Consider the following 72,089-nt stretch of genomic DNA (forward strand, 5'->3'; position numbering starts at 1 on the left):
GAGGACCAAGTGTTGGTAGTAATGACCGAGCAGCAAAAGCTAGTAATGATCGAGTGACAACAGATAGTGATAGCCGAGTACTAATAGAAATTATAGAATTGTTGAATGAGAATAAGGATATTGTTTCTAAGGATATTCCTAATGGTTTGCCTCCAGTAAGAAGCATAAGTCATTGTATGGATCTGATTCCTGGAGCCAGTTTTCCGAACAAAGCGCCATATAGATTGACACCTACAGAGAATGAAGAACTTAAGAAACAAGTGCATGAGTTGTTGCAAAAAATTTTGATCAGAGAAAGCTTGAATCCATGTGTTGTACCTGATGTATTAGCACCTAAAAAGAATGGATAATGGAGAATGTGTACTGATTCTAGAGCTATTAACAAGATAACAATGAAATATGGGTTTCCTATGTTGAGGATGGATGACATAATGGATTGTTTGAGTGGAGCAAAGTATTTTACCAAGATTGATTTGAAGAGTGGCTATCATCATCTCAAAATTAGAGAAGGTGATGAATGGAAGACTTCTTTCAAGACAAAAGATGGTTTGTATGAATGGTTAGTTATGCCCTTTGGTTTGACTAATGCACCTAGTACTTTCATGAGGTTGATGAATGAAGTTCTGAAAAGATTTTTGGGTAAATTTGTGATTGTTTATTTGGATGATATTCTAATATTCAATAAGACTTAGGAAGAACATCTTGAGCATATTAAAAAAGTATTGTAGAGGTTAAAAGAGGAAAAGTTGTTGATTAATCTGAAAAAGTGTTCTTTTTATGCAAGAGGAGATTGTGTATTTAAGATTTGTGATTTCAGCTGATGGATTGAAGATGGATCTTGAAAAGGTTAAAGAAATTTTGGAATGGCCTACACTTGAGAATGTGGATGAGGTAAGATCATTTCATGGTTTCGCTAGTTTTTATAGAAAGTTTATAAAGAATTTCAGTGTTGTTTGTAATGCTATGACTAAGACAATGAGGGGAGATAAAAAGGAATTCAAGTGGACACATGGAGCTGATAAGAGTTTTGAGACTTTGAAACAAAAAGTTGTTTAGTTACCTATATTGGCTCTGCCTGATTTCAACAAAGTATTTCAAGTTGAATGTGATGCAAGTGGTAATGCAATAGGAGTTGTATTAAGTCAAGAAGGTAAACCCATTGCTTTCTTTAGTGAAAATTTGAATGATGTTAAAAGGAAGTATTCTATGTGTGATAAAGAATTTTATGCTATTGTTCAAGCTTTGAAAAAGTGGAGACATTATTTGATTCCTAAGGAGTTTATGTTGTATATTGATCATAAAGCTTTACAATACTTGAGAAGTCAACATAAATTAAATCAGAGACATATGAAGTGAGTTGAGTACTTGCAAAGTTTCACATTTTTTATTCATCATAAGAATGGAGTTACTAATAGAGTTGCTAATGCATTGAGTAGAAGATGTTCTTTGTTGACTAAAATGAAAGTTGAAGTTCTTGGTTTTGATGAAATGAAAGAGTTGTATGATGTTGATCTTGATTTTTCTGAGGTGTGGAGAAAATTTGATAGATCACATAAGTAAGTATGATGAGTATTTCATTCAAGAAGGTATGTCATTCAAAGGCATTCAATTGTGTATTTGTAGAAGTTCTATGAACGTTGAATCTAATTAAGGAAAAGCATAGTGGTGGACTGGCTAGACATTTTGGAATTCATAAGACATAGAGTTTGCAAAAAGAGAAGTATTATTGACCACAAATATATAAGGATGTTCATAAATTTGTAAAGAGTTGTGGAGTTTGTCAAATTGTTAAAGGAGTGGGTCAAAATACTGGTTTGTATACACCTATTATTCTTCCTGAGAAACCTTGGAGTGACATCAGTATGAATTTTTTTCTTGGATTACCTAAGACAGTAAAGGGGTATGATTCCATATTTGTTGTAGCGGACAGATTTTCTAAGATGGCTCATTTCATACCATTTAAGAAGACATCAGATGCTGAGCATGTTGCTAAACTTTTTTTAAAGAGATTGTGAGATTGCATGAATTACCAAGAAGCATTATTTCTGACAGAGATAGTAAGTTTGTTGGTTATTTTTGGAAGACTTTGTAGAAGAAGATGGGTACTAAATTAAAGTTTAGTTCTACATTCCATCTACAAACAGATGTATAGATAGAGGTTGTGAATATAAGCTTGGGTAATTTGCTAAGATGTTTAGTTGAGAATAAGCCAAGTAATTGGGAGTTGGTATTGGCACAAGCTGAATTTGCATATAATAATTCTATAAATAGGAGTATAGGGAAGACACCTTTTGAGATTGTTAATGGAATAAAGCCTAGAGAAGTATCAGATTTAAGAGATGTTGTTGGTGAAAAAAGAGAAGCATTGCAGAAGAAGAATTTGTTGATTTTATGGAGTCTTTACATAACGAAGTGAAGTTGAGGTTGGAACAAAGTAATCAGAAGTATAAGGAGAATGCTGATCAGTCTAGAAGACATCATGATTTTCAAGTTGGTGAGGAGGTGATGGTTCATTTGAAGAAAGGAAGATTCCCAGTTGGAACATATAGTAAGCTGAAGATGAAGAAATTTTGACCTTGTAAGATCTTGAAAAAGTTTGACAGTGGTAATGCTTATGAAGTTGAGTTACCTAATGACATGGATATATCTCCTATATTCAATATTGCTGATTTATATAAGTATTATGAGTCAGATGATGAAGTTGTTGTATCATAAGATTATCCTAAGAAGCAGATTGAAGAAATTGAACAAATATTGGATCAAAGAGTTGGCAAGAGCACAAGAGGAAAATATTACTATGAATATTTGGTGAAGTGGAAGAACATGCCTATTGAAGATGCTTCATAGATTTCTCAATCTAAGTTGGATTCAACTCAGATTGTGACATCTTAATGATTTGGGAGAATCATTTCTTTCAACCGTGGTTGTCTGATGTAAGAGCATCCTGGGTTGCCTTGTTATCCTGCTCATTTTTATTCATTTTGCAAGTTGGTTCCGAGTTACTATAGCACTCAGTTGGTGTCGAGTTATTGTATCACTCAATTGGTGCCAAGTTACTGTAGCACTCAGTTGGTGTCGAGTTATTGTAGCACTTAGTTGGTGCCGAGTTACCTAGTGTGTGCCAAGTGACTCTTCATCTGTCGAGTTACTTAGTGTATGTTGAGTGACCCTTCATGTACCAAGTTTTTCTACTTATGCCGAGTGTCAACATTTGGACGTGATTTGTAAGAGCCAAATTTTGAGATTTATTTTGATCACGATATTTATGTTAAGATCTTTTTTTGGGATGTGTCTAGACCGTTATTGGGTCGGCCTTCCTCTAATGTAATGTTCTAGAATGATCTGTAAGCTATTTTGGCAACTATATATAGAGCGTTTAGGCTTAGAATTAGGCAAGTCTCTGGGAAGAGGATTGCAGAGCAGAACTGGAAAGTGTGAATTTGTTGTTGAATCTTTGAATGTGAATGTATTTATATTTAGCCATAACTCAGAAGGTCTTATAGCTGAGCATGTATGAAGATATTTTAATGAATCAATAAAATCATTTCACTCTTCTTCCTCCTTTGGTTGCTATTCTTTGTATTTGCTTCCATTGTATTAACTCTTGCAAGGTGGTTTGGATAGTTGGGTAAGCCTTTGGCCCTAATTATTCATCCATTTCCCTGTGTTAGGAACAACATACAATAAGCTGAAGATGAAAAAATTTGGACCTTGTAAGATCTTGAAGAAGTTTGACAGTGGTAATGCTTATGAAATTGAGTTACCTGATGACATGGATATATCTCCTATATTCAATATTGTTGATTTATATAAATATCATGAGTTAGATGATGAAGTTGTTGTATCAGAAGATTATCCGAAGAAGCAGATTGAAGAAATTGAACAGATATTGGATCAGAGAGTTGGCAAGAGCACAAGAGGAAAATATTACTATGGATATTTGGTGAAGTGGAAGAACATGCCTATTGAAGATGCTTCATGGATTTCTCAATCTCAGTTGGATTCAACTCAGATTGTCACATCTCAATGATTTGGGAGAATTATTTCTTTCAACCCTGGTTGTTTGATGCAGGAGCATCCTAGGTTGCCTTGTTATCTTGCTCAATTTTGTTAATTCTACAAGTTGGTGCCAAGTTACTGTAGCACTTAGTTGGTGTTGAGTTATTGTAGCACTTAGTTGGTGCCAAGTTACTATAGCACTTAGTTGGTGCCAAGTTACTATAGCACTTAGTTGGTGCCAAGTTATCTAGTGTATGCCAAGTGACTCTTCATGTGCTGAGTTACCTAGTGTATGCCGAGTGACCCTTCATGTGCCAAGTTTTCTTGCTTATGCTAAGTGTCAGCATTTGGATGTGATTTTTGCGAGCCAACTTGCAAGATTTATTTTGATCACGATATTTATGTTAAGATCTTTTCTTGGGATGTGTCTAGACTGTTGTTGGGTTGGCCTTTCGCTTATGTAATGTTCTAGAATGATCTATTAGCCATTTTGGCAAGTATATATAAAGTGTTTAGGCTTAGAGTTAGGCAAGTTTCTGGGAAGAGGATTGCAAAGTAGAACTGGAAAGTGTGAATTTATTGTTAGATTTTTGAATGTAAATCTATTCTTATTTGGTCATAACCCAAAAGGCCTTATAGCTGGGCATGTATGAAGATATTTTAATGAATCAATAAAAGCATTTCACTCTTCTTCCTCCTTTGGTTTTTATTCTTTGTGTTTGCTTCTGTTGTGTTAACTCTTGTAAGGTGGTTTGGATAGCTAGGTGAGTCTTTGGCCCTAGTTATTCATCCATTTTCATGTATTAGAAACAACATATAGTAAGCTGAAGATGAAGAAATTTGGACCTTGTAAGATCTTGAAGAAGTTTGACAGTGGTAATGCTTATGGAGTTGAGTTACCTAATGACATGGATATATCTCCTATATTTAATATTTGTTGATTTATTTAAGTATCATGAGTCAGATGATGAAATTTTTGTATCAGAAGATTATCCTAGGAAGCAGATTGAAGAAATTGAACAGATATTGGATAAGAGAGTTGGTAAGAGCACAAAAGGAAAATATTATTTTGAATATTTGGTGAAGTGGAAGAATAGGCCTATTGAAGATGCTTCGTAGATTTCTCAATTTGAGTTAGATTCAACTCAAATTGTGACATCTCAATGATTTGGAAGAATCATTTTTTTCAACCCCAGTTGTCTAATGCAGGAGCATCCTAGGTTGCCTTGTTATCCTGCTCATTTTTGTTCATTATGCAAGTTGGTGCCGAGTTATTGTAGCACTTAGTTGGTGCCAAGTTATTGTAGCACTCAGTTGGTGTGGAGTTACTGTAGCACTCAATTGGTGCTAAGTTACTATAGCACTTAGTTGGTGTCAAGTTATCCAGTGTATGCCAAGTGACTCTTCATGTGCCGAGTTTCCTAGTGTATGCTGAGTGACCCTTCATGTGTCGAGTTTTCTTGCTTATGTCGAGTGTTAGCATTTGGATGTAATTTCTATGAGCTCACTTGCAAGATCAATATCAATCACGATATTTATGTTAACATCTTTTCTTGGGATGTGTCCAGACCATTGTTGGGTCGGCCTTCCTCTTATGTAATGTTCTAGAATGATTTGTTAGCCATTTTGGAAAGTATATATAAAGTGTTTAGGCTTAGAGTTAGGAAAGTTTTTTGGAAGATGATTGTAGAGCAGAACTAGAAAGTGTGAATTTGTTGTTAGATCTTTGAACATGAATGTATTTGTATTTGTTCATAACCCAGAAGGCCTTATAGCTAAGCATGTATGAAGATATTTTGATGAATCAATAAAAGCATTTCATTCTTCTTCCTCCTTTGGTTGATGTTCTTTGTGTTTGCTTCTGTTGTGTTAACTCTTGCAGGGTGGTTTGGATAGCTGGGTGAGCCTTTGGCCCTAGTTATTCATCCATTTCCTTGTGTCAGGAATAACATACAGTAAGCTAAAGATGAAGAAATTTGGACCTTGTAAGATTTTGAAGAAGTTTGACAGTGGTAATGCTTATGAAGTTGACTTACCTGATGACATGGATATATCTCCTGTATTCAATTTTATTGATTTATATAAGTATCATGAGTCAGATGATGAAGTTTTTGTATCAGAAGATTATTCTAAGAAGCAGATTGAAGAAATTGAACAAATATTAGATCAGAGAGTTGGCAAGAGCATAAGAGGAAAAGATTACTGTGAATATTTGGTGAAGTGGAAGAATAGGTCTATTGAAGATGCTTCATGGATTTCTCAATCTGAGTTGGATTCAACTCAGATTGTGACATCTCAATGATTCAGGAGAATCATTTCTTTCAACCCTAGTTGTCTGATGCAAGAGCATCCTAGGCTGCTGTGTTATCCTACTCATTTTTGTTCATTCTGCAAGTTGGTGTTGAGTTACAATAGCGCTTGGTTGGTGCCAAGTTACTGTAGCACTCAGTTGGTGTCGAGTTACCTAGTGTATGCCAAGTAACTCTTCATGTGTCGATTTACCTAGTGTATGCCGAGTGACCCTTCATGTGTCGAGTTTTCTTGCTTATGCTGAGTATTAGCATTTTGACGTAATTTTTGCAAGCCAACTTGTGTGATTTATTTCGATTACAATATTTATGTTAAGATCTTTTCTTGGGATGTGTCCAAACCATTGTTGGGTTGGCCTTCCTCTAATGTAATATTCTAGAATGATCGGTTAGCCATTTTGGCAAGTATATATAGAGTGTTTAGGCTTAGAGTTAGGCAAGTTTTTGGGAAGAGGATTGCAAAACAGAACTCTAAAGTGTGAATTTGCTGTTAGACTTTTGAATGTGAATGTATTTGTATTTTGTCGTAACCCAAAAGGCCTTACAGCTGGGCATGTATGATGATATTTTGATGACTCAATAAAAACATTTCACTCTTCTTCCTCCTTTGGTTGCTCTTATTTGTGTTTGCTTCCATTGTGTTAACTCTTGCAGGGTGGATTGGATAGCTGGGTGAGCCTTTGGCCTTAGTTATTCATCCATTTCCCTATATCAGAAACAACATACAGTAAGCTAAAGATGAAGAAATTTGGACCTTGTAAGATCTTGAAGAAGTTTGATAGTGGTCATGCTTATGAAGTTGAGTTACCTGATGACATGGATATATCTCCTATATTCAATATTGCTGATTTATATAAGTATCATGAGTCAGATGATGAAGTTGTTGTATCAAAAGATTATCCTAAGAAGTAGATTAAAGAAATTGAACAGATATTGGATTAGAGAGTTGGCAAGAGCACAAGAGGAAAATATTACTATGAATATTTGGTGAAGTGGAAAAACATGCCTATTGAAGATGCTTCTTGGATTTCTCAATCTGAGTTGGATTCAACTCAGATTGTGACATCTCAATGATTCAAGAGAATCATTTCTTTCAACCCTAGTTGTTTGATGTAGGAGCATCCTGGGTTGCCTTGTTATCCTACTCATTTTTGTTCATTCTACAAGTTGGTGCTGAGTTACTGTAGCACTTGGTGTTGAGTTACTATAGCACTTAGTTGGTGTCGAGTTACCTAGTGTATGCCAAGTGACTCTTCATGTGCCGAGTTACGTAGTGTATGCTGAGTGACCCTTCATGTGTTTAGTTTTCTTGCTTATGCCAAGTATCAACATTTGGATGTGATTTCTGCAAGCTGACTTGTGAGATTTATTTTGATCATGATATTTATGTTAAGATCTTTTCTTGGGATGTGTCCAGACCATTGTTAGGTCGGCCTTCCTCTTATGTAATGTTCTAAAATGATTTGTAAGCCATTTTTGAAAATATATATAGAGTGTTTAGGCTTAGAGTTAGGCAAGTTTTTGGGAAGAGGATTGCAGAGCAGAATCGAAAAGTGTGAATTTGCTATTGGATCTTTGAATGTCAATGTATTTGTATTTGGTTGTAACTTAGAAAGCCTTACAACTTGGGCATGTATGAAGATATCTTGATGAATCATTAAAAGAATTTCACTCTTCTTCCTCCTTTGGTTGCTCTTCTTTGTGTTTGCTTCCATTGTGTTAACTCTTGCAAGGTGGTTTGGATAGCTGGGTGAGCCTTTGGCCCTAGTTATTCATCCATTTCCCTGCGTCAAATATTAATATTAACAATATATTTTATTAAAAATTTAGTACAAGTTTAATTATTTAGTTATCTAAATTTTAATTTGGAATTATATTGTGAATAGTTTTTTGGGATTTGATTGTGTTAGTTTTTTTAGTATAGTTTTTTTCAAACTAAAAAACTATTCACATTACTAAATCTGATATTGTTAATTAGAATTATATTTGTCTAATACTAACATATTTAATTTTTAAGAACATATTTAAATAATGAATTGTATTTTTTTACAATTATTTTTTAACAAATAATATTGTTAATTTTCATCTATTAAAACTATTTTTATTTTACTGTATCATTTCCTTTCTCTCACAATTTCTCCCCAAAATATTTTGTTGTGCTATTATTGATTTTTTTTGTTAAAAAATTAAATATTAAAAATAAAATGACATTAATTTCAACACTTTTCAATTGTAAGAATTTGCCTTAGGGAAAAATCATCCAAGGTCAAAAAGCACAACTAGCACAAAATAAACCAATAGAGTATGATTAGAATAACAATATGAAATTCAATTGATGTACAAGTACACTAGAGGTGTCTGTATATAAAGGCCTCTAAGATGCATCTATAATGTCTAGGAGTTAACAATATGATAAGCCTCATAACTAAGCACATGTCTAGCAAGAGTGGGTTATCCTGCATGAGTTAGTGTGATTATGTGAAGATAAGCCTATAAAGGCGTGTCATGTAAAATTATGTTGTAGACACCATGTGCTTAATTAAGAGTGCGAATAATTGTGTTGTCAACATGTTAACTCAGTTAATTATGTAAACTCTAATCTTGTAGAAACCATGTGCTAAACTAGAGTTGCTTACTATTGTGTTGTCAACAAGACAACTCATATGAGTACGCAAACTCCTAGGTGTCTAACATAATAAATAATAAAATAATGTATTTATCCTAAGTAAACTTAAGTAAAATGTAAATAATAATTATTTACACTAACATTAACGAGTTAATTTAATTTCATTGACTTAGTTGGATCTTGCACATAAATTGATAGTGTAGAAATAAAATCAATCTCATATAACCGCAAAAAATTAAAATATATTTTCTATATATTAAAGATAATATATTTTTATATTGATAAATAGTATCTATTGCACTATCTTTTTTATTAAAATGCACTATCATTTTTCTTTAATTTCATACATTTATTATTTCCCCTTCACATATGTATTCTTCAAAGCTACTTTTAAATAGGAGAGATCAATAAAATTATAATTTTAATAATACCAATTCAAAGTATTCAATTTGCAAAATAGACAATTCTTCAAAGCTACTTTTAAATAGGAGAGTTGGGTAAAATTATGATTTTAATAATACCAATTCAAAGTATTCAATTTGCAAAATAGACAATTTTTTTGATTTACTGATAAAATTACAATTGATATTTTAAATGATAGTTGAAATTGTAATTTAGATTCATGATTATTAGACTCGTGAATCATTGGGTTAACTTTTTGTGTCTCACATTTGTGAAAAAACTTGTAGTCTAGGAGTTTGAAAGCAAAACAAGTAGACATGTCAAATTAGTTTGTATTTATGTTATAATAAAGGTAAATTAACACATTATTATATTCTCATTCAAAAATAGTACGTGTCATCCACACATGTGACCTTCTATTAATAAATACGTGTACTGTTTATACATTGTTCAAATATTACTTGACTATATTTTACTATAGACCTAACCATTGCATTCCAAATACTTACAAGTAAATGCCCAAAAACATCACAACAATACTTAGTCTAAGACAAGTACTAATAACAAATAGTCATGCTACATATGTATTCTCAAACTCCCGAGCTTCCATAAAAAATAAATCTTAAATTCTTAAAACTTACAAACTTCCATAATATTGTATTACCATAAGAACGCGATATGCAAATTACATAAAAATAAGAAAATCTAATATATTCACATATTCATGATGTAAAGTAAAAGAAACATGCAACTGAAAATATTAAAATATGCCGGCGATTTTGTAACATGAAACTCGGTTACTCGTGGATATGGGTTTTCAACGAAATGACCAATCAAAGTCTTCACAGAGGTACCCAGTTTCTCATTATTTTGCATTTTAAAACTTTATTGAAATAAACAGGTCAGACGGAACTTCAGAATAGAAAAAAGCATCTGTACACTATTCAAAGACTACCATGGTGTTGAGTTGTTTTCAGATCCAGATATCCGAGGTACAATCGCCTCCTGGATATCTCATCTCATGAGCCAGGGCGGGTCCTTCTGGTTCAGACTCAAAATCTACAAAGAAATTAGGGTTTATTGTAAGTCCACCCTTCACCGTGTCACAGTCTATCTGCAACATATGAGAGCCCTTCTCAATCATTTCCGGGTAGAATTGACGGTCCCAAGCACTAAACAGTGAGTTTGTCACATAGAGGCGTTTCCCATCTAAACTGAGCTGAATCATTTGTGGCCCTCCCCTCAAACGCCTACCCTGCAATCACATTCAGTTTTTAGTTAATCACTTCAGCAAATCTCAAAATAAACATAGTTGATGGATCCTTACAAATGATTAAAATTTGTGTGAGATCCTCTCCTCAAGAAAACTAGAGATTAACATCCAGTTTGCGTCTATAAAGCATATGAATTTATGTATTGTGCATGTTTTGTGATAAAGGATAGAATACTTACTTGAACATCAGGAACATCAGATTGCCACTGCTCTCCATCTTCTTTCTCAACTACAACATCACTCCCCTTACGAAGTAGACTCCCTACCCATACTTGGCCAGTCAATACAGGCTTTGCAGGATCTTCAATGTTGTACTGTCTAATATCACCATGCAGCCAATTCACAAAATAGAGAAATCGATCGTCCAAGGAAATAAGAAGATCAGTTATCAATCCAGGCATCTCTGGCAGAATCCAGTTTTTAACTTTCAATGGTGCCACTGATATCACAACCTGAAAACAAGACCACATATATGTTAAAATTCCTTGTTCAATTAAAAAAAGGAGATTTTTTTTACATTAAGCTGATTTCTCAGACAAAAAAGGTATCCGCTCCCCCCTCACTTCCCTCCTCCCACCACCTTAGGAATAAATGCATTGTTTATTGTAGAAAAGATCATACTTTTACAAAAATTTACTTCAAAACTCTATGCAAATCTTCAGCAACAGTACTCTAAGCATGCCCGAACCCACCCTCTACACATTCCCAAAAAGAAAGCAATAATAATATATAAACCATTACATAAGCATTTATCATACCTCATGGTCCCAGGAATCATCTGATTTCTTGAAAAATCGAACCATATTGCTGCTTAAAGCACATCCTACAAAACCTGTATCTCTAGATGGATCATGAAGAAATCTCACCTGCACAGTGTTATGTAACCTCAGTCACAAAATTCGTGGAACATAAAATGATCAACTGCCATTAACATTAAATCCCATTTGACAACGCTAGAGCACCTTATAGTTCAGTTTTTTTAGTGTTTTTTGTCCTCTAAGACAATAGTTTGCTTATTACTATCAATTAAAGAACCTACAGGAGGGAAAAGCAGAATTATTTCATTTAATTTCATCTTTTGAAAAGAACTGTTGTGTATAAAGAACTGTTGTGTATTATCAGTGAACGTGTCATAAAAGAACTTCCCCTTCTCAAGGAAAGCACAAAAGGCATCCGATTCCAATTTACCCTACATGGTTTTCCCACTCCTTCAGGGATGTTATCATGGATGTGATTTTAGCATCTTATAAAAAGCTTACCTCCAATGGTATGAGCCCTTCATTACCCAGATCAATTGTTTGTTTTAATGTACCATCAGGCCAGCTATAAACAAACAATTGCTTTCCATATAGTCCATCTGAAACATGTTGAGGATTGAATCCTGTTGTAAAAGCTACCGGTGCTCCCCAGGATGAACTAATCATCGTCTTGTGGCGTGGTTGGTACCAAAAATCATAGCCAAATGTGGGACTATGACCTTTTTTCTCCCACCTGAAGATATATTAGCAATTAATCATTAATTTTCAAATGTTCAATACTTCCTGACAAGACATATAACCCAAATCACCTCTGAAACCATCTCTGATTGGATAGGCAACAGAACACCAATAAAGAAAAAAATTATCAAGATTTACCCCATACTAAAAACAAAAATATCTGTTATTTGATATAGAAAAATACTATTAAGTAGCTTCTGACCACAGACGAGTAAATAATTTATTAAAACGGCTTTGGTAGCTGGGTAAATTTGAGTTTTTATGTTATACTGGACTCATCAACCAAGTATAATAAAAAGTAAACTATATTATGTTTTAAATTTGAGAATTATTTATGATCTCAGTGTGGCTTTTGAGATGAATGAAGTACGCATCCAGCAAATACAATGCTCTTAAGTGGTTTGCATTAGAAGAAATCATAACTCTTGCATACAAGACTTTGTGTTGGCAACTAGTTGTTTTGTATCATTTATTCTTGAACTAGGTTCTATTATTTTGGGATTGAAAGGATGCTCACCAGCAGATATTTTGTGTGTTGTTTTTCCTTTAATTACACATGCTCTTGCCTTCAAAATGGATTACAAGAGGGATACAGTTAAACAAGTTTGTTAGGCCTAAAACTTAACTCAGTTGCAGCTGCTTTCAGTTGGTTTGGTCTTTTCATCTGAACGATACACCTACATACTTGCTATTGAACAATGTCTAAGGTTCTAGGTTGTACTTTTCTCTATGCATTTCAATGACGATATCCAGCAATTAAAAACATTTATTTGATCAGGACAACCAAATCCTGATTTTTTGGATAAGAAGAGAAGCTCCATGCTTGCAAGAGGTCAGTTTGTTATTTAACAAGGTTATATAATATGCCTTTAGTTTTTATTTTGTATTCTCTGGATAGACATCACCAGGTATTCTGTGTAACATCTTCCCTTAGCCTGCACATGTTCTTTGGTGTACACAGTAGCAACTGAAAGGGGGTCACATTATAAGTAGGTTCCAATCTAATTCATAGAAATCTCAAGTATGCCATCATCATTGATAAAAAAGTTTTTTTACCGAAAATATCAACCCTGATGGGGAAACTGAATATTAAAAATAGTCCCAACGTTAATTTGATCACTCAATAGCAAACAAAATTCCTTTGTTAAGTATATGCAATCTGCATCACTAAAATCTGTGAACTTACCTTCCTTTTACATTCAAATCTGAATCTAAAATAAGGAAGCCATTTCCCTCTGCATTCCCATCTTTGTCTCCAAGACAAGAGATTAAAATATCACCACTTGCAAGACAATGAGCTGTATGTGGATATGCCAGCCCAGTCTTGGAGTAAATAATTTCAGGTTCAACAACCTTGGAAAGGGTTGGTGCTCTTGGATCCTCTGATGTATCAATGGCGTAAATACGGCCCGATCTGCATTGTCAAAGTTTGAGATTTCAGAATTTCTGCAATTTATAAATGATAATTTTTACAGAAACATTCTCAACTTATAATTTCCAGAGATTCAGCAAATATATAGAGAATATGTATATTTTACATGCATTAGTACAAATTTCAGCATGCAGTGTAAAAATGAACCAGGAATTCTTTCACAACTGAAGACAGCAAGTACAAATCTGAATAACTGAAAATGAATCTAAGATCTTATACCATTATGGCAAATACATAGATGAGAAACATATTTTAACATGTTTCAAGCTAACTTACACAAGTGAGGGTAAAATAAGGTAACGCCTCTGTGCAGAAGCATCATCATGGCAAGAGCTACATGCATTCCATCCAGAATGGTGTAATTCATCACCTAAATGAGTCACAGGCAAGCGATGCACAATCTTTGAATAAGTTGGAGATTCTGGATCTACATCTACTGTGGCCAAATAGTCAGGCTTTCCTCTGCCAGTTCCTAGAAAACATTAGAATGAAATGTTATAATAAATTCCAGTAATGCATTAACCAATACAGTAATTGGACTAATGATATGCTCTTAAAAAAAATCCTCAGTACAGTCAATTTGAAAGCATTATCAAGCTAGTATAAGAACAGAAGGAACTTAAAAATCATTCTTGTATATTCAAACAAAACCAGGATATTTGGTAAAAAATAAAAAGCAAAGGTAGACAAAGCGCATGTTACCATACTTAAAATCTAGAATATGAAAACTGTCAATTATATGCAAGAGAATTCAAGCAGATTACAGTGCTTGACAATAATGAATCTGGAAAGAGGAAATCCATTACAGAGCTAAATGGAGAATGATATAGCAGGACAATCATGTGTCAGTACAAAGAATCTAAGTGGTTTTGATATAATTGGAATTGAAATCTGTATGTATTTTATATACTTAAGCAGGAGAAACATTTATTTAAGATACGATAACAATATGGGTGCATGAAACTATAGAGTCTTCTTTCTCAATTTTGTTGCAAGGTCACATTCTTTTGTTTATGGTGGACATATTATTTTAACTTGGCCAGGTTCTCTGTTTGTGTTAATTCATGTGTTTGACCTTTGGTTGCTTTCAAGATTTGATTTTCAAACATCAGTTCATTCATTCAATTTTGATGTCAGATGTTGGTAAAGTTGATAGGCCCTTTTCATCAGCTTGCACATTACCAAAGGTTGTCAGCACATACATTCAGTTTTTGTGAGTAGCAATCATTTGTTCATCTTTTAATCCCACAGGTAATGCACTCTCAGGAGATTTCAGTGGCATGGTCAAAAGGCTATTGCACAAATTGTCACAAGATTCTCATGTCATTCTGCAACAGACCCTTCTCCTTTTTACTGGAGCATTGAGCTCAACAAGCAATGAAGTCAACAAAGGCACATCAATCTCCCACATTCTCATTAAGTTGTCAAAACTTAAGAGATCTCTAGAATAGCCAAGCCATTCAATGCAGTTCTCATCCAATAGTCAATGCATGCTCATGGGGGTGGAAGAAGACTAAGACATTTTGGTGCACCAAAACTGGTTGATAGGTAAATCAGGTTAGCCATCCTATGTTGGGTCCCCTTTCTTTCAACCATTCAGTCTCCAGGAAGCGAACATGGTAATGTTATGATCCTAATAGCATACATTCCTAACTATTAATTATGTATTTACTATTACTACATCTCATATGTTAATCATGTGTGGCATGGTTAACCCTAATATAAATATTGGATGATACACTAATTCCTCTTTATTAAGATGAGAGGTAGATCTCTACATAGTCAAAGCCTATATATAAGGACGAGGTCTCTATTCCATGTCATCTATTATTCAATTCATATGTTATTATCTGAATATTCTGGAAGTGGCTTGCTAAATTTCCGATCTTTGTTTTGATTTCTAAGAAACCTTGTAACAGATAATGTGATCAGAAAAGATACGTGGTGAGCTCATGCACTCTCAATCAATTGTTGGCCAATTTAGCCCTAAGCTGGTTTGCTACTGGTTTAAGGATTCATTTCTATAGAAAGGTAGGATATCCACATAAATTTTTCAAGTTGACCACCAGCCTTTTGTCGTTGGCTGAAGGATCCTTAGGTGGGCTGAAACTTCCTAAGAGCAATTTTTTGAGGCAGGCTGTTGGATGTATTTTGATCAATGCTAATGATTTGAGTTTGTGCAAGCATTCTTATGACGTCTCCATCACATTTTTCTGTCTTTTGTGGAACTGACATTCATTACTAGTAGATCCCAACTGTCGTAAGTTTGAACTCAAGTGCATACCAAATATCATGAGATGCAACAAAAACAAGCGTATGGACCAATTCCTGTAGTAATCCAGCAAACAATCAATAGCAAGTCCCATACATATCCAAGGCATTAATTGACCTCTCTCTGTTAGTCATCTATTAGGCTGTTCTATTTTAGAAAAAAAAGACTTGTATGCTCTGTTGTTTGGCTACAGTGTATGACATATGCCCTGTCCGCCTACTTGATGAGCTCTAGAAATGTGTTATTTTCTCAGATATTTTACAAATACCAGTAGCCTTTGTTGTCACACCCCTCCGAGATGCTCTACATTAAATAGTGGTTTAAAACACTGTGCCCTGAGTGGTCCTCGTTTAACATTAAACAGTGGAATTACAAATGTGCCCTAAATGGTTTTAATGAGACCAAACCGTGGTTTTTGCAGATTGTGCTCTAGGTGGTTTCCAGTTTTATTAATTATGCCCTAAAAGGATTCTGCATGAATAAATTTATGATTTTGAAATATTATTATTTGTAATGATGGTTAAGAATGAACTTAATTTATTTCCCCATAAAAAAGAATGAGCTTTATTTGATTTTAAAATGTCATTATGATTAATCAAGTTGGGTATTGGGTAAATTTAATTATAATTGCATTTTTATTAATTTATCATGATATGATAACAGACTGACTACTATTGTGGCAAGCGGGTGCAGGATTGAAGCGGACCCAAAGGAAAGGAGTGGGGGAATGTATCATTGGGAACGAGGGAAAAGACTTGGTAATGGCACCTAGACGGACTGGTATTGCGGAGAAAAGATGAGTACCACAGGAGATGTTTGGTCACCTTGTCAGATCATATTTCTAGTAAGAATGTGGAATGGATATGTTCATCTTTACCAATGATTAATAGACATGACCCTGAAGTCAAATCGATACCCCCAATTTGCACCCTCCAGGATACTTCGACCCTGTCTAGCTTGTAGATGTTCCTAATGACATTATTAGGATTATCCTAAAGTGAAATTAACAAGTGTTGATTTAAAATATGTATGTTTCTGCACTCGCAGTTTACACTTGTATTTACATGTGTGTTGTTAATGGTTGAACCCACAGTAGAATTACCCACACATATATAAATAATAAATATACACTGTGTGTATATTTTGACTATATGAGCATATATGTTTTATATTGCCACTTGCTAGCACTAAAACACCCAAAACTTTTATAATATAATTCTCATCCCAAATACTTTAATGAAGAACATTACAGTGTAATACATAGTGGGGCACTAGGTAATATTGATGAGAAATTGAATTGCCAGAAAAAAATTATCACTCAATTAAGTCTTTTTCAATTGTGTCTAACCCGCCACCTTTGGATAATCCCATTGATTAAATTCTTTGGTTTATGGGCAAGATGTCAAGAAAGCTTGGCTCCATACATTGAAATTTTTTTGGGAATCATGAAGGTAGGGGAATTGATCGAGAGAAAGGGAATCTGATTTTAAAACTTTAGGAGAACTGATCTATACCATGCAGATACATTCTTGAAGCACCTTGGCAGAAATAGCGTGCCCACTAATTGTCAGTTAGGGAAGCACCTCCTGTTGATATAATGAGGATGAGAAAACAGTTTTGCACAGTGGCTCTTCTTTCTAAGTTACTAGTTTTGCATTCTACGTTGATGAACACTATCGTGGACCTAAGAAAAACAAAGGTTCGCACCTTGGGCAGCTTGGGACTCAGCTGGGAATGATACTTCCAGAGCTTCTTGTGGGGAAGAGCTAATACAGACCTTGCAGTCTCTCAGTCAGCAAGTCCAGGCACATGAAATTCCAATCTCTTGATTACTTTCTTTTGAATTGAATGAACTCAAAAACTCTAGTTGCCATTGTAGTTTTCGTTTATCTCCCTTACATTTCTTATTGTTGGAATAATGTTTATTTAATTGGTAGTAGGAATGCATGCACCAGAACATTCCACTTACCTCATGAAGCTTCTTTTCTTGAGGAATATGTAAATTAAAAAATACAGAGAACTCTCTAGAATACTTCCTTCTTGTGCTTCTCAAGAGATATCTAGAAATCTCTATAAGCTCTATAAATAGAGCAATCCTCTCAGCTGTAAATGTACGAACAAAAATTATAGTGCTTTGTTAATAAAGTGTGCATCTTTGATATCGTCAATCTTATTTTTGCTGCTCTCTTTTTACTCTGTTTTTTCTCTTTGTGCTGCTGTTATAAAAGTTCATCATGGTATCAGAGCTGTTTCAGTTTTTTGGGCTGTGAAAATATGCTTTCTTTGGCATGAATCCTTACTCTTGCAGGCTGTAATCTACAAGTGAGCAGCAATTTATTTTGGGGCAAAAGAAGACTGCTGTAAAGAGAGTTTCTATTGAAGAAATTGGTGAGAAATTTTCAGTTTCAATTTGGGCATTAAATTTTTTTTAATCTCTTTCATTCTCATCCAAAAAGGAGAGAATTTTACAATGGAATTTCTTGGTGTTACTTTGCCTACAGTTAAATTAAATGGGAAAAATTATTATGATTGGGTATGTCATATTGAAATCACTCTAACTCTTCAAAATTGTTATGAAGTTGTGACCGGTAGTGAGCAAAGCTCTGCAAATCCAAAAAATATTGGGATAGAAGGGACAAGAAAGAAGCAACACTAATCGAGCTTACACTTTCAGAGGAGGTTTTCCAAAAGTTCGTAATGAGAGAAGCGGAGTCAAAGTAGGAGAAATTTTGAAGGATCAATATCAAAATTCAGGTGATGTATGGATTTTATCTCTCACTATTGAGTTACATAATATGAAATTATCAAGCTCACAAGAGATAGTCCCACATTTAAGTGAATTAAAGGAAAAAAAAATGAGCTTGCTTCTCTTGGAAAAGATATAGATAGAGATTTTGTGCAAATTATACTACACAGTCTTTCGTGATCTTATCAATCATTTATAAGGAGATTAGATATAGCAGATTAGTTAAAAAGTATCAAGTCCGAAGAATTGTGTGCTAAGTTAGTCCAAGAAGAGAAAAGACAAGTTAAAGAAAAAGAGTCATATGATGGTGAATCTCAAGCATTTGTAATAAAGGAAAACAATAATATAAGAAGTCACAAGATAATCAATCTAAAGAAAGAAATTGGAAGTATAAAAAATAAAAGTGTTTCTCCTATAGATTATAATAGAAGTAAACGAAAATGTAATTATTGTGGCAAGATGGGTCATAAGGAAAATGATGTTTCAAGAAGAAAAGAGATATAGAAAATAAGGTAAATAATTTTCCAAAATTTGGTGATTTAAAAGAAATGTATTTTGTGTTGCACTTAAAGAAAACAATACTTTCAAATATGATTGGGTTATTGATTCTGGTGCTACACAACATGTCGCACAATAAGGAACAATTTGAATCAATAAGTGAAAATACTATAGAGAAAATATATTTGGGAGATAATAGTGCTTAAGAAGTTAAAGGGACTGGTTATGTCAAGGTTGATTTGTTCAAAAATGTGAAGTTAGTCCCTGAATTAAAAACAAATCTACTTTCAGTATCTCACTCAAGGATATAAAATAGAATTCTACAATGATAAGTTCTTGATCAAAGATGTCAATGATAATTATAGAGTTATTGGAATTGGTAAAATGGAGAATGGATTATATAAGTTTCAAGAGTTTACTTCTAAATGTGGAGACAAACATGTGTGCTATTGCCCAATATGATGATATGAGTAGGTTATGGCACAAGCGTTTGGGGCATGTCAATTTACAAAGTCTCAAGCTTATGGAGAGATTACAAATGGTGTATGGGATTCCAAAGATATCATCAAATCCAAAGGCATGTGAAGGATGTGCAATGGGAAAACAACATGTGGAAAAGTTTCCCACAAGGTAAATCATGGATAGCAAAAAGTCCTCTACATCTAGTACATAGTGATGTAATGGGTCTTTTTAAAACACCTTCAATTGGAGGTTCAAGGTATGCTTTCACTTTTATAGATGATTATAGTAGAAGAATTTGAGAGTATTTTCTACAAAAAAAATATTAAGTGTTTCAAAAGTTTAAGGAGTTCAAAGTTTTGACTGAAAAACAAAGTGGAAAATGTTTAAAGATAATAAGAAGTGATAGAGGGATTGAATATATGAATAAGGCCTTTTTAGAGTTCTGTAAAGAACATGGTATAAAGAAGGAATCAACTGTCTCTTATTCACCCCAACAAAATGGGGTTGCTAAAAGAAAAAATAGAACTATAATAAAAATGACTAGGTGTATGCTTCATTTTAGAAATCTAGAAGCTAAATTTTGGGCTGAAGCAGATCATACTACTGTATATATCTTGAATAGAACACCTATTAAGATAATTTTGAACATAACACCAGAAGAGGTATGGAGTGGAAGAAAGCGTACAATATCTCATTTTAGAATTTTTTATTGTAATGCATATGCTCACATTCCTGATGAAAGAATGAGCAAACTTGAAAGGAAGAGTGAAAAGTGCATAATGGTTGGATATAGTGAAGAATTAAAATGATATAGGTTATACAATCCTAAAACTAATGAAATCTTCATTAAAAGAAATGTATGGTTTGATGAAGATGTTAAGAATGATAACTCCCCAACATTATCTTTCTTTCCAATTTTGATTGACGAAGAAAGTCTACTTCTATCAATGTTCAAAGTCAAGGTGTGCAAACTACTACAAGAGAAGAGACTCAAGTCAAAGAATCAAACGAAAGTGATAATGAAAATCCAAGGAAATTTAGAAGCGTCCAAGAAATTTATCAAGAAGGTCCTAGAAATATATTTGTTAATTGTTGATTCCCAAAACCGCAGATTGGAAATCCAAGAGCCTGCCACTTCTCCGATAGAATTCCGCAATTAGTTTTGGCCAACGAATAGGAATACTTCTCGATTCCCCTACACTTCAGGCTCCGCTACACCTAGGCAGCTAGACCTTCTCCTCAAACCTGATCACTTGGTTCAAGCTTTTCTAAAGAGAATTTAAGCTTTGGAGTTCTCCGTTGGCAAGGTCTTTGAACTCGATTAAAATGAAACTAAATGCTGAGTGTTTGAATTGAATGAATTGTATAAGGTTTTAATAATGGATCTAATACTTGTAGAAGGAATATATAGATTTTCTGACTTCAATAATAGAAAGACTAGTGCCTCTACTCATCCGGGCAATAGAGTCAACTTTAGTGAATTTTTACATACAACTTTACAATGTTCCATGTACTTATACTTTCAACAATTAAATAATCAAGATGCGACAGAGCAAATATATATGCAATTTTAAATTGGTCTAGATTGAACTTTAACTCTAGTAGAGAGACAAACAGGACACAAATATGGAATCAATTAAATATTTCACAAAATCCATGATGATCAAGCCTAAGATGCTAAATGACCATGTCCACTTATTTGACATTTAAATTGTATACAAAATTCCAAAAAATAATTACAAAGGACAATTCATTTGTAGTCTAAATCTCCATGGCATTTAAAAATAAACAAAAGAAAGACTTTATTTTATCATTAAAATAAAATAATTGAATTTATATTACAAGTCATATTTAAGCCCTTATTCCTTCATACAAATAAATATAAAATGCTTCTTGTTGAGAATATGTCAATGTCGAATATTTCTTGTTTTCTTCTCTTATAAATGATGGTCTATTTATATCTTGAGAACTAAAGAAGTGTGATCCTTTAAATTAAATGTGATCTCTCTTCAAAAGTAAATCACATCTCCTTTAATAGTAAATATGTCTTAAAATAATCAATAATTACACCCCTTTCCTAAACATTGAAATTCGACTTATGTTTTCAAATTGCCATCGATTAACTCCTAAATTCTTTTGCAATCCTGAATATCTCGCAATTACCAAAATTTCTTTAAGTCTGTATTCTCCATTAATGCCTAACTTAACGTGAATGCTATTTATCACCATATGGTCATGACTGATCAATGGAAACCTAGAAAACTCATTTTCAAAGATCCTTCGAATACCTTTATTTGCTTTGTGCATATTTGGTGGCGTTGACAAGTTTGACATGGGTACATGGTGTCTCCATCTAGGTTATGTATTCGGATTAATATCTATGTATGTTGGAGATGCCACTATTTGAATTTTCCGTATTTCCTCTCAATTACGACAATATACAAGTGATGACCAAAGATCATTTTTAGTGTATTTCTCCACACCTATGGCTTTAAATTGCAATTGATAAGGTGTGAAGACATCATCATTGTGCGCTCCATACCTCCACAAGCCCATTCTGTCTAGAGTATTTGATAACTGAATTCAAACCTTTGCATCGTTATTCATTTTGAACTGCATCCATACGTGATGGTTAATAAGAGTCTCTTAGGTATATATCTTGTATTTTCATTAGTCCCATGATACTTCTCATGAATTTGGAGGTTGACTGGAATCTATATTTCGTACCATTTCTTCAAACTATGCCATCAAATCTTCCACCTGTTCATTTTGTCTTTCATTAGACATTGGATGAATGATTCTCCAAAAGAGTTCTGCTCACTTGATATATGATATGTGTTTGCCATGATTACATCTTTCTAAAGGGAGCAATATATCCTTGGGTTCCAAATGTTTAGACTTTCGATGTTTTTCCATAGTTGTGCAGAGAGTTGAATGTGTACTTCTGTCTCAGCTTAGGATAGGAGAATGGTCAACAATTCTGTTTCTGTCCATTTCATTTTCCAGATTATAATCTGCAGCCACAACATTGCTTAGAAACTATTTGTATGTCAATCAGTGATTTGGGAAGGTATTGAGAAGTCTTTAAGTCTCCAGGAATTGGTAGTGCATATGTGTGAAGCCAAGGAACCCTTTAATTTCCTTGTGTTCTGATTTGTACAGTAGTAATAAAGGATGTAACATTCATGCTCAATTCTGATATGACTGTGAATGGAAATATTGATTTTCAACCCAATTATTTGTGCATTGCTTTCTTTTATTTTCAATTCCATATATATATGGCCTATAAAATGCAAACCACTATTATATTCCATCATATTTTAAAAAAAAATTGACTGACTATTAGACACTGTAAAAACTGATCCTCATTTCTACATGACATCATATATGGTGTACTTACTAGCAGCTAGAACCATTAATTATCCAGGCCTTTGCAGAAAGGGGAACATGTAAGATGCAAATGCTTGGCCCAATGTGGTATACCCACAAATGGTGAAAAATATTCTTGTTAAAAATGTTTAGAATAATAGAGGGAGGGTGGTGGTGAATCAGTTACTCAAGTTGTATATGTACCACTTAAACTATAAAACATTAAACACATCAATGTTCTATTGATCCTACTTAACTTGCTGTTGCTCGGTTTGTACTATAAAAATGTCATAAAATTTACTTGTATTGCATAATGAAAAACATTATCACATGTAAAACATTCATAAGACATTCATCACAGTTTGACACAAGGATTTTACATAGAAACTCAATTTGGGAAAAACCACTAGAAACATGTCAATCTTTTTCCCTCTTTTAAAGTGACCTTTTTTAGGAGCCAACGTTATTAAAGGTTTACAATACACACTATTAAATGTGACTTGGTTAAATGATTTAATCACCCTATTTGGTGTGGCCTTGTAAGAGGACTTTAATCATTCTATTTAGAATGTCACTTAGTTAAAGGATTTACATTGACTGTTAAGTCTTCAAAAGACTGTTAGGTCAACCTCTATTAAAAGGATTTCAATACAAATTGCCTACGATGATAAGAAAGAAAATAGTAAGTTTTGATCTTTGTGATTACAACTCACTTTTTCTAGTTAAGATCTCCATTTAGTCCTTATATTGGTTCACTTCACTAATAAGCCTTTCATTGTTATTACTAATCTTGATCTACTTGGACACCCTTCAAGAAATCAGTCTACCAAGGTGAAGTTGTGAGGAACAAAGCTAGACTGGTATGCAAACGTTACTCACAAAAATAAGGTATAGATTGTTGAGATCCAATTGAAAAGATCATTGTTGAGACAAATTATTGAAAGGAGATTCTCAAAGAAGACTATGTGTTTCAATCATTGTTTTGTCATTAATGTCAAACCTGCTCTTTGCTGGTAAGACAATTTCTTATAGGATTCAAGTACTATCACTTAGTTGATTGATGAAGAGGATTTGATTAATAAGAGACAACAATAGCACCTAGAAGGAAGATTGAGTTATGATTATGTAATGAAGTACAAAGATCTATTAAGATAGTGATGACATGATATATTGATAATCTACTTAAGGTTACAAAGGCTAGTTACATTTAGAAAACTTAGAAGAACAAGTTACACAAAGTTTGTTTGCCAAGCTTGACTGAGTGGATAGTAGGTTCCGAGAAAAGATAAAGCAAGCCAAGCAAAGATAAAGCAAGCCAAGCAAAGATTTAGTTGAAAACGAGTAAAAGTTCATTCTAGTATATGCCAAGCAAAACAGTTGATGTCGAGTAAAGTTTAGTTGATGTCGAGCACCAATAAACTTTAGTAGGTGTCTAGTAATTTCATAGTGGATGTCGAGCAATGCAGTATGTGCTGAGCATCAGAAGGTTGATAATGTCGAGATGTTGCATTATTTAAAAGATCAAATATTCAAAGAATTTGAGCCAACAAGTTTGTTTTCTTAGATTTTGTGAACCAGGTGAAAGATAAGATTGATGAGTTGGTGGCACAGAATTTGAGGTAAACTATTTTAAGGAAAATTCAAAGTGGATTCTAGGAGAAGTTTCTAGAAGAGATATGAGATATGGGGTAGATACATTGTATCCTACCTAATCCATTCAAACCCTAAATTTTGATGATGGAAAATGAGCAGGAAAATATCTTAATTTCCTATTTACAGGAATGTCTGGTCATGAAGCAAAGTTGTCATGTGCAAGAACCTAAGGGAGACAAAGAGTCAATGGTTTTTCTTTATCAACTGACCTAAGAGAAGAGTCTTCTATGGCATGTTAAGAAAGAAGGCTTAAGGAGATGAATGCTTGAAGGGTGAACAAGCTATCAGAGCTACAAAATATTAAGGCCAAGGAGAATTGAGGACTGGACAGAGATCTGTAATCTACAAGAGAAGTTATAAGTTGTATCAGATTAAAGCTCTACTGTTACTCTCTTACAATTGTATCAATCTAGGGTAAATCCTTTGGATTAAGGTTGACCTAACAATCATTTTTAAATCCTTTAATTGGGTGGCATTCCAAATGAATGGCTTAAAGTCCTCTAACACGGCTCACTACTAATAGGGTGATTGAAATCCTTTAACAAGGTCACATTTAACAGTGTGTATTGTAACCTTTAATAGGGTTGGCATTTCACAAGGCATCACTTCATAAGAGTGAAAAAGGAGTAGCATGTTACTAGTGGTTTTTTCTGAATTGGGTTTCCACTTAAATCATTTTTGTCAAGTGTGTTGATGAATTTGTTATGTTTCATGCTTTACAAGTTTATTTGATAGTAACTTGCAAGTTTTAAGTGATTGCATAATATTATGGATGCATGTATGAGTATGAATGTTTTATGGGTTTACTAAGCTATGAAAAGTTTTATTTATACATATGGACCTTGGATAACTGATTCACCCCCCTCTCAGTTATTCTAAAGTATTCCAAGATTGGCATCAGAGCCAAGTCGCTTGAAGAGAACTAGTGAACAACCTCTTCATTAATCAACTAAGTGATAGTACTTGAATCTTATAAACAGTTGTCTTACCAACAAATAGCAAGTTTGACATCAGTGACAAAATAATGATTGAAACGCAGTCTTCTCCCTCTTAACAATCTCTCTTTTCAATCATATCTCAACAATAGCTTTGGTAACTTTTGTTGATCCAAAGGCTAACCATAAAAATGTGGAAGTTATCATTAACAATGATTTGCAAAATGGGAATCAGATTGGAGAACAAAGATTTGATCCTAGAGTAGAAGGAAGAGTTGAGTTGACGACCTCTGAACATAATGGCATAGCAAAGAGAAGAAACAGATCAGTAACAAAAGCTGCAAGAGCTATGTTAGCTGAGAATGAAGTATCTAAGATGTTTTGGAGGGTGTATGGGTTTCATAATAGATGAAGATAATCACACCATTGTCCCTTTCAAGGATACTATATCTATTCTAAAGACTATCTATTCCATCATGAAATACACTTGAATTGTCAACCCAAGGACGTGGCCGTTGAAATGGGTCAGCACAATATGTGCACTAAGTTCCTTTAAGAGTCTTAACACCTATGCTACAGGAAAACAAAATGCATGAAAAGAATCTATGCTAGAGCTATCAGATTTCCACAATCCATCAATGTTGTGATTTGTTTTCTAGATTTGATTGTGTCAACAATTTTTTTACATCAACGTTTCGGATCACACTCCATGATCCATCATCAGGATGCATGCAAGAGAAGAGAAGGAGAAAGGATCCTGGGTTGTTAACTACTTTAGGATCATTTTCCAAAGCTTTCTATAGTTATTTGTTGTTAGCCCAAGTATGTTTACTATTCTGTATCAGTAGCATAGATTCTATTGTGATTTGTTTTCTGGATTTGATTGTGTGAACAGTTTTTTTTACATCAACATTTCGGATCACACTTCGTGATCCATCATCAGGATGCATGCAAGAGAAGAGAAGGAGAAAGGATCCTGATGATTGTGTGATCCTTTCTCCTTCTCTTCACTTGCATGCATCCTGATGATGGATCATGAAGTGTGATCCGAAATGTTGATGTAAAAAAAACTGTTCACACAATCAAATCCAGAAAACAAATCACAATAGAATCTATGCTACTGATACAGAATAGTAAACATACTTGGGCTAACAACAAATAACTATAGAAAGCTTTGGAAAATGATCCTAAAGTAGTTAACAACCCAAAACATCCACCATGATCATATCAAATCCTCTTCATCCTAAAGTTGTTTGGACAGTGGGTTTAGCTGCCTTCCACAACTCCTAACAGGGTTGGAATCTCCTAATAGGGATTCAAAGTCTCCTAATAGGGACTCTTTGTACTAATTATTGTAATAGACTCCTAACAGAGTCCATCCTCTAAAAGAGAATATTCATATTAATACATCATTTTGTGTGCATCATTCCCACCAAGGTTTTCCCTTGGGTCAAGGGTTTCCCTAGTCAACATATATGGTGTAATTGTTTATGTGCAACTCTTTATGGTTGTTCACTTTGAATGGTCAAGATTGTTTTAAGGGGTTAAATGTTTAAATTGCCATATAACTGATTCACCCACCCCCCTCCCCCAAGTTATATTGGTGGACTATTGTTTCTAACAATTGGTATCAGAGCATCAGGTCCTTAAAGAAAAAGTTTAACAATTTTGGGAGATCCATGGTGAACATGTTCAGAAAAGAAAGTTTGAGATTTGATGGCACAAATTATGATAGCTAGAAGGATAAAATGAAGACTCATCTTTTGTGCATGGGTCCAGGATATTGGCTTGTAACCAAGGCACCTAAAAATATTGCAGAAGAAGATAATCTTGAAAGCTGTAAATACCTGGAGCTGTGAGGTAGCAAATAATGATTGAGCAGATGATATATCTGAGGTGGTTGCAATCATACTTGTTGAGGCTATCTCCAACCCTGATGATGTAGCAGTCTTAGGTGGAGAATGAGGAAGGGAGGCTATGACTTGTGCTGCTATTATCATTGGATCACTTTCTTCATCTCCTTCCTTATCTTCCTCTTCAGCTTCTTCCTCTTTCTCTTCATCATCATCCTTCAGTGCCTAATAATCTTCAACATCAAAAGTGACACATGGAGTGTTATCTTCTTCATCATCATCACTGTCGTCATCATCATCATCCTTGATCTCTATGGGATCATCACTGGGCTTGTGTAGATGATAGATGTTTTCCCACATAGATGTGGCATCCTTGACCACATGCTTAATTTCTTTTATCAAAATCAGACAAGTATGAAATCTCATCATCATTTTCTCTTCATTCTTTTTCATAGCTGCCTTAACCTCTGCATTTGAAAGATTTGGTGGCAGTTTTCTCAAGGTTTGCTCAAATATGCCTTTAGCTATCTGCTTAGCTGATTGCCAGCTAACCTTGACTTTGTCTAATAATACTGTAGGAATTTGTGAAGCAAACTGATCAGGAGAGAATTTCCATCTTCCTCGTTTATCCATGATCAGATCTTCAACTTCTTTTTGTTTTTCTCGAGTCCTGGATTCATGCTTGAGTGCTTTGAAATTATTGATTACAGCACCTACTCTCAATTGATTGAGTCTTTCTTGAAATGTGGGAGGAGGCTTAACAAGCACAACTTCACTATCTCCTTCTCCTTTCCTTTTGGATCTCCTTGTGAATACAGCTGTGGAGGCCTTGGGTGGCTTGGTAATAATTACCTTGCCCTTCTTCTTCACTGGCTCTTCCTCCTTTTCAGATTCCTGCTCTTCTTCTTCAATTGCAATCTAAATAAATAAACAAATTTAAAGAAAATTTGAAAAAAACCCTACAAAACAATACAAAAACATATAAAATAATACAAAAAGAAGGCTAGACAACATACAATGTGATCGTGATCTTGAACTTCGATGAGGAGGAGGCATATTGATGATGCGGGTGGCAAAAATCTTCAATTTGCTCAATTCGTGTACGTGTTGTGAGGAGAGGAAGTTGGAAAATGAGGAAAAAATGAATGGGCTGTGGGTTTGCAACCCATTTATAATAATTTAGAGTTTTAAAAAGTGCGTACGTGCTATAGCATGTACACGCTATTGAAAGTTAGAAAAAAATGGGTGTCCTCTTTTTGGCACCACAACTTGGTGCACTTACCCACCACTGATGTGGCTAACAGACTCGTTAATAACATGATAAGAGGTTAATGAGGTAGATAAGAATCCCTTTTTGTCAAACTATGCATATCCTTGTACACCTAACATATTAAGGTTGTTAAAGAAGTGGAGTGCTCTTATCAATCTATGGGCATGTCAAGGAGATAACTGACAAAAATATGATAAAAAAAAGCATGTAAAAATCAACATTTATAGATCATAAATTCTTTAGGAAATCCCTTTCCTCATTCCTCAGTTCTTTCTATCCTCCATTCATAGATTGTCAAGTGTAACTTCCTCTTCTGCAAGTGCTTTTGCATGAAGATGATGGTATATTTTGTAAATCTCAGAACTAAAGGTGGTAGGTGAATTAGTTAGGGCAAGAAGTTAGTTTCCTACCTAAATGTTAATGTCAATGTTGAATATTTCTTGTTTTCTTCTCTTATAAATGATGGTCTATTTATATCTTGAGAACTAAAGAAGTGTGACCCTTTAAATTAAATGTAATCTCTCTTCAAAAGTAAATCACATCTCCTTTAATAGTAAATATGTCTTAAAATAATCAATAATTACACCCCTTTCCTAAACATTAAAATTCGGATTATGTTTTCAAATTGCCATCGATTAACTCTTGAATTCTTTCGCAATCGTGAATATCTCGCAATTACCAAAATTTCTTTAAGTCTGTATTCTCCATTAATACCTAACTTAACGTGAATGCTATTTATCACCATATGGTCATGACTGATCAATGGAAACCTGGAAAACTTGTTTTCAAAGATCCTTCCAATACCTTTATTCACGTTGTGCATATTTGGTGGCGTTGACAAGTTTGACATGGGTACATGGTGTCTCCATTTGGGTTATGTATTTCGATTAATATCTATGTATGTTGGAGATGCCACTATTTAAATCTTCTGTATTTCCTCTCAATTACGACAATATACAAGTGACGACCATAGATCATTTTTAGTGTATTTCTCCGCAGCTATGGCTTTAAATTGCAATCGATAAGGCGTGAAGACATCATCATTGTGTGCTCCATACCTCCACAAGCCCATTCTGTCTAGAGTATTTGATAACTGAATTCAAACCTTTGCATCGTTATTCATTTTGAATTGCATCCATACGTGATGGTTAATAAGAGTCTCTTAGGTATATATCTTGTATTTTCATTAGTCCCATGATACTTCTCATGAATTTGGAGGTTGATTGGAATCTATATTTTGTATCATTTCTTTAGACTATGCCATCAAATCTTCCACCTGTTCATTTTGTCTTTCATCACACATTGGATGAATGATTCTCCAAAAGAGTTCTGCTCACTTGATATATGATATGTGTTTGCCATGATTACATCTTTCTAAAGGGAGAAATATATCCTTGAGTTCCCAATGTTTAGACTTCCGATGTTTTCCCATAGTTGTGTAGAGAGCTGAATGTGTACTTCTGTCTCAGCTTAGGATAGGAGAATGTTCAACAATTCTGTTTCTGTCCATTTCATTTTCCAAATTATAATCTGCAGCCACAACATTGCTTAGAAACTATTTGTATGTCAATCTGTGATTTGGGAAGGTATTGAGAAGTCTTTTAAGTCTCCAGGAATTGGTAGTGCATATGTGTGAAGCCAAGGAACCCTTTAATTTCCTTGTGTTCTGATTTGTACAGTAGTAATAAAGGATGCAACATTCATGCTCAATTCTGATATGACTGTGAATGGAAATATTGATTTTCAACCCAATTATTTGTGCATCGCTTTCTTTTATTTTCAATTCCATATATATATGGCCTATAAAATGCAAACCACTATTATATTCCATCATATTTAACAAAAAAAATACTCAAAAAATTACAGTTCCATCACTAACTATGCTCTTATGACTAAAGTGATGTAGGTTGACACTCCAAGCGTGTATGAAGAAGCAAAGGGAAAAGATGAATGGGAAGCTTCTATGCAAGAAGAATACAACTCTTTGATAAAGAATAGAAAATGGGAATTAACAACACTTCCAGAAGGAAAAAACGTTGTTGGTTGCAAGTGGACCTATAGAACAAAGTTCACATTAGATGGAGCTATTGAAAAATACAAAGCAAGGTTAGTGGCTAAAGGTTTCTCACAAAAAGAAGGTATAGACTATACTAAAACCTTTTCTCTAGTAGATAAGATGACTTCCATTCGTACAATAGTTGGTTTGGTTGCAAAGGTTGGCTGGAAAAATTTTCAAATGGATGTAAAAAGTGCATTTTGCATGGTGACTTGGAAATTTACATGCAACCACCACTAGGATTTATTAAATATGGTGAAGAAAATTTGGTGGAGCTTAAGAAAATCATTCTATGGTCTCAAGCAAGCACCAAGGGCATGGTACTCCAAAATAAATATGTACTTTCTAGATGTTGGATTTAAAAGAAGTAAAGTTGATCTAGATGCATATGTAGAAAATAGTGATGATAAAGTTGTTATCAATGTATTGTATGTGGATGACTTGATTATTATAGGAGATCACATACATGATATTGAGATAACTAAAGATCAACTCAAACAAGTTTTTGAAATAACAGATTTATTTCCGCCTTTTTCTTTCCCACAAACCAGCTGTCTCTCCAATTAGCTAGTAGAAACCCTAGACAGCCTTTTGGATCTTAGTGTAATTTCTTATTTCAAAAGACTTTTCCTTCCTAGTGAGCCATGGTTCGGCAACATCACTAAGCACTGACGCGTCACCTAAAATATCAATCTACAAGTGAATCCCTCATGGCTTCCAAAACAAATATTCATTCCCATGTTGGAATTATGCTTTTAGGGTTTCAAAAATACACACCTTAGCCTATTTCTGGATTTACCAACCTTGCAAGGAATTACTCCAACCGTTCCCTACAATCTATATGTCCTCAAAAGAGGCTATAGCATAAGACTAAGGGATAGGTTACAAATATATATATATATATATATATATATATATATATACAGCAACCTTGCAAGGTATTACTCCAACCATTCCCTACAATCTATATGTTCTCAAAAGAGGCTATAGCATAAGACTAAGGGATAGGTTACAAACATATATATATATATATATATATATATATATATATATATATATATATATATATATATATCATAATCACTTGGAGACAAGGAGACTTATGACTTTGGAAATTGGTACTGGTACTAGATTCAGCCAATTTTCAAATATAGGAGACGGAGGTACTTGGAGATGGCAAACCTTATTTAATGTAATTTATTAATTTCCAAGAAATGTCATAACATGGAGCTTTGAAAACAAGAACGGAGAGGTTTATGTTTGAACATTAAAACCATTGAATCAAAATATTAAAGCCAAAATTCATAGCTAATTTTCAAATATATATATATATATCATAATCACTTGGAGACAAGGAGACTTATGACTTTGGAAATTGGTACTGGTACTAGATTCAGCTAATTTTCAAATATAGGAGACGGAGGTACTTGGAGATGGCAAACCTTATTTAATGTAATTTATTAATTTCCAAGAAATGTCATAACAGAGCTTTGAAAACAAGAACGGAGAGGTTTATGTTTGAACATCAAAACCATTGAATCAAAATATTAAAGCCAAAATTCATATCACTAATACTAATAGTAATGGCATTTAATACTGTGTCCTATAGAGTCAAATATTTCAAAACTCACACTAAATATATCTGATTTTTGCATATCACATATGATCATATCAGATTATCATTATTACAATTTCTTTTTCTTTTTTTAAATTAACAATATTCAATCCCCCAGCCTTGGTATGTCTGTGAGCATGATTCATGGATTCAGCCAACCAGGTCTTCAAAAGGCAACATCTTGAAAAACATAAACTTTAAAAGAGAAAAGAAAGAAATGCTCATTGAAAAGCACTTAGAAAAGGAACTTGCTTCTCAAAACAAAGAAAATTATTTTATGTTTACCCACATGCCACTTGGCTTTGAGCTTGTAATTTAAACTTCTGCATTAGAACTTTATGTTCCAAAACACCATGCTTTATGCTCTTCCTTTGTAACGTTTAAGCACATGTCATGTCATATCCATATTTAATACTATACATGTGTATTTATCGATATCCATATTCACGCAACATAGTAATTTTGAACAGTATCTTTCTACTACAGAGACTAACATGTGTACTTTGAAAATGATAGCTACCACAGAACAATAAACCAACAATGTAAATAAAATGCTCAAATCTTGTAAAGGATCCATATTTTTCAGAATCACACGAGTGAAAACCAAGAGAATGACACGAAGCTCTAAATTGAATTTCACTTATACAAACAAACTCACAAGCAATATCTCCTACAGCCACAGGCTTTGCATTTGAATTCTCAAAGAATGCTTTTTTTGAATCAAGTTCCTCTTTATTAAAAGATGGTGGTAAGATCTAAAAGATCAAATAAGAGTACCTGTATATACAGCTGTGACATAAAGAAGCCTTTCTCGAGGACCATTCATTGCATCTTTAGGACTTGCATATCCAGGTCCACTTCCAACACAACACCCAACTTTAAACTTCTCCCCAACTTTAGTTGAAAGAGATTGAATTGTTGAGGTGACTTCTGTTAAAGCACTAGCCATGGTCAACTTTGCTTTAAACTGCACACATAAATGAAGAATCACAAACTGTAAGAAACGGTATGCAGACAGAAAAAGTTTATGCAAGTTAGCGAAAGCAGTGGCCATAATAGTATCCAAGAGAGCTGTAATGAGTGTAATCCATGTAGCACCAATGAAAATTTGACATTTGTCTCCACCTAAAGAGAAATTTGAAATACGACCACAAGGAACCTTATAACAAAAAAAGAAATCTATTTTGAATAGGCAACTAATGAGTTAAGTAGGTATTATTATAAACATAAGCATTACATCTATATAAACATGTGGGGAAATAAGTCAAACAGGCCATATAAAAAAAACATATCAAGAACCAATCACAGAATAGCAGCATAGTGTGCTTGAACAATAAAACTAAATTGGTATCAAGATATCTAGTAATGCTTAAATCTAGATGGTTTATAAGTCAATTTTTAGGTTTGAAGGATAGATTAGTTCTCATCCATCTTTCTTCCCAACCCAATATTCAATGGACTATACCTTCCACTACTGGGGTTGAATTGCCACAATCCAATTGCATTGTCAACAATTGTTGTTCCCTTAACAAGCAGTCCCATGCAAGAGGGTTCAAGATCTGTATTTATGGAGTTACATTTTTTATGAGACGAGAAAATTCAGAAAGATTGACACAAGATAAATTGGAATCTTGTTCTAGAATATAGAAGTCCCTTCCTTTTAGCACGAAATTTTCAGTGGCTGCGTTCGAGGTGAAACTAGAATTTCTTTCACAGGTTTAACAACATTTTGCCCACATGGCATTGTCAGAAACTTCAAGTGAATTTCGGGGGAATGCTTTCCTTTCTATATTTATGATCTTGGGATGCAATATTGCAGTTTTCGAACAAATCATGGGACCGCCAGCTTTTGAAAAATTAACTTGAACCTTTTAGCATTAGCTGATCCTATAAAATCAATGGGACCATTTGATTGTAGAAGGCTTAACTTTTCTTAGCAACACCTGAAAATAAATATAAGGTGGCCACCCTCCATAGAAAACATAGCCTTAGAATTATTTTATTCCCAGAATTTCTTCACATGAGCTCAGTTGGAGTTAATAAAGTTGGTGTTTACTAAACTACCAAAACAAGCCAATAGTTTTTTCCTGTGAGCCATTGACAGGTTAGTGGTGAGCATATGGTATAGAAACATGACAATTATATGTAAGAGATGTCATTGCTCATGAGACTTCTATTCGATCTTTACAAAATCCTGCCACTACACTAGATGGTTCTTTGGTGTATTTGACTTACAAAGAATTCCTCATTCTAATGAATCAGTAGAACATCATCGATATAAAGAACTTGATCACATTCCATTTTCATTGTCATTCTATTCCATGTTCTTTCAAGAAATAATGGATGCTACTATAGTTCCCATGAAACTATCATCCTTTTCAAATATAGGCACTATGAATGGGTTTATAATAGACCCTCCCGAAAAGTCCTTAAAAGAGAAATTGAAAACTAGTAAGAGGATTGATCTTTTAGATAAATCAATGGCTATATGCACATTCCACATGCCCATTTTCACTACTGATATATTGAATAGCCACTTAAACCTGTAAGCTGCAAGGGAACCATCATAATAAAAAACTGGATGCTAATATGTAAAACCATTTAACCTAGTTGTTAATGACTCCAACTGCACATGTAATTAAAAGTTATGACATTTGTTACACATACAATTGATCTTAAGTAATTTATTTACCTAGATTTAGTTATGCTTTTTCACTGAACGAGTTGTCAGCTTATTCTTTAGAAGAATCTCTCCACACTGAGAGAATGAGCTGCCATCTTCACATCCTTGTAGCTCCTATATATGTAATGATATTTTATCTAGCTCTATTCAGGAATTAATAGCTTTGTTCTGTTCATTACACACTAAGTCTGTACTAACACTTTGAAGTTTGAACAATACAGTTACTTTTGAGTAGCTTCCAGCAATTTGTTCTACAATAGAGATTTATGCAATATCTGAAATCTTACTCCAGCAACCAAGTAAAATGCCCTAGAATGGAACCCGTCATCAATAAAAGTGCATAAAAATTTGGAAGAAATACATTTAATCCACTTTGTATCACCAGTCTACAGAGGGTCTCAACATCAGTCCGCCAATATCCTACAAAAAAGTGATATATTGATAGTGAACCACAACACTATCTAAAAATATGGTTATCAGCAGACCCCTTTTTTTAAGGACACCAGAAATATATTATTGGACATGTCCATGAAGTGAAGTGTTTAAAGCCTTAAGACAGTCCAGCTTACTGATTTAAAAGCATAAAATGGTTAAGGCAAATGTCAATAGGTTTTGTGCTAGGCATTTAAGGATGAAATTTTTGAGGTAGGTACATCATGATTTTGAAATGTAAATTGCATCTATTGAACTATAAAATTGAATCTTATCATCAAAAAAAATTATAATCTGGTTACAAAGGACATAATGTTTCCATTTTGTATATTCTGCCTGATGTATGAAGCTCACAATCTTATGTTCAATGGTTGCTCACTGCATCAAATAATAGTTATAAATTAAAGATGACAGGATGGAGACACATTGTGAAGCGAGGACATTTGTTTCAATTTAAAACTATTTTTAAACTTTGACAGTGCATGAAAAATGACACTGTTAATCAATAAATAAACTCCTCAACTCCATAACTCCAGAACTCCTCTTACCTCTTCCTCCAACAGTGCTTCCTTACAGCAGGCTGTGGCCCTTGCAGACCACAATATAAGGAAATTGAACTATATAGATGCAGAGGAGCATAGACTAGAGCCTGACTAAACTGCAAAAAGTATGTTGACAAGGGTTCTAAATTCTTCTTCCATTTTTTAGGCATAAAACATAAACAAGAATCAGCGACTTCAGTTCTTGACTAGAAAAAACAATTTTGTATTGATCATAAGAGTAACAGCTAATCAAAATTAGCTTTTCTCCAGTATTATCAAATTTCAATAATTGTTCTTTGATTATCTAGTGAAAATCCTATCCAGAAGGAAATTCAGGATTCTACTTGAGAATACCCACCATGATCAATCATAATTAAGATCATAATCTTGCACATTCTTCACTTAGGAGGAATTTGATGTGGCCCCTGTTTCCATGAATTATGGAAGAAATACTACTATTGATTGTCTCCCGGTCAACTTTTCCAAAACTATGTGACCGCATATCAAAGAGGACTATTTTGCTGTCTATATTGAAGCTTTTGTGAAAGGCTCATTGAGCCTTGTTATACTACTCAAGGGCTAATTGAACTTCTCTCCACAGACACAAAAAAATATGTTAGCTAGCTGAAAACCTACACTGCATATATCCTACAAAAATTTGGCTCAAGCTATAGTTATGTGTATCAAAACTATCACATTGGAGATTGTTAGGATTGTACAGAGTGGAAGGTATATTCTGCATCACAGAAGCAACAATCTTTTCAAAAGTCATGAATAGCAATTTAACTTCACCCCAAAACTGAATTTTTTTCCTGAAAATTTTGTAACAATTTGATAAATCAGTCAAATGAGATATTGACAAAGTTGCATGTGGACGGGGGTACTTGAGTACTTAGGGTACCTATATGGGTACGGCTGTTTTTCAAAATAGGGGACGGGGGTACTTGGGTATGTCAAACTTATTTTTCTATATGATTTAATATTTCTAGAAAATCTGTAATTATGAGTCATGACAATGGTTTTCCAAAACAAGAACAGTGATAAAGTTTGCTAATGTAATGTATTGTTTTCAGTTTCAGATTTGCAATATGCTTGCAATAATAATATATGATAAATGTTTAGATGCATGACAGAGAAGGTAGACTTTAAACATCAACAAGAAGATCATGAATCATACAATAATGACATATTGCAAATGATAAACTTCTGACTTGAACAGTGATAAAGTGTACTGTTAATCAATATTGTATCAAAGTTTGAAACTATTATGTATTGAATTAAGCTTGATAACCAACAAACTTTACACACAAAAAACTGAAACAAAAATCAGAAATCTTAATCAAGGTCTTTAGCTATGATGCTCTCCACTGAGTACCCAATACCTGGGGTGCTTGTACCCAGTACTTGGGTATGTGGTTATGTGTACCCATGCAACCTAGGATACTGACAATAAAAATCATGATCTGTGATTAATTTGCAATTTTCCAAAAAAATATTAGGCCAAGGAATAATGGGGGGTAATTTTTTTTCATTTTCTGTGATGATTTTTAATTCTTAAGCCTAACCTAATTGTTTTTCATTTTTTTCCAAATCAATTGTGATAAGTTGAACAAATCTTTATCTTTTCAATTGCATATTTGTTCCCGGAAAGATATTTGTTGCTATTTTCTGGATAGTTCAGTGCTTACATGCGAAGCTGTTGAATGGGCTTTACAAACATCTCAAAACGCTTTCTAGATAAAGTCAAATCTTGATGAATCCTGTGACAATATCAAATGGCATTTATTCATAATATACTTGGCTGGTATGGGTTTGGACCAAGAAGTACTTTAATCATCAAAATTATGTTCAATGACGCTAATGTTGGACTGGCTATAAATGGTTCTCTCTCCTCCCTATTCCCGCTTTAGAGGCCATCTATCAAGGTTGCCTCTTGGCCCCATTCTTCATGTTCATTCTGTTAATGCTTTGGGGTACCTCCTTCAGTATGCCCACTTTCAATAACTTATCCATGGACTTTACCTTCCAAATGATATTGTTTCTTTGAATTCCCATTTGCATGATGATAGCATAGTTGAAAAACTAAGACTTGGACTTGGAAAAGACTTGCACAAGGACTTGACCAAAGAAAATAATGTAGTTTTACAAAGAAAAAACATATTAATGCATTTAGAGAACATAAGAGCCATAATTGAAACAATATGCATGTCATATGAATCCCAAACACTCAATATTTTAAAATTTTCATTAAATGTTCAAATTTTAAAATTTATATCAGCAGCATGAGTTTATAAATATTTACAAAATGACATATAGTGGTATGTCCAAATGTGAAAAACAGAAAATTAAAGACTACATCTTCCTTTACCCTCTCCTAGAAAAACTCAATTTTTTAGGCCTTGAACTAGTAGTTGTTGAGGTATTTAAATAAGGACTTTATTCTTCTTCTTCATCATCCTCCATTTCATCAGAGTCACCCTAAAACCTTGTTTTGAGAAAAAAACAAAGAACAAATGACTCAAAAAGTGAATATATATACATAAGTTGCTAGGCGTGTTCAGCCAGAAGCAAGAATCCTTCATAAGGATTCGTGAGTCTTGATGTCAAACTCGCACAGGTCCATGGCTAGGACTCGCAAGTCCTTGTGATGGAGTCACCTGGAATCGACCCGCGAGTCCATAGTAAGTTCACTTGATTCACCATTGGACTCACGAGTTCAACCAAGTCCATGGCGAGTTCGGCAATTTTTTTTTAACTATGGATGATATCATGTTTTTCAGCCAAAACTCTTTGAAAGAAGTGGTGAATTCTGTTGAGATAATGGGTGTTGCACACATTGCATAATATTGTTATATTTTATTATTTTATTTTATTATGTAATTTTGTGCCTAGATGGACATGCAACATGTAAAGATTCTCATGGAATATTCTTGATAAGTTGTATTGTAACATTGTGATAATACTTCATGTAATTATTTAATATTGGGAAAAAAAATTAAATGCCCAATATTAAATATGAGGTTAGTGGGTTAGGTAGCACATGGTTTATGTAATACCACTTGGTGGTTTTGTGGGACTTGCTACTATATAAGCAGCCACAAGGGTAGTTGTTGTAGAGAGTAAGAGTGAAAAAGGCAAGAGTTGAGTGAGACAAGGCTTGACAGATTAGCCAAGGGAGCATTTGTGAAGGTTGGAAGCATGGCATGGGATGTGTGGATTCATGCTTGTTCACATAGTTTGCTCGGTTGTGGCTATGGCCATGAAGGCTTCCATGGTTGTATGGCAATGGTATTTTTGCTGAATAATACATGGTGATGGATGCTTTTGGAGGCTGGGTTTTTCCCTCAATGAGGGCTTCCCAGGGTATATCTTGTGTCACAATTTTGTAGATATGTTGTCTATTCTCTTGCATGTGGATTTTAATTCCGTGTTTATTTTAGATTTATTATGGGTTATATGGAAACGGTTATATTCTTTATTGCCAAGTTTCCTTTACAAGTGGTATCAGAGCTATAGTTTTATTATTGTAACCCTAGATTGAATCCATGGGAATGCGTGAGAGGATTAAAAAAAAAAGGGCAAGATATATGAATAATTTATTGTAGATTTAAGGGTTTTAGGTTTGCTGTTATGATGGGATGTTAAAAGATTTGGGCATGTGAAATTGTTGGACAAAAGAGTTTTTCGGATGTTTCATTTAAATGAGAGTTTTAGGGGGTAGCTTGCAGAAATGACCTCCTAGGTAAAAACAGACCTCATCATTGGATCCGGGTCGACATTTTCATAAATTTTGATATATAATATGCCCTAATTTGGCCATGTTTAGAGGAAATGAAAGAGTTTTTTGGTTTTAGCCCATGATGGCCGTCAAATTTAATCCCGTCGAAATTTTCGTCACAAAATAAAAAATAAAAAATGAAAAATCGCACTGAAAATGGTAAAAAGACTGTCTTAGTAAAACGGCCATAACTTTCTCTCAGAATATCGGATTTCAGAGTTCTTATAGGCGTTGGAAAGCTAATTCAGAGCACTACAACATGGTAAAGGTTTGGTTCTGTGATTTTGAGATTTTGTTAGGTTTTAAGAGCCCTAAAGTCAGATGTTTATTTTGAGCACGGATTAGTGCATAACTTGGGCATACGGAGTCAGATTTTGGACTTCGAGTAGTCAACGGAAAGTTCTTGGAGAGCTCTACACATTGGTTCAGATTTGGTGCAGGTTTGGCATAATTTATTTGGTGATATATTTATCTGAATAGTTTATAGATATATTTTGACTATGGTAACATTGTGATTTTATGGCATTGTAGATTTAAGATTTGATGTCATTGTATACTCAATTCATATTTTAGATTGGTCTCATGATCATATGGTTATCAATGTTTAGTTTGGATATGTATGATGACTTGTTGGATCTACAAGTTGTGCAGTGTTGTAAGCGGTCTATACTTACAGGTTGCATTTATAGCTTGGTTATGGGTTGTCTTTGCCTATTGATCTTTCATTATTGATGCATATTCAGATTGGTGGCTTCGATTTGGGTTGTCTATGCCCTAAGTCACATGATTTTATCTTCATGTAGAAGGGATGAGATCTTGTTACTAGGTACAGTCATGGTGGAAGATTGTGGTTGACTATTTTATGCTGACAGGTTGGACACTTTGAGAGCCAGATGCTCGGTTCATGGATGTGATCATGGTGTCATAGATTTTGACATGACATGATTGGATATACAGGTACATCCTTGATGTTCATTAGTTTGGATTTTCTGATTTGGTTATGGTGGTATATCTTCTTGGTTGAGGATCATGGTTATTTGGTTTCTTTTTTAGGAGCTCATGATGTGCACTTTGAGTTCTTTAATGGTTTGATGCCTTGGTTGATTCTCATAGTTAGAGGATGGTTTTTTCATCATATGTCATGGATAGCTTGGATACATGGGTTAGTGGGAGCTTGTGACAGTGATGGGGTGATAGTGCAGGATTAGTTCCTGGTTTAGTTTGGATCTTCATATAGGAGATGGATTTTATGATGCCATAGGTGACTTGGTACCACAATTGAGTGAGAGTTGTTGGCATTGATATATTTATTGAGCGTTTGCAGATGTTGGAGGTTTGTCTTAGATCCTGTTGCTGCAGAAGCGTCTTTGACATTTGCATGGTGCACTTGTTATCTTCATGGTGTGTGAAGATGGTTAGATCTTGAGGACTCATGGAGTTCTTGGTTATCTTCATGGTGTGTGGAGATGGTTTTCTTCACGGTGTATGGAGATGGTTGCATCTTGAGGACTCACAGGGTTCTTGGCAAAGGTGTGGTTTATGCTTTTACTTGGCATGCTATCCTTGGTATGAGGATGGTTTCATTATTATGTCATGGTATACTCTTGATACGCGTTTAGAATTGTGACATGTTATGGTGTGTTCATATGGAGCATGTTATCTCTTTTGGTTGAGATGGTAAGATCATGTTGTCATGTTTATGTTCCTAAGGCCATGGTTGGAACTTTGACATTGATCTTGGTTTAGTTTCTTGGTATTGAGTACACTGATCATAAGCTGGATACTTCATGATATTGCTATGTTGCGTTTGGAGTTGGCATGGACTGATTGGTTACAAGTGCTCATGGATACTTAGAGACGGTGGTGACGCTGATTTCTCTTGGATTAGAGAAGTATTTGTTGAGACGGTTGATGGTTTCAGCAGGAAGTCCGAAGGGCAGTCACTTGATATGGACTTGAGAGGAGATTGTTCTTAGATGAGTCTTGGTTGGAGACTTGGGTATCTTGGTGAGCATTCTCATTCCCCACTCTTGGTCTACTTGGCGGTTTGCTACTTGAGAGGTATAGCCCATTGTTCCTCTCAGTTGCATTATATTTATGCTTATCTTTCATGGATATGGATCTTGAGCTATGGTACACGAGTTAGTTCTAGAGGGTTCATTTGAGAGATGGTTTAGCATTGGTTATCTCCATGTGCATATGTTGTTATGCTGGTTGAGTTTGGGAGATGGTTTTATATTGGGCATATTCCTTGGATTAGAAATGGTTATTCCTTGGTTTAGGAATGGTTTTTATGAGTTTGATCTTCTTGTGAGAGGCTTACATCCATGATTAGTTATATGATATGGTTTGGGTGTTGTTGAGGCTTCTTGTTGGGGTTTTATGGAGGAGATCATACTTGCACAGTTTACATCTAGAGGTGTGTGTAGAAGGACATGATACAGGTTATGATTTGCATGGTTTTTCTAGTCTTGGTTATCTTCTTGGATGTTCAGTTTTGCCTACATTGGATTTGAGATTGGTTGGAGATTGTGATCACTGGTTTGTGCTCATGCATGTCATGTGAGAGATGACATGGTTATTTCTTTCTCTTTCCTCTGTTGGTTGTGGAGAATTTGGGAGACTATTGGAGAATTGTTATGAGAGTTTTTTCTTGCAGGATATTGGTTTATGTATTGTGGATGTCCTTGATACTACATGGATTCACTTCTTTGAGATGTGTTGAGTGGATTGGTTATAGATTTGACATTATCTTTTGCATTGGAAGCTTCTTGGTATATATGTGGCAAGTATTGCTCTTGAGGCTTGTGATTGTAGGTTATAGATTGGATATGTTGGTGATATGAGATTCACTTGTTATACCTTTGAGGTATGGATAGTTAGATGGGTTTAACACTTTGCTGTGGGTGTTATTTCAGCTATGGATATTTTGACAACTATGGATACATGTGATTACCTTTGAATCAGGTTATTTGTGCTTGGAATTTCAGTTGGTACAGGATTTTATGATCTTTTACTGCGACAGGTTGGGTGGTTTTCTCTTTGGATGGCTTCTATGTATGTCCAGTGGCAGTGGCATAATAGAAGGTGAGATCAATCCTGTTTGAAATGCTGGATACTTTGATTTTGTTGCGGGTACTAGGATGGAGCACTTGGTGTATTTTGATCCATGATGGTGGATGTGCTAGGAGGGATTGTTCCCTTGTTCATTTATGTGGCTACGGATTGACCCTATGCAATGTATACAACAAGTGGGAGATTGTTGAGATAATGGGTGTTGCACACATTGCATAATATTGTTATATTTTATTATTTTATTTTATTATGTAATTTTGTGCCTAGATGGACGTGCAACATGTAAAGATTTTCATGGAATATTCTTGATGAGTTGTATTGTAACATTGTGATAATACTTCATGTAATTATTTAATATTGGAAAAAAGAATTAAATGCCCAATATTAAATGTGAGGTTAGTGGGTTAGGTAGCACATGGTTTTAGCACATGGTTTATGTAATACCACTTGGTGGTTTTGTGGGACTTGCTACTATATAAGCAGCCACAAGGGTAGTTGTTGTAGAGAGTAAGAGTGAAAAAGGCAAGAGTTGAGCAAGACAAGGCTTGACAGGTTAGCCAAAGGAGCATTTGTGAAAGTTGGAAGCATGGCATGAGATGTGTGGATTCATGCTTGTTCACATAGTTTGCTCGGTTGTGGCTATGGCCATGAAGGCTTCCATGGTTGTATGGCAATGGTATTTTTGCTGAGTAATACATGGTGATGGATGCTTTTGGAGGCTGGGTTTTTGGTTTCCTAAGGTATATCTTGTGTCACAATTTTGTGGGTATGTTGTCTATTCTCTTGCATGTGGATTTTAATTCCGTGTTTATTTCAGATTTATTATGGGTTATATGGAAACGGTTATATTCTTTATTGCCAAGTTTCCTTACAAATTCCCCTAATGTCACTGACCTCTACTATGCTTTTTCAAATTCTGAATTACCAATGCATAAAATGGAATGCTTTATGAGCTCTGCAGTTCCTCCTTAACCATGGATTCCTCTAGAATGGCAATACATCAAATAGGGTGTGATGCCTAGATAGTTTGTTATCCCCTTTGCATTTGGAGTTTCCTACTCGAACATTTTAAAATGGTATTTATCCAAGTTAAAGTTTAAGCTTCTTTGTTGGACCTAGAGATTCATATCTATGTTTGACTACATTCAAGTGGTTAACAGCTATGTCTAGATATCTTTTTGTTTGCTGCCTCACAAAACTTGCTACAAACAAATTCCTCAATAAATCAGAAGTTTCTGGTATGCCAAATAGGGGAAAAAGGGAAGTATGTCTGTGCTTCTAGCGCACATTGTATTCAGCCAAACAATCATATTTGTTGGACCTTATTGAACACTACATCCAAGGCACTTGTCTCATTGCTAAATGCTATAAGAATGCTCAAGGGCTCCTCTTCTTGGAAGATTATCATTGGACACCACATTCAGATTGCTGATATCAAGGGTTCTCAATCTTCTTTGGGTGGAAAGCTAAACTTTCATTACCCTCATTCAAGCCACATGCTTCAACTCAGTTGTATAGCATTTGGAAGCTTTCTCCCTTACTAAGGCAATGTGCTTAGTCACTGAGGCATGGACTTACCTATCCAACATTCTCCAATCAGTGGAATTGACCATTCCAAAGGATGATCAGCCACTGGCAACCTGCAAACAGCTATGTGGTAAATCCCTTGAAAAAAGAACTATTAAATATTTTCATTATTTTGCATGGTACATTGATTTACTTGTTCATCTGAATTAGACAGACAATGTGATAAGGATAGAGGAAGCAAAACTATCTTTTGAAGTTACGTGAATTAAGAAAAACTGAACTGTGAGATACAAAAGACAAAATTGGATCACAAAATATGATATAAGATGGAGATGGATGGCTTTTCAAAATAACATTTTGAGTGATCTAAGTAAACTACAAACTTTTTGATTGTGAGAATAAACACAAAAGTTGAAGAACAAATTAATACAAAGTAGGAACAAGGGAAGACATCAAAATATTTTGCAAGATGGTAGATGTCACGTGTGGTTGAGGTTTGATTAGTTTAGATAGTAAAATAAAATCCCAGCAAGCTTGGTTATAGACTGAATCGAGTGACTGAGAATCATATTAGCATAGCATTAAAAGTCATCTATGGTGACTGTCAACAAATTTATAATTTGTATAAGGTAAATGCCTCAGATCCGGAAATATAAAATTAACTTTATTTCTTTAAATGGTATCTGAACTTTTACACATACGCCACTATGCATCATGGGGTGTTACCTTGCTCAATCAAGGAGTTGCATTTGATAAAAAGGGACAAATAAAGACTACTTCAGACCCAAATTTAGTAATATTTGATAAGCACCAATGGTGATACACTCATCATATGTGCATCTTGGATGCACCAATCTCGAATTTACAAGAGCTTGGATGCACCAATCTGTTGAGCTGACAAATTTGTCATATGCCAACATGGTCCTTGAAGTTTAAATGCACCCTTTAGTGTGCCTAATCCTACAAGAATGGTACACTCCAAATCTTATTAATAGTTCCACAAAGTCATGGAACATGGAGACAAAGGTACAAAGGGGATAGGTATCGAGAAAAAGGGTTCCAAGGCCCTGGATTTAAGGACAAAAAGGGATAACAATTCGTGGAGAATTGGGTATATAGCATCTAGCGGGCTCTAGGGGTAGCATCCTTCATGGGGATATAGGGGCAATGCCTCAAGTGAGGTCAAGCAATAGTGCCCCTCGCGAGTTTTGAGTTTGTGAATACAGTGGTGTCAAGGGTGAAGCCCGTGCTACTAGGTCAAAATTAAAGCCCTTGAGATATGGCCATGCTGCACACTATATTCATAATTTTATCAGCGTGTTTTCTTCAACCATCCTCATTATTTCTAATCAAGCCTTGATCCTTCAAAGAATTTAAGTGGCCCAAACGATGAGAGCTAAGCAAAGCCTTATAGCATCCAGTGAGGTCAAGCAATAGTGCCCTTCGTGAGGTTTGAGTTTGTGAATACAATGGTGTCAAGGGTGAAGCCCTTGCTACAAGGTCCAAATTAAAGCCCTCAATACGACATGGTCATGGAGCACACCATATTCATAATTTTATCAGCATGTTTTCTTCAAAAGTCTTCATTATTTCTAATCCTTGATTCTTCAAAGAATTTAAGTGGTCCAAATGATGATAACTACACAAAGACTTACAGCATCCAATGGGATCGAGCAATAGTACCCCTCGTGAGATTTGAGTTTGTGAATACAATGGTGTCAAAGGTGAAGCCCTTGCTACCAGGTCCAAATTAAAGCCCCCAAGGCCACATGGTCATGGTGCACACCATATTCATAATTTGATCAGCATGTTTTCTTCAAAAGTCCTCATTATTTATAGTCAAACCTTGATTCTTCAAAGAATTTAAGTGATCCAAATGATTAGAGCTACACAAAGAGTTATAGGACTTTTTTTTTTTTTTTGAGTGTTTAGGGTTTAGGTTGACCAACTACACAATAACGTTAGGCTTAGTGGCCCAAATTCAAAAAGATTTCTTGTGAACACTTAATCCAACCACATAGTCACCACAAAACTTGGAATATGAGGATTCTAGTTAAAATTGGGTACATAAGTAAATTAATAGTCACAATGAGATGGGTATTCCTAAACCCATTTCATTCAAGCTTCTCCTCCTCTTGAAGTCTACCAAATATCCAATGTCATTATCCACTAATACCATTACCATCTTCTTGAAACCAATGTGTTTCAAGATTTATATGTTCACAAGTACTAGATGGTCTCTAAAAAACCAAGGCATCCTAGCTTTTACAAACTATTTCAACTCACATGTTCCCAAAAAGTGGGCTTTGTTTTACGGTTTACCAGCAGGTGGTTACAAAGACGCTCAAAAGACAAAATGATCTCTTCTAGATTTCTGAACAACAATTTGGTCTACTGAAGGTCTCAATATCTCTAGCAAGTCAGCAGAAAGACAGGCCTAATAAACCTGTACTATAGAAGCAGTGTACAAAAAATCTGAAGCAATAAGAGACAAAACACACAATATGCACTACGTACTATTTCATTTGGGTTGAATAAAAACCCCAGCATAATAGGCTTCTTCATTATATTATAAAAGCTCAACCATTCACAATAAAATAATGGAGCTCTTATGCAGAGCTTATGCAAATGTGCATATTAATAGACACATCAAAGAATAATTTTATGATTTGCATGAATGCTTTAAAATCGTGATCAAAATAAATAATAATAATTTTACAATTTGCACGAATGCTTTAAAATCAAGAACAATACAGGAATTTTTTTTTCTAAAACCTCTCACTGGTCTTCATAGCCTTAACCAATTATACAACATACTTCCCACAATTGGTTGGCATACTTGTTCTGCCAAGTTCTGCAGCTCTGTGCATTCAATAAACTGAAGCAGACTTCATATTCTAACGTCCTTAGAATTAGACCAAGTATATAATATTTAAAGAGGAAAACCTGTACTAAAATAAATTATATCTCTGCACTACAAAATTATGTAGTTCTTAGGATACAGCAACGTGAAGAAAATCCAAATTCTACCATTAAACAAAAAAAATTTAAAAATTTTAAAAATATATATATATATATATTCATTTTTTAATTAACTTTTTGAAAAATCCAAATATTCAATTATTTACAACAGTACACAAGCTAAATTCTCAAAAACAACCCAGTTGATTCCTGCAAGTAATATCACAAAATAGTCTAATTTCAAAAAAAATCTATCATTTTATTAAAACATAGTTAAGTTAAAAGTAAAATTGTGCTTAAATGGCTAGATCAAAAAGTTCTAAAACATTTATAATTAAAATAGCAAGCAATGGCTCTTCAACTTCCATTATAGCTACTTTGCTGATCGCAGTAAATTAATGATTGATAGAATATGTTAAACGAGAAGAGATCCCATGTGACCTCGGCTAGTGTATGGCCAATTGTCTACCTCAATATCATAACGTCAAAAACCGAATTGAACAAACTGCCTCATTTTATTTATTAAAAATACAGATGCTCATCTACCCATCTATTTAGACACCAAAAAAACACTGAACTGAAATCAACTAGCCCAAGATCAAAATGAAGAACTGAAACCAGCTATCCTGTCTAAATAAAAATTAGCAAGTGCCCAAACAATAAATGATAAGCTCAAAGTATTGTAAAACTTACCAGTAAGAAGCTCAGTGTACGATCCTTGCCCGATCCGCACCTCTGGCCTGGTGTCTTAAGCTTATATTTTATAATTTTCCTACCGGGTGAATCGGCAAGTCTTTCAGAATTATCCTATATTAACAAATACAGTGAAAAAGCACTCACACGAAAGGGGAAACTCTCATTACCCAATCACTATCGGCGTATATATACTGTGTAAACTTAATTTTGGTTAATAAATATGAGGTGCGCTAAAATCTCTTCGAACTTAATGATATAATAGAAAACATTAATAGACAATTCATCAACCCAAAATGTGTCCAGGGGGACTGCACAAGAGGAAAAAGAATGACGGCAATTTTTGGGATAAGGATAGGCATGAGAGTCTGTGTAAAATACGTTTATGTACTGGCTATTTATAGACTTTTGTCTGTTGCGGAGTTTTTAGATGGAAAACCTAGGTTGTGTCAAGAAATAAATAATTGATTTGTTTGCACATGTAATTAATTCTTGTATTTTTTATAATATCGATGTTTTAGAAAAGCTAATACTAGATAGTTAATTTATAAGTTTATGTATGTCTATTTTAAAAATGTTGAGATATTAGTGTTGTAGGTGTTTATATTTAAATTGTTTTTGAACTAAAAGCAGTCAAAACTAGGGGGCTTGCACTTTAAACAGTCAAACTGGTGAACTACCAATAGATTATTATTAACCAAAACTACTCCCTACCACTTAAAACACAAAAACATAGTTCGGAAACTTAACTAAAAGAGTTTCAATAGGTATAACATAAATGTTGCTTGTATTAGAACTGAAAAAGCTATGGAAATATAAAACAAAGGCATTATTGTCTTAAACCCAGCCAAGTTCAACAACTAGTAGAAAAACAACATGAAAACCCAAAAGGAGAGAGCCCTTAAGGCTTCTTAGCCTCCTTCCTCCCCAAGAGGATATTAGCCCAATCTTCCGCAAGGAAGTCAAACAACATTTTGGAGTCCTCCTTTGGCAGATCACCTTCCTGATCTTTAAGCAGGTGAAGCGTGGTAGCTGCTGCATGTGTCACCTTGACAGTAAATTTTGTCAAAAGGCACATTCTTTCTTCTAGCACATGAATTCTTTCCCACACATCATTGCCAGCCGTCTTCTTGATCTCCACAATGACCTCCTACTTGTTGCAAGGATAGTCATTTGCCTGCACCATAGTAACAACCTACTCAATCGGGGGGTTAGCATTATCCTTGGAAGAAACCCTAATAGGAGAGGAAATTGTTGTAGGGGAGGGCACTCTAGCTATAGTTTCAGGGAACTGGTCTCTAATTAAGTCCACATACCTCAACCCAATGGTGGCCGAAACATGTGTCATCTCCTTCTTCTCCTTAATCCCATCTCCCGAGCTAGATCATGAGGAATCTAAAACCACCTCTTCCTCCTCCATTTTGCCCTCACCAAAATTCAACGCCTTCTCTTTCATCCTTTGTTTAGGATGGCCCATGTCCTCTGAATCTGACTCCTCTTGCGAGGCCCCAACTCTCAGTTTCCTTTTAGCATTGGATTTCACAATCCTCCCTGACCTCCTCCTACCCCCTCTCCCCTCGTCCTCCGACTCCTTTGGTTCCTTCTCTTTCCCTTTATCCAACCTCCCTTTTTTTCCCAAAGGGGTGGGCTTCAACTCAACAAGGGACCTGCTAGGTGAAGGTTGTGTGGTAGGGGCTCTGAGACCCATGATCCTAAGGGGGACCTATTGTGGCCGGGGTTTGGGATGGGTGGGGATATCAATCTCAATGATCCTAAGGGGGACCAAAGCAAGGTGAAGTTGATACAACAGGAACATCAACCCTTGATGCAAAATGGTAAAATTGACTCCCTTCCTCATTTTTTTCCTTTACATCAGTAACCATATCCACTAAATCATACAACAGAAAGAATGAAATGGAAATAAAGTCACAGTGGTGAAAATGGTTTAGGAGAGGAAAGTGATAGTTATAATAGGGACACTATACCTCCCTTCTACAGTTAGGTACTTCATCAACATTAGACAAACCTCATTCCATGGCTCGGGGAGCTGCTCCCTCATAAATTCTCGTCTATGTCAAATAGGTGCCTCCCCATCCAAGAACAATCATTGCAGACTCGCTTCGTCGGCCACCCTAGTCACCTTTTTCCATTTCCTTCCCCTCATAGCCAGACCCATCGCCAAAGAGATGACTTCCTTAGAGATATGAAACGAGATGCCATTAATCGTGACTCTTTGGTCCTCCCAAGAATTGACAAACTGTAGGGAACAATTTTTATCATACCCATTTAACGCCTTCATAAACAGAATGAAACCACCTTCCTTCAGCATGTACCACACTTGCGACTTCCTAACATTCTCCTCTATCATGTAAGGCTCAATTTGCAAAAGGTTGCCACCTATCTCTGCAATTTTCCCTAAAACTCTCTTCTCCTTCCAAACCCAAAAGCACTTACTAAGAATGAATTCACACTTAGGTAGGAAAATAATAGCCCTTAAGTGAACATAAAGGTCATTTATTTTTAATAGTAGCAGTGTCCCTTGTAGAAATTAATGTCACATTTCGACTACCTCTATCTCTCCCCCAATCTTTTCCATCATTTCCAATACTATCAAACCATTTAAAATTTGAACTTTTACTCATCCCAGCATACTAGAACACGCATAGAAAAATCATTTAAAAACCTTTCATCTCAAACTTCAAAATTCTTTCTCTTTCTGATCATGTGAATTTATTATCACAAGTACCTTTTCCTTCACTCCTCGCCATCTATCCATCATAACTCTATCTTATCCACCTACTCGACAGTAGGTTAAAAAAATTTAAAATAATTCTCTAGCTGGGATTCATCATGCTCGATCTCTTTGTTTACTAAATCTCTTACCAAATTTGGAAAGGCATTAAATTCCCTCCAATATCTTAGTCCCTTCATATTTAGGCCTAATGTCACCATTCCATTTGCCACCCTATTTCCCTCCTGAAAAATATGATTCAAATCAAACCTATTTAAAATAACTAATAAGTGTCTGATGTCTTCTATCACACATTTAAGAGCCCATCCTTCCTTCATGTTATCTTTAATAGTTTCTATAATGATTTTTGAATCACCTTCAATCTCCACATTTATCCATCCCACACTTATCACCAATTTTAGACCCTAATAAAGAGCCATAACTTCCACTATATTATTAGACACTTTCCCCAACCATCTAGAATATGCTAATAACAACCTGCCCTTGTTATCTCTAACTATACCTCCTCTCGTCAAACCCTCCTTTCTGGCAGCACCATCAAAATTGAGCTTAACCCAATTCTCAAGCAGGGGTTTCCATCATGTCCTTTTCTTTGCCAATAGATTGGAATTATCAGTCTCCATTATCCCCTCCTCCAAATTCCAACCCTTGGCCACTCTAACATCTAGCTGATTATGGGGGAACACCGGTTTCTCCACTTGTTGCATCTCATATTCTTGACCATAAGTTTCCAGATCTTGTCCACAACAAACTCTTCACTTCTTTCTTCATTCTTGAACACCCTGTCATTTCTCTCCTTCCAATACCCCAACAAACATGAGGGGGGATAACCTTCCACATACTGACAAGGAGGGTGTGGGCAAAAGGGCTTTGCCAACTCACCACAAATTGCTCCAATCCCTTGTTAAACACCTAGGTCACCTCCAACTTCTATAATAGCCTTCCCCAAACATTAGAAGCATAACTACAATGAAGCAACAAATGGGTAATATTCTCCTCCACTTTCTTACACAAATAACATCTATTGGATAATTGAAAACCCCTTTCCATAAGGTTATCAATAGTGAGCATTTTCCCATGAATGGCGATCCACCAAAATATATTAATCTTTGGGATTAAATGATTAAACCATATGTTCCTCTAGTAATTAGGTTCCAAGGTTTTATCAAACATTAATTTGTAGGCAGATTTAACGGAGAATTCCCCCGTTGAAGTGACCTTCCAAATGAACTCATTATTCTAATACATTCGTGGAATTTTGTACCCTTCAAGTAGATCATTTAGCTCTTCTATCAGCTCCCCTCCATTTGATGCATTCTATTGCAACTCAACCTTTTTCCACTTCCTCCCCGAGCCAATAAAATTAGTAACCTTACTCCCCCTTTGCTCCTAGTGGTGATCCCAAAGGGACCTATACTTCATTCTTGTTAAAGTTTTATCAGTAAGCCACAGATCCTCCTAGAAATTAATTTGATTACCATTACCTACCAACCACCTTACACCATCTTTCAAGAGATTTTTATTTTTCACAATATTTCCCCAAATCTTAGATCCCATAGGGAGATCATTTCTCCAGGTGCAGTAAGAGAATTTTAGATTCCCCAAGTACTTGGCTTTTAGAATATTGTACCAATTGGCTTCCTTCTTCATCAGGTTCCACCCCATCTTAGTAAGGAGCACATTATTCAAATTAGATATCTTTCTTACTCCCAAACCTCCTCTACTTTTAGGTTTACAAACCGTATCCCAGTTCACCAAACTTAACCTATTCTTCTCACTTCCTCCTGACCAAAGGAAGTTACTTTGTATTTTCTCCAATTTATCCACCATACACCGAGTAATTTTGAACAGTGATAGGAAATACACAGGTAAACCTTGGAGGGATGAAATCAAAAGTTGAAGCTTACCCACACTACTTAGAGTTTTACCTTTCCACCCAATCAACTTCTTTTCCATTTTCTCCAGGATGGTATTCCAAAAGTTGTTACTTACATCTTTCACTATCAAGGGGACGCCTAGATACGTGTTAGGTAACACTACAATATTACACCCCAAAATAGTCACGATCCTTCGTTGGATATCAAGGGGTTTGTTGAAGAAGAACACCTAACTTTTATCCAAATTAATTTTTTGTCCCACATTGACCACATAAACCTCTAGGATAGACTTCCAAGCTCTAGCTTCGCCCACCTAGGATTCCACTTAGGAAGGTGTCATCCACAAATTGCTAGATCATCTCCAACAAAAGCATAGATGTAGGCTTAATACCTTTAATCACCCCCCCTTTCCATCTTTCTCAAGAACGCCCTTCCCAATACTTCAGCCACCATGATAAACAAGTAGGGGGAGATAGGGTCACCCCACCAAAGTTCCACCAAGGTGAACCATTCACCATCACCAAGTAATTAACAATTTCAACCATTGATTTAACCATCCTTATAACCTTTTGACTAAAACCAATTTTTACCATAACTCCATACAAAAAAGTTCAATTGATCCTATCATAAGCTTTAGAGATGTCAAGTTTCAAAGCCATACTTGGATTACCACTCTTCTACATAGAGTGCAACACCTCATGAGTTTTTATGGCTACATCAAGAATTTGGTGTCCCGAGACAAACCCATTCTGGGTTTTCCCAATGAATTTATGCAGCAGTGGTTTTAACCTGTTCACCATAATTTTAGAGAAAATCTTATAAGTAGTGTTATAGAGGCTAATTGGCCTAAAATCAAAGAGAGCCCTTGGGCCTTTAACCTTTGGGATCAAGGCAATAAATGTTGTATTAAGTTGCTTGAGAAGCTTCCTTGTTCTAAAAAAGTCACGAGCAACCCGAAGAAGGTCCAATTTAACTACGTCTAAAAAGTGCTAGAAGAAAGCTGAGGGGAAACCATTGGGGCCCAGGGATTTGTAGGCTTTCATAGAGAAGATAGCTTTGCGGAATTCCTCCTTAGTGACCAACTGTGCTAGTTCCTCACTCTCTTCAGCCAATATCACAGTGGGCATGGAATTAATTAGCCATTGTTTGTCCTCTTTCTTCATATTTCTTTGCTCCTCCAAATAAGAGTTCTTGAAATAAGCAGTCACCCAGTTTCCTATATCTTTAGTTTTAGTGAGCTTCACGTTGTTATCATCTTTGACATTATCAATTGTGTTTCTCCTTCTATGAATTGATGTTGATCTATGAAAAAATGCAGTATTCCTATCACCCACCTTGAGCCATAACACCCTAGACCTCTACTTCTAGAAGGTCTCCTCTCTGAGCATCGTTTCCTTCCAAACTTTTCTACATTTATCCTACTCCTGAATCATATCTTTCGAGGTGAGGCCTTCTCCTATAGCTTTCTGGAGCTCCTCTAACTTTTCTTCCACCTTCGCCTTAGTCCTAAAGATATCACCAAAATATCTTTTCTGCTAGGGGCACACATTCCTTTTAACATCCTCCAGTTTAGTAGAAAGTCTATACATAATAGTTCCTTCCACACTAATCCCCCACCACTCCACTACCCTAGTACTAAAATAAGGATGAGATTACCACATAATTTCATATCTAAAAGGTCTTGGGCCCGCTTGGGACTCTTCATTCCAATTAAAAAGGATGGGAGTGTGATCCGAGACTGTCCTGGGTGAGCTCATGAGAGAGGAGGGGGTTAGACCCTCCCAGCCTGTCGGAACCAAAAGTCTATCCAATTTGACTTGGATAAGGTCAACTCATTTCCTATTGTTCGACTAGGTGAACTTCACTCCATGCATCTCCATATCCATTAAGTCATTTTTATTAATTAATTTAACCAAATCCTTCATACTATCATTAAAATCCACCATTCCTCCTACTTTCTCCAAGGGGTGCAGAGGTGAGTTGAAATCTCCCATACAAAAGGTATTTTTAGTACGAGAGAGAAAGATGGACAACTCCTCCCAAAAACAACATCTTCCTTGCCTAGTATTAGGAGCATATTCCATATCTTTTCATCATTCTTATGTTTAGTAATTAGATAGTTTCTAGAATAGTGTATAAAACTTCCTTTACCAACACTTGGGTTCTAGAAAGTAGCTACACCTCTGACACACCCTCTGCTTCACTATAACAAAAATTAGCACCTAGCCAAACATAACTAGCAACACATTGCAAATTAGACATAGTCATTTTAACTTCCTGGATCAAAAGGATATCAATTTTTAGGTTAGACAATTGCTGCTTGAGAGCAAATTGCTTTTGAGGACTATTCAACCCCCTCATATTCCATGATAGAATGATCATTTTCTACCCTTTGTCAGGGACTCCAAGGTAGATTGCCTGCCACTAGCCACCTCCCTTGCCGTTTGCTTCATTCTTCTACTATGTTTCCCAGATTTCTCTACATCCATCTTTAACTCTAATACCACTCAAATTTCTTTGATACTCTTGTTTGCCTTCTCTGGGCTTGCCATTTCCCTTTCACATCTTCCAACAAGGCCAATGATTCCACCTTCTTAAGAATTGGGGGCACATCTTCACTCCAACAAAGAACTCTAGCTACCTTCCCCTCCTCCAAGTCTTTCACTTTTCCTCTCTCCAAAGCATTATCAATATTCTTATCCTCAAATACCTCTTCAATCACCATGTTTCTTGAAGGGGTACTGAGGAGCTCTTCAATGCCTTGCAGAAAGGGAAATGTCTCTTCTTCATAAGAAAATTCACCTTCCTCTAACCCTCCCAAATGCCCATCTAGTTCACAAGTCTTCTCAAAAGCCTTTTCCATAATCATCTCCCCCTCACCTTGTTGGGACACCTTCTCTTCTATCCTAATACTCTCCACCTCTCCTTGGTGGGTAATTGTCTTATCTTCTAGCTCCTTCCTAGGCGAAGTAGTTTTCACCTTCCCTTCCAAATCTCCTTCCCCTTTATCCAGTGACACAACTCCCTCTTCTCCCATGTCCAAAGGAATAAGCACAACTTCCTTCTCCCTTGCTAACTTCTCCTCAACTGACTTATTAATCTTTTTGCAATCAACAATTAAGTGCCCAAATGATGAGCATTTCTAGAAAAACAGCCCCACATTTTCATAGATGATGGTTTGCACTTTTTGCCCCACTTTGAGCTCAAAGTAATGGACTTAGGTAAGGAATTACCCACAACAACATTCACACTGAATCTGGCAAACACCAACCTAGACCTCTATAGGGTAATCGTGTCAATCGCAAAAAAATGTCCAAAGGAGTTCCCAATAGATTTTAGGATCCTCTCATCCCAAAACTCCAGGGGGAGTCTTGGAAGCCTAACCCAAACTAGAGCCATCCAGTTTAGTTCTTTCGTTGGATCTAGCGTAGGGTGCTACTTAGCCATTGCCAAACTATGCTTTCCATATGACCAAGACCCGACCATCACCATTGTCATGTCTTTAGCAGTCATGAATTTAAAGCAAAACAAACCCCCTTGACATCACCAAAATCATCACACTCCCCTTTAACTTCCATCTCTGGCTTACCCACTTCCTGACCATCTTTATTGATGAGCGAATGGATACAAACCTACCAATCAGATAAAGTTTTAGGTTGGTAGACACACTGTCAACCAGGTTGTCTAGAACAATGATTTCCACTCCCTCCTCATCATTGATCACCTTGGGAGCTTCCAGTGGGACATGAGTCGTCTTCTGTCCAAGGACCACATCCTTCCATCCAAGAGCCATGGTATGACTCATTTTATCCTCCTGACACACAATTGATACCATCGTTGACTCCATCGGCATCCCACCATTAGGATGATCAACATCAACACTTCCTTGGGTTACCCTAGATGAGGTCAAAACAAGTTGTAGGTCTATGCAAGATTATGGGACTAGGCTCCGCCCCTAGGGGCCATTCCCACCCATCCGAATTCAAAATGCCAAAGGAGAAGGAAACAAGCGAAACAATTGTAGAGCGAATAGGATGTGTGGTTGTTTAGATTCTATTATATATTTAAATTGTTGTTAAGAATAGATAGGTGTCTATAGATTGTATATCTTGATTGTTTTTACATAGTTGTATATAAGATATTTATGTTGGTCGCATTTGGAGCGTGATATGTAAAGCTTAAATGTATCATCTTTTAACGTGAATTGTGCTTTATAAATGGTGATGTCTATCATATTCATTTGGCAATACAATAGAAATTCACATTGAATGTATCATTTTCAAATTATAAACCCAAAATTTTAATAGAAAGTTTATCTTTAATATTATATACATTACATACAAATATTTCTAATAAATATTCGAGTCTTTCTTCCTTTGTTTTCATTTATGGGAGTTATTTTCTCGCTTCATCTTTTCATGATGAGCATACGCAAATGGTGGTGAAATTATATGTCCATCCAAGGACATAACTCTAATATGACAACAAATGTTAATCTTGGCCCCATCACATATTGTCTTGGAAAGAGTTTATCCTTGTGATTTATGGATAGTTAGTACCCAAGACAAATATAGGGGCAATTGATGTGGGTGCCTCCTTTGTATTGAGGAATTTAGAATTAGATTTGGAGATACATCTTCAAATGGAATTACCTTATTTACTCACAATGATACATGCTATCAATTAGCCTAATGAACGTAATATTCTTTGATGGTTGTATATATTATCATTTGTTGCAAATACATTATTATTATCAAACTCCTCCTTAACAACTTGATGCAATGAAATATATGTCCTTGTCATCAATAATTTTCAATCATCTATAGTTGGATGTGCATGTTAGAGTAATTAGATATTTCCTAATTAACTCTAGTTTGCTTAAGCTAAACTTTAGGCATCTAATAATTAATTCTTTTTTTACTTATTATGATGCAACCTAGGTTAGACCTTTTTAGGGTTTTGATTTCCTTTATAAGGATGGTCTCTCATTGTCAGCATTGATTCACTTTTGATAATAGCAATTTCTATTTTTCCTCATCAAGAATGTCTCGTCTATGGATTTGGGAATTCCAACCTTCATAGCTTTTGCTTCTCTCTCTTTTTGTGATAGGTGTTTACATGCAAGTGATTCTTGAGAGCTGTGGGGTTGTTCTTTCATCAACTTCAACATGGTATCAAAGCTCTAGATCTTCATGCCCCTATTCTATTTGTAAGAGATTTGACATTAGTTTTCAAATTTGTGGCTTTCAGAGGATTTTGTATTAAATTTGGGAGAGACCTATTTTTAGGAGCACTTTGAGCACAAACAGACTTCACCGTTGAACTTAGGGAACTTGAAAACCCTCATTTCTATATAAAATATGTCCAGTTTGGATGCTGTTGAAATCTGAGGCAAAAAAATTGCACCTAGTGTTATAATCATACTTGCATCAAGTTGGTATCAAAGCTCAAAAGATTCTAACTGTGTAGATAGAAGATCTAATTAGGAAGTGTTGGGTATTTTGATTATTGCTGTGAACTTACTTGGTTACAGGTGCAAGTTCACTCACTGTAGATATGTGGACATGGAGGTCTATCGAAAGAGTCATAGGAGATGGTTCAAGACTAGAGGAGATGGTCTATTATGTGTTGCCAAGAGACTAGGGAGAGAAGCAAGAGAAGAATCCTAGGTGAGGGATAAAAGTTGGTGTTTGTTGTAGCATGGAGGAGTGGACTTTAGATGAGAGAAGCACCTTGGAGGAAACCAACATAAACTCCATAGATAGGAGTCATAGTTGAAAGGATAAAGAGGAAGCAACAGAGGCATCAATTTAGTGATGAAGACTTCACTGTTGAGCTCAGGGCACTCAAAAACCCCCATTTCTATATAAAATATGTCTAGTTTGGACATTATTGAAATATGAGGCAAATGTTTTTTGCACCTAGGTTGTTTTGACCTAGGCACACAAATTGATGTGACAATATTTTTTAATTATCCCAAATATATTTTAGAGCTTTATTAAGTGCTAGCTTCTTGGTTTATAAAATCAAAGAAAAAAAAATGGATATGCTTTGAATGATCAAAAGGTTGTTGCATGTGCTTTACAAAAACACACACAATTGGGCATCCTTACTTTTGGGTGGATTGCCTTGGGCACTTCTTTCATGTGCCAACTCCATCGGTTAGTGCAGGTACACATGTAGACCTTGCGACATGTATCTAGAACCTTGTCTTGGACTTACACTCTCCCATTGGTACATATCAATGCGTGGGCATTTTTCCTTATTTTTGGGGGCTTTGATTATTTCAAATCACAGAGTGCATGCATTGGGAGATGCTCCTCAGCTCGGCGCCATCTTTATGTGCTCAATGTTTTTGAGAGGCATGTCATTTATTTTTGGTGTTTGGGTTGCCTTTTTATTAGGCAGAGAGTACATTTTTGGTGATGGCAATTATATTAAAGTAGTTTTTAATGTTTGGAGTTCAGAGATTTGAAGAAGGCTTACGATTGATTTTTTTTGGGTCATGCAAGCATTTGGGCCTTGCCTCTTGGCCTTTACACCACTTTTTTGTGGCTTCTACATGTCAAAATGGAACCTCAGGCCCTACTTCTAGCAAATTTATGTGGGCTCTACCTTCAAACCATGTTGGCACCCTCCTCAAGCCATGTGCATGCTCCTCAAGCCCTACATGCCTTCTCATGTCAGTGCCAATTTGACACCTTTTATGGATCTTAGTGCATGCCCTTTTAGGTGCATTTTAATTTTAGTCTATTAACATAGCATGATTTTTGGCATTTGATAGATTTCATGTGTGGGTGGATAATTTGTTTTTTTGCCATTTATCTTGGTGGGTTTTTCATGGTAGTTTCTGAGATGTATTGGTGTAGATATTTTTTCTTTGGTGATTTGCTCAGGTCAAAAAGTTGATGCATTTTTTGATTTTATCCCTTTGGGCCCGCACTTATCCCATGCACCACCCAAGACAAGCCCATCAACCTCTATTTTCTAGCCCCTGTTAAGTGTACATTAGATTTTTGCATTCTCACCCATTCTTTGGCATTAACAATGGAAGTTTTTGGCATTCACGGTGGTTTAACTAGCATGGATTTTATTGAGGCCTTGAGTCATAGTCATTTATTTATTGACTATGCCTTCATTGATGGTTTTTGGCCATGTTAGTACATCACCAAAGGGGAAATTTTTTATGCATTGGCGTATGTGATTTTTTTATTGACTATTGTGAATCCTTTGTAAGGCCACTAAGACTTACCTAGCACTAGCCCTTTCTTTCCAATGGCAATTTTTCAGATGATTTGTTGGATTGTGGAGTGGCTTTGCTAATGGGGTCATTTTGCCAATGCAAAAGGCATATTATTTGCCTTTGAAATGTGGTTTTCATTTTTCCACTATTCTAATTTTTTGTTTTACTTTTTTATTAGCAAGTTATTCCACATATGCATATTATTGGCCACTGGATTTATTTTTCCAGCACCAACTACCTTTTCTTTGACAATGTGTTTATGAGGATAGTGTTTTTTTAGCACCCTAGATATTTGTTGTGGCTACTCGATCATTTTTTGGCATATTTTTGCCTTGAGAGCCATTTGACTATCAAATTTATGCTCGTCATCTACTGACATTAGCATTGCATTAGCATTCTTGTTTGCCCTTTAAGCTCTATTTGGACCTATCTTTGCATTTTTGCTCATATCTCAGGCATGCAAACTTCATTTTTTGCATACAAGATATCGCCAGAAAGCTGGTTCCAAGTCTGTCATAGTGGTATAGGTAAATTTCAGTTTTTATACTTTTTTATGGCTCTTTTTGCTATCAAAGTCAAGGGTACAATTTTGCACTCCGGGAGACATATCTTGAGCATCTGATCTTTGATTTTGGAATTCTTTATATCATTGGAAAGATCTTCCTGAGCTCTTTCTAGTGATGCAGGTTGTTTTCCATATTATTCTCTAGGCACATTATTCAGTCTTTTTCATTTTTGCATTCTAGTGAATATCTTGGTTGTTTTAGGTCTGAGGATCAATTTTGTTGCTTTAGATGATTCATCATGGGTTGTATTATATTATGTATCATCCTTATGTCTCTTCTAGTCTATTTAGACATCATTTGTATGCATTCTTGCATTTGTTGAGATAAAGTATCATATTCCATTTGTATTTTTGTCTTAGTTGTTTTTGTCTTATTTTGTCTTTTGATTCGAGTTGTGTCATCTGAGGACACTCATGCATATTATTGTATTCTTTGGATTATCCATATCTTGTGCCTTATTGTACATGTACTACTCTAATTAAAGTGTCATGGGAGGTTGATGTTTTCCTTTGTTTGTCATCTTCCTTTGTCTAGTGAGTTTCCCTTTTGTGACATTAGCCACATGACATGTTTGAGATTGATCACCTCAATACACACATATGTTCTCTTTTGTGCATCTTGATCATGGTTCCTTGACATGTAGTTCATTTGACCCACTTTTCTAGTTGCCTATCACCTCATCCTTATCTGCAATAGGGAGGGTTCTTTTGTTATTTCTCATGCTTCCTTGGTTTAATGGAGTGAGCTATGCATTCAGTATTTGTTCCTATGTACTAGGCGGATGTAGTGACTAGGTACCTATGCATTTTGGTGAGATGGATCATTTACCATATAGAGACTCTTCTTTTTGTTCCTACTTTAGATGTAGCCTTCCATTTTTGATTGATCAACTCTTCCAACTTTGGTGTTTCATGCCATCTTTATCTTCAAGTTTAGTTATTTTCCCTTGTGTGCCTCCTGATTAGATGCAAATTCTAGTCTTCTCTACCTAGTCAAGTTCTATTTTAGTGGAGTTTCTTCAAATCAACAGTTACTTTTGACAGAGCTTTGCAACTTCTACATGATTCAGTGGTGTTCTTAATGCTCATATTTTTTTCTTATCTTCTAGGACATTCACTAGTTTGGAGGCTTCTTTAGTCCTTCACTAGTTTCTTTCTACATGTTTTCCATCTCTTTTTCGAGTAGGGTTTTTCCCATATAGTTTTCTCTATTTCTCCTCTTTTGAGAGATTTGGTTGTGCTTGGATACCTCATCAAGCTTTGTTGTCAAGACCCAAATTTACTTTCAGTAGTAGTTTCTAGGTTTTTAGCTACTCCTTAAGTTTATCTTAAGGGGGGGTGTTAGAGTAATTAGATATTTCCTAATTAACTGTAGTTTTCTTAAGCTAAACTTTAGGCATCTAATAATTAATTCTTTTATTAATTATTATGATGCAACCTAGGTTAAACCTTTTTAGGGTTTTGATCTCCTTTATAACAACAATCTCTCATTGTAAACATTGATTCACTTTTCATAATAGTAGTTTCTCTTTTTGCTCATCAAGAATGTCTCATCTATGAATATGGGAATTCCAACCTCCATATCATTTGCTTCTTTCTTTCTATGACAACTGTTTGATGCCAGAGATTCTTGGGAGCTATGGGGTTCATATTTCATCAACTTCAATAGTGCATCTCTAATGTTATTGAGTAATTAACAGTGTTATAATATTTAGGAAAGGTAGGATGTTGAGAGAGGGGGTGAATCAATATCCTTATAAACTTTTATACTCATTCAAATTTGACTAGCCCTTATGATTTTAGAACTCGGTAGACATGCATATTTGTAACTTCAATAATGAAATGTAAATAAGAAAATTTATTTTACTTCATCATAAGCATATAAACATAAATCATAAAATCATCACACATGACACAAAGATTTTGATCATTTAGAAACCGTTGGTTTGAGGAAAAACTGTGGTGGTGATGACACCCACAAATCCTTCCTACTATAGTGAGAGGTTTTCTATTAGGGCTACAAATTTTTGTCACTTTTGGTGGCTTACTTTGTTAAGAGTAATACAATAGGATCTGCCAAAATCCTCCTTTCTCAAGGATTTTGCAATATTATACAACGTGTACAATTGGTAAAGAGATTTATAATAAGATTGTTAGGTCTGCCCTATTAAAGGATTTATCTACTACTATAATGGTAAGAAAGTAATAGTGAACTTGATTTGATTGACTATGACTTACTTTGTTGTCTAGATCTCTCTTCTACTCAATACCTTATCACCTCCTATGATTGATATATCTAATCATTTTCTTTGCTACTACATGGTACTCTACTCTGCAATAGATTCATCTCTTCATTCCATCAACTTATTCCCTTCTCAACATAACTATAGAAACAATAACCTTAAATTTCTCTACATAGGTCCTTATATATAAATCTTCTTGCTTCTTCAGTCCATGATAGAGTGCTCCTTCTAGGTTGTCTATTATTTTCCTTGTCTTCCTCTCAATTCTCAGATCCAATATATCAATCTTGATTCTCTACTTAGCTTGTTCATAGGTTACAAAGGGCTTATCCTTCCTATTCACGGGATCACTCAACAAAGATTTAGTAGCCTTAAAGGTTTAGTTAATATCAATTTTATAGTCCATGGGTTCTAACCATGCAACCCCTGGTTCAACAACTTGAACTAAAGTGGTGTTTGTATCAACAAAGAAATATATATCATCTCTATACTTTTCAACTAGCTAAGGAGGTATCCTAAACCTCTTGAACATCATCTTCTTAATTTTTTAAAAATAACTAGACATAACACTCTCAAAGTTTTCATCCAAACTTTTGATGTATCTATTTATTTGATGAATGACTGGCCTATTCATATCTCAATTTATATTGTCAATGGTAGGGAAATAGTTTTTTAAATAGAAGATCACAGATACTAATAAGGATTCGTATTTGCAAGTGTTGGTCTTTTCTACCTAAATGGTTTTCATACTTTCTTCAAATTGTCTCTGCAACACCTTGGCGAGGTTTAGTTTCAGGCCTTTTTTCATGATTGTATAGGAAAGATCTACAATAGTACTACATGGAATACTATTTGGCTGGCTGGATTGGTAGATCTTGTAAGCTACTACATACGTGCCAAATCTTGTATCGGGATTAGTTATAGTTTCAACCTTAAGTCCTCTTCTGATGGGGACACAACCCAACAACAGAATGGACACAATAGAAAAGGGAAATTATATTAACTAAGAAGATAAGCTAGTACAAATAGTGCAGAGAAAATAAACTTCAAAACATGCCCTACGGGCTTACAATAGCATAAATCTGGAGAATATTTCTCCTTTTAGCACCTCCTCTCAAGCTCCAATCCGAAATGCCTTTTACAATGCCAGAAATCTCCTTAAATAGACCCCGGAGGGTTAAGGACTAGGAGTACATTCTAGAAAGTGCTAGTAGGCATCCACCGACAAAATAGAAGGTTCCAAAAGCTGCGTTAGAAGTCGGTGCAAATCTAGAAGAATCCACAAATGGTAGTCGAACTTTCGGGAGGCATAACTTTTGAACCGTAGCTCTGATTGACGAATCATTTACATTTTTGGAAAGCTCTCGAAGCGCTCTATAGCCCTATGGACAAGCTTTGCTCGTCCCCCATTTTTTGACCCTTTTTGAGGTCATTTAATGCCCCAAACCTGACTTTGAAGCATTCTTAGGAGGTCTCCAAAACTCAAAAAACTGCAATAACTTTCAAACCGTGGGGCCTATTGACCTGATTATTTTTTTGGAATGCTCTAAATCATGACTACATTCATCTGGCCAATTCACACCTTCTAGTTTACCGAAATGATGGCCCAAATACATGCTCCTATTTTTTTGAGATTTTCAAACGCACTGATAGTTGAACTATGAGAGTTGGAACCTTTATTTGAGCCAAATGGGTATCCAAAAATGTAAAGACATGAAAGAGAAACTAAGTCTAAGTACATTTTTTTGGGTGACACAGGATTGCCCTTATACCTTTGGATGCTCCTGCATCATCTTCTATCACATAATGCACTGGTGCGGCCTTCTATTTCTTTCCTCACTGTAACCCTAATTGCTTTGGCCTTCTCAATGATTGGGTAACTAGTGACCATATGTATGATGTCTTTTGTGATTTTTGACTAGCTTATCAAGTCACATTATCAAATTGTGCACTCTACTGAATACAATTCAAATCCACTCTATTTTGAACACCTTAAAAAAATGTAGGACATGGGTCAATCCCTTAGTCTCTAAATGCTTATGCTCATCTTTGAGTTGTCCATGTGCACATAGTTGGTTGTAGGTTTGTTGCAATTCATAGTTTCCAACTTCCCCAATCTTGCAATGAATAAACTCATGGATATATCAAACCATTAAAACCCTTAAGGGTATGCAAAAGATATAAAGCCAAAGTCAAACATCTAACAAACTAAATCAATTAACAAACATATATTATAAACCAATAAGGAAACTCAAACAACAAGAATGCAAACATTGTATCTCTACAACTCCCTTGATGCATTGATGTGGTCGTGATGATGGATGTGTGCTCAATTGTATGCTTGATGCTTCAACAGTGAATGAATTTGATAAATAGATGCATAAAAATATGAATATAACCAAATAGCACTTTGAAAGTAATTAGCTCTCAAAATGGTATAATCATTCTACTCAGAAGGTGAGTGATTTGTGAGGAGCAAAGGGTTCAATTAATAGGCAATTGGGTAAGAAGTAGATAAGAATTTTTGATGGATAGTTAACTGACGAGGTGTGAGATGGATTTTAGTTGACTGAGATAGGTGGAGGAGATGGACTTCTGTGTTTAGAGATGGATGAGGGAGATGTGGTAGTAGAGTGGACTTAGGTTTGAGTCAGAGGGAATAAATCATGCCTTAATTTATGCAAGTGAGATGGAGAGATATTTTAGACATGGAAGAGGAGGTGATGTGTTTCAGTTAAGGTGGGTGAGGTGGCTCAGTTGATTGGATAATGTGGGAGGTGGATGGATTTGTTAGAGAAAAGATTGGTGAGTGAGTTTAATTGAATAAATTAATTATTTAATTAAAACAGGAGTTATTGGTGCATGAGATTTAATTAATTAAATGAATTATTTAATTAAAAAAAGGATTATTTGGTGTATGAGGTTTAATTAAATAAATGAATTATTTAAAAAGAGGACTACTTGGTGCATGGGGTTTAATTAAATAAATGATTTATTTAATTAAAAGATGAATTATTGGTGTAGGAGATTTAATTAAATAAATGAATTATTTAATTAAAAGAGGAATTATTTGGTGCATGAGATTTACTTAAATTATTTAATTATTTAATTAAAAGAAGAATTATTGGCCCATGAGATTTAATTAGATAAATAAATAATTTAATTAAAAGAGGAATTATTTGGTGCATGAAATTTAATTAAATAAATAACATATTTATTTAAAAGAGAAATATTTAGTGCATGAGATTTAATTAAATAAATAAATAATTAATTAAAAGAGAAATTATTTGGTGCATGGGATTTAATTAAATAAATAAATTATTTAATTAAAAGAAGAATTATTTAGTGCATGGGATTTAATTAAAAGAGAAATTATAGGGTAATGGTTGGTTTACAGGATGAGTTTGTGGGTGGAGGGATTTAATTTATTAAATTAATTAAATAAAGAGGGGTTTGTGGGATTAAATAAAATGGATTTTGCATTTATTTAATTTAATAGAGGAAGTGAGATTGTACTAATACATTAGACTATTGGTTGTCTATTAACTTATTAATTGGGCTATAATAATTAATTAGGGAATATCACTAAAATAAATTAATATTTAATATTTAATTAAGCTATGCTTTAGAAGATGACTAAATTTGATTACAAAATTATGTGATCAAACTTAGGTATCTAGATTTTTTCCCTCTTCGACGTAGCTGTATTGGTACATCACTATTTCAAAGATGTTTTTTAACAATAGACGAAGCGAAGAAGTGATAAAGTAACTAGGTTGTCCAAGTCTTGGTTAAAGACTATAATATATAATGCCCCCTCGAGAAGTTGGTAGGGAGAGAAAATGAGTCTAGATGGCATCTTGAAAAGTGAGAAAATTGGGGTGAGATGAAGGATGCCTATAGGATGAAAGAGGTTTAAAAGTGGCTCATAGTCTCACGACGAGAGCATAAGACAAGGGGAGATTAGTTGTACAAATTAGAAAAAATTGTGAGATAGGATGGAGGAAAGGAGCAATGAAGTGGGACTTTTATTTTTAAATTGAACTCTTAGGATGTGGTGGATGAATGGATGGGATTTTGGAAACTTTGTAGGATTTTTCTGAGATTTTTGGATATGTTTCAAGATAGGATAAGGATGTTGCTACTTTGTGGTGACTAATTAGGGAGTACTATACATACTTCATAATTCTTTGGGGTTTGGGGCATCACCCTAAATAAATTTTTTTGGGGGCCCTATTATATCAAAAAATTTGGGCCGACATGTTGTAATTAATTAGAACCCTAAAGCAGAAAAATATTTGTATAAAAGGGCGTAGGGTTAGGTATCCTTCATAAAGTGTGATGTGATAATTTCTTCTTATGAGGGTATTGAGTTGTAAGGGATTATAGATTGTAATTAGATTGTAATCATTGGATTGTAATAATATTGGATTTACTATTTGGTGGATGTAGCCTAGGGTTTGGGTGAACCATGTTAAATCTTGGTGTCTTGTGTTCTCTTCTATGTGATTTATTAGTTTCTAATATTGTTTATATTTGCATATAATTGTTATTTCTATCTGTGGTTAATCCTAACAAGTGGTATCAAAGCCAAGTAGTTTGTTTAGTTATTCTCTGTTGGAAAGTATCATGGTTGAATGAGAGTGATGGCAGATGAGGGTAAGCTGAAGGTGGAAAATTTTAATGAGTAGAACTTTCTGTAAGAATTTGGTATAGTTCTTATACCATGTAAGAATTTGTCTTAGGGAAAGAATCACCCAAGATTGTAGAACTCGAACACAAGCACAACTATAGACCAAAAAGGAGTATGATCAATATATCAGAGTATGTCCTCATACATTGCTCTGCATTGTATGTGATGAATGTAGACACTAGGAGTGCCTGTATATAAAGGCCTCTTAGGAAGCACCTATAATGTCTCTAGAAAGAGCCAAGAGATAAGATAAGCATGACAACTAAGCATATGTCTTATCCATCATTCTAGATGATAGGATAATAATGATGAGGTGTATCTCAAGTGGAGATGTTGTAGACACCACGTGCTTAATTAGTGTGCTAACTCCTATGTTGTAGACACCATGTGCATAAAAGAGGTGTGAACTCCTGTGTTGTCAACATGACAACTCACAAGAGTGCACATACTCCTAGGTGACTAAATAAATCAATATTAAAATAATGCATTAACCTAAGAAAACTTAAGTAAGTGTAAATAGTAAATACATATTTACACCAACACCCCCCCCTTAAGTGCAACTTACGAGAATGCCCTTAAGCTTATGAAAAACTAGGATGAAATGCATGATGGGTCCCGATTACTAGGTCATGTTAGGTATCCATGTACATAATGAAAATGCAATCTCTCATAAAGTAGAGAAAGAGGGAAAATATCATGGGAGAAAGCCTCCCCCAAAAAGAGAGATCAAAAGAGAAGATGCATGGATGGATGGAGTAATCAAGACCCCCCCCATTATGACATACATCGAGTATATACAAGAGAGAAATATGAGAAGGAAAAAGTCCCCCCCATAAAAGAGAAGAAGGAGATAAGGTAGTACCCACCCCCTAAAGGTAGTGTGTCGATCAGTGAGAAATTCTCCAATGTAGAAGTTTATCCATGACTATTGAATAACGTTCCTCCCCTTTGGAAGAAACAATGGTAGAGGTACTGGTGAGATGCTTCCCCTGGGTGTAGAAATAATCTCAATGATGAAAGGTGACTTTGAAACTTGTTCAAGTGTCCCTATGTCGATATTGATGATGGATCCTTCCAAAACTGCTAAGAAGAAGTACAGATCAAACAAGGAGTAATTTAGAACTTGTTTCAAGAAACCAACAGTCTTCTCAAATGACAAAGAGACCTCGAACAAGTGTTGTACATAAGTATCCATAATCACATCAACCTGTAAAGATTGATCATGTAGAGAATGGACATGAGGGTCAGAGTGAGCCCTCACAACAATTGTAGAAGGATCGTCCTCATCAAAGAGAAGTGGCATATCATCAAAGAAGTCTCCCAAGTCTGCTATGTGTGACTCCATGACCAAACCTAAAATGTCAGTCAAGAAGTCATCACCTGAGGTTGGAATTGGAAGACAAAGTGTACCCTATTATGGTGAAGCACATGAATCTCTCACTATGGAAATAGATGAAAAATTCACCTCAAAGAGATGACGAATATCATCAAGGATGTCTCCCACATCTTCAATGTAAAACTCCACAAACAACTGTGCAATGTTTGGCAGGAAGTCACCGCATGAAGGTAAAGTAAGAAGACATGAAGTGTCCTGCTACACCAAAGCCAAAGCATCTATGGCTAAAATAGGATCAATAGGAGCAACATGAGCATCTAGAGGTGTGATCTCATCTCGAGAGGATGCAGTTGCAACTGGAGGTAGAAGATCTTTGGGGAATGGAGGGATGTGTAGATCTCCATATGTCTCCCAAAGATAGATCCAAATATTATATAAATCTATTGACTTCAAGTCATCAAGTGAATCCATAACCTCCATATCCATAAATAGAAAGAGTGCATGAAAAAGGATGGAACATGTGTCCTCATTGTATAAAAGCCCTCTCGCATATGGTAGTGCATTATGATGACTAAGATATAGGATAACCAATTGACTCCATTACTGATAGTTGTCTGGTGTCAAGATAATTAAATCTTCCTCTTCCATGATGGACTACTCAATGTAACCCCATAAATCAAAGAACACCCTCCCTGCACCCCCCATGTATGATTTAGGCACTTGGTAGCCACTTGCCAATTTAGGGCCTATTTCTAAAAGTAGTATTTCTATCCATAGAACCTATAATATGATTATAGATTTGGAAAGTAGACAAAAAAAAAAAGAACTTTCAAAAAAAATGGAACCTGATTTGGAGTCCAGATGAGCCCATATTGAGCATTTGAAGTGGTAAAAATCAGAGTTTATGAGTTGTAGAAAAATTTCAAAAAGAGATCTCAAACCACTTGCACCAATGTGTAGATCATGAAATTCTACCTGAAAACAAAAAAAAATGCCCACAAAAGGAGTCCATATGAGGAAGATATCGCTGTTTGAAAATCACCACTGCTGTTATTTTTTTTGAATTGTTGTCACACCTCCAAGAATCAAATCACTCTAGATTTCACCTCGGATGTTGATTTTGGTGAAATAAAAGTTGATTTGGAGATTTTTTGACCTTTTGAATGTGATGCAAATATCTAATTTGCATTAGCAAGCACCAATCTTCACCTGCAAAAAATCTCTCCTATGGCCCGATGGTCAAAAATATTTTAGAAAATAATATAGATCCAAAAAAATTGCAGAGATACAGATGAAAAAAAATACAGATCTAAAAATTAAATGTATAGATTTGAAATGATCATATCGATTTTGCAAATTGGGCCTTCAGGTTGCCGATTTGCAAAAAAAAATGTTACCTCAATTTTGACTATGGACCAACATAGGTGAATTTATAGTCAATTCACCGAATCGACACACTAGATGCAATGGTGAGGTCCACTTTGGCTTTAGACGCTCCCAATTTTTGTGAATTCTCTGGATCTTTGGATCGAAGGTGTCCTCCAAGAGGTAAAGAAAGATTGGTCTCGAACAACTATGTGAAGAGAATCTCCCTCATCTCTGATGCTATGTAAGAATTTGGTATAGCTCTAATACCATGTAAGAATTTGTCTTAAGGAAAGATTCACCCAAGATCATAGAACTCGAACACAAGCACAATTATAGACCAAAAAAGAGTATGGTCAATATATCAGAGTACGTCCTCATACATTGTTCTGTATTGTATGTGATGAATGTACACACTAGGAGTGCTCATATATAAAGGCCTCTCAAGAAGCACCTAGAATGTCTCTAGAAAGAGCCAGGAGATAAGATAAGCATGACAACCAAGAACATGTCTTATCCATCATTCGAGATGATAGGATAAGAATGATGAGGTGTATCTCAAGTGGAGATGTTGTAGACACCATGTCCTTAATTAGTGTGCTAACTCTTGTGTTGTAGACACCATGTGCATAAAAGAGGTGCAAACTCCTATGTTGTCAACATGACAACTCACAAGAGTGCACATACTCCTAGATGACTAAATAAATAAATATTAAAATAATTCATTGACCTAAGTAAACTTAAGTGTAAATAGTAAATACGTATTTACACCAACACTTTCAATTATGGGAAATACAAATTGATGCAGGAGCATCAAGCTTGGATTTTGGTGGAGTTATGCTTTTAACAGTTAGAGATGTGTTGAAGACACATTGGGGAACCTTTCCTCATGATTGCATAGAGATTGGATGGATTGAGTTGAAGTTTGAACCATTTTTACCTTGCTATTGGAGCTACATTTTTTGGTTTTTGGGTGCTCGTTGCAGGCCACATAACTAATTTTGTGCAATGAATGAGAGGATGCAAATTTGAAGGATTAAAGAGGGCCTAGAGTAATTCCTTTTTCCAAATGCACATGTTCTAATTCATTATAAGTTGGGATATATGAAAATTTTCCTAGAGTATTGATTTTTGGCAATTTGTGCAACAGGTTTCTATGTGTTACTTTTGGGATGGATGCACAAATATTCTTAATATATCAAGCTTTGAAAATTTAAGGGGTTGTAGAGGATCTAAATTAATACCATTAGTTTGTAGCATGAGTTCTAATTCAATCGAGACTAGGAGATATCACAATTGTGCTTGGATTGGTATAAGTAGGGGTTGTGGTGAAGTTTTTTAGTCATTATTCATCCATCTTGGAGAAGAGGAGATGGTAGAGGAGGGAATTTGAGGAGAGATAGTAGTGGAGGCTTGGAAAACAAGGGGATTTCTTGGTGGATTATGAGCACAAGTTGAGATCTTGGTGGTTTTTACCAGAGTGTGGATTTGGACTAGCTAGGGTTTGGATTGGATCTTGAGGGATCTTGTATAACTATTACTTGCTTTGTATTTGGCCGTAACCAGGAATGTCTTATAGCTTGACACATTGCATATAATTAGTTATATTTATGAATAAATTATTATGACTTGGCTTCAAATCTTGTATTGTTCTTTATCTTTCATTGTGTGGTTATTTTTTGTGGGCTAAGACATCTCCTTTGGGGATTCTCTTACCTTGCACTGTGTCACAAATGGAGGACTATCTTTATCAGAAGGACTTATGGAAGTCATTGGAAGGAAAAATAAAGAAATAGAGAACTATGACAGATGAGGACTAGGAGATTTCAGATAAAAAGGTACTTGGAAGCATTCAGTTATGCTTGGCACCATCGGTGACATTTAACATTACAAAAGCTAAGATGATAGAAGAGTTGATGAAAACCCTAGCGAAATTGTATGAAAAACCCTCCACTTCAAATAAGGCATTTCTCATGAAGCGTTTATTTAATATGATGGTAGAAGGTGGATCTATTGCAAATCATTTAAATGAGTTTAATACTATTACTAGTCAATTAT

General features: G+C 35.2%; 1 protein-coding gene and 1 long non-coding RNA gene across 2 annotated transcripts; one reads left to right on the forward strand and one right to left on the reverse strand.

Moving 5' to 3' along the window:
- Positions 1-10,021: 10,021 nt before the first annotated feature.
- Positions 10,022-48,202, reverse strand: LOC149564611 (selenium-binding protein 2-like). The gene is made up of 8 exons (XM_089818160.1): positions 47,958-48,202; positions 33,044-33,233; positions 13,814-14,009; positions 13,292-13,519; positions 11,869-12,100; positions 11,368-11,475; positions 10,789-11,061; positions 10,022-10,591 (listed from the first exon to the last, which is right to left on the reverse strand). The coding sequence occupies exons 2-8, from the start codon at positions 33,213-33,215 to the stop codon at positions 10,310-10,312; spliced, it is 1,491 nt and encodes a 496-aa protein (XP_089674286.1). The 5' UTR covers positions 33,216-33,233; positions 47,958-48,202; the 3' UTR covers positions 10,022-10,309.
- On the forward strand, positions 16,279-31,032 carry LOC149564612 (uncharacterized). Its single transcript, XR_016361866.1, has 4 exons — positions 16,279-16,653; positions 18,118-18,197; positions 18,389-18,568; positions 30,494-31,032. It is a non-coding gene; the product is annotated as an uncharacterized LOC149564612 (long non-coding RNA).
- Positions 48,203-72,089: the final 23,887 nt, after the last annotated feature.

This window comes from Cupressus sempervirens, chromosome 3, assembly GCF_028749045.1.
Source record: "Cupressus sempervirens isolate cs-2001-9-10 chromosome 3, ASM2874904v1, whole genome shotgun sequence".
In the NCBI taxonomy this organism is placed as follows: domain Eukaryota; kingdom Viridiplantae; phylum Streptophyta; class Pinopsida; order Cupressales; family Cupressaceae; genus Cupressus; species Cupressus sempervirens.

What these genes read in the sequence shown, in the direction of transcription:
- LOC149564611 (XM_089818160.1), bottom strand. Translation starts at nt 33,215, where the DNA reads ATGGCTAGTGCTTTAACAGAAGTCACCTCAACAATTCAATCTCTTTCA. An exon ending in GATTTGAATGTAAAAGGAAG is followed by an intron (nt 12,101 to 13,291) that starts GTAAGTTCACAG and finishes ATATATCTTCAG; the next exon opens with GTGGGAGAAAAAAGGTCATA. An exon ending in CTGATGTTCCTGATGTTCAA is followed by an intron (nt 10,592 to 10,788) that starts GTAAGTATTCTA and finishes ATGTGATTGCAG; the next exon opens with GGTAGGCGTTTGAGGGGAGG.